General features: G+C 35.7%; 1 protein-coding gene across 3 annotated transcripts; it reads left to right on the top strand.

Moving 5' to 3' along the window:
• The first annotated feature begins 15,961 nt into the window (after positions 1 to 15,961).
• On the top strand, positions 15,962 to 52,059 carry LOC129002301 (uncharacterized). 3 transcript variants are annotated; one of them, XM_054429996.1, is made up of 10 exons: positions 15,962 to 16,322; positions 25,939 to 26,205; positions 27,623 to 28,608; positions 32,393 to 32,479; positions 35,679 to 35,764; positions 41,378 to 41,404; positions 42,516 to 42,692; positions 44,618 to 44,798; positions 47,546 to 47,631; positions 48,429 to 48,543. In XM_054429996.1, the coding sequence occupies exons 1-9, from the start codon at positions 16,259 to 16,261 to the stop codon at positions 47,597 to 47,599; spliced, it is 1,929 nt and encodes a 642-aa protein (XP_054285971.1). In that variant the 5' UTR covers positions 15,962 to 16,258; the 3' UTR covers positions 47,600 to 47,631; positions 48,429 to 48,543. The 3 variants fall into 3 exon arrangements, with proteins under 3 accessions (XP_054285971.1, XP_054285969.1, XP_054285970.1); XM_054429994.1 differs by lacking the exon at positions 47,546 to 47,631 and adding an exon at positions 48,776 to 52,059 and having other exon boundaries at positions 15,975 to 16,322; positions 48,429 to 48,610; XM_054429995.1 differs by lacking the exons at positions 41,378 to 41,404; positions 47,546 to 47,631 and adding an exon at positions 48,776 to 52,059 and having other exon boundaries at positions 15,976 to 16,322; positions 48,429 to 48,610.
• The last annotated feature ends 9,939 nt before the right edge of the window (positions 52,060 to 61,998 follow it).

The raw sequence follows: 61,998 nt of genomic DNA, 5'->3' as shown, positions 1-61,998 counted from the left end.
TGCACCATTTTTATAATGTTTTTAAATAACAGTAGTGTTGTACTGAGATGAGAGAAATATTTTGAGGTCTATTGTTTTATTTGTTTGTAACCTAAATCAGCGCGTTCCACATATTTTAAGATAGTCTTTTAACGTCTAAAAAGTAAAAACAATGTTTAAAGTGGTTATTCTGCATCTGCACACATTTAAAATAATCAGCTTAAAATAAGATTCAATTAGCATTAATGAAACTAAAAGTCAACTGTAAAACACAACTGAAATAAGTCGTTTATGTCCAATTCCACCCAAGATTGATTTTTCATACATGATATTGTTACTGAACTTTAAGAATAAATATATTCATTAACTATTCAAAAATAATTCTAGAGATTTATAATGTATGCTTATTAATTTACATTGTCAATGGGAAACGTTTATCTGCATTGCATAACCTGTTGAAAGTATATTTTATTTTGTTTCAGGGGACGATTATCAGTATTTCCCCTTAGCGTAAAATGAGTTTTAATTTGCGCGTAGGGACACAGGCGTCATCATGTTTGTTTTGAAGGCCATCACAAAGAAAGTTTATATTTATTTTGCGAAAGATAAGATGTTTAAATAAATAAAGTAATAACTTGTTGAAGATGGTTTACATGTAGCCTATAAATTAATTATGTGTGGTTAAAACATGTTTAAAGATGGAAAGATACAACGGAGGAAACATGTAATAAAGTAATGTAATCAATCATAATTCATAATGTTAGATATGACAAACCCTAATTTCCCGTCCCGCCCCAGATAGCACCCTTATCGGACCCTATCTCAACATAATAGACTCGTTATCTCGGCTGGGAGCAGTGCTGCCAATGCTACAGCCAGACGGCAAGAAATTTCCCCTAGATCAGAGGCGATTTTATGTTGAGTTTTAATTTGGAATTTTCTCGAGGGGGCCAGTTATAGTAATAGTTGTAATGTGGATTTGATAGTTATTCTATTTAGGCTCCCTATGACTAATAGACATAAAAGGAGAATTGTTATTAAAGAGTGCGTATCGCCCATAACACTCATTACTCAAACTAATCAGATCTAAATGTTTGCTTTTAGCGAATTTCCCCTATAGGGAATAAGCTATTACCGTAGTACTCATGGTGAGACCTGGACCCGGGACCGATTTATTTTTTCGTTTTGAGGTCCCTAGAGGCCAAAAACACCATCCAATCAAATTCATATATATATATATATATATATATTTATATATATATACTTTTGTGCCCACCCGGTTTGGCAGTCAGTGCGCTGGTAATTTACTCGGTGTGGCAGTCACCCGCCCGAAAGCCAGTCAGCTCTCCCATAAGCCAGTCAGGTATGGCTTCCCGTGCACTTTATACGTATGAAAACAGCAAACCGGTGCTGCTGCCTGTGTCGATAAGCGTAACTGCAATACCAATGCGGAGACTGTCTCATCGTGTGTTCTATCGTGGAGTAGTGTAGCGAAGTACGGCACCCTACCCTACTTTGTAGCGGTAAAACCCAGCGGTCTGTAACCTTCGTTTACTCCTTGTTACTATTTGTGTTGGGATAGTGATTAACTACGTGTTAATGTTTAAACATGTTCATACTCCAAATAAATATGATGCACCTCTAATAAGGATCGTCGAATATTAATTAATTATAATTGGTTGAATCTTGATCCTACCCGTTCATCATCTCATATTTTAAGTTATTTTGATTATTTTTACCTTCAGTCGAAATTTGAGTCAACTTCTCCTTTATACAATATTTTTTATCCTAGTATTTACAGTGTTTCCACGGACCGGGAACTATACGGATTTTCTTTATCTCGAGAAATATACGTGAATCTTGTCCGAGATACTGGAACTGTTTTTTACGCAATTGCGTAACGCGAAGGAGTAACTATTACATATGACAACGATATTATTCTATCTGATAAGAATAACCATGAAACTACACTCGAAAGATAAAATATTTTTATAATAATTTCAATTTTACAAACAAACTCTTACAGGAATTATATTTTGGGACGGATGAATGATAAGGAAGCAACAAAAAGTGGTCACGAGTGCAAATACGGTGGGGGGAGGGGGGTACAATATAACGAACGCCAGAAACGATTATTTGTTTACTTTTCAGATTCCTTATCAAATCTCTCTCTCTCTCTCTCTCTCTCTCTCTCTCTCTCTCTCTCTCTCTCTCTCTCTCTCTCTCTCTCTCTCGCTCTCTAACAATGTACAGATTGTGGACTTTACGATTTAAGTTTTCTTGCAATTATTTCAGTTCAATCCCATACCTATCCTTATGGTTTCCTATCTATTATTTTCAAAATAAATAGTAAAGCAGGTTAAACTATTTTTTATTTTATTTTCTTGAAACCAAACACTCTTTACCATCCGGTATTCTGCAGAGTCAAATGTTTAACACTGTGTTTATAAAAATTGAATGGCCACACAATTTTGTGTTTTATTTTTTTTTTACTAATAGTAACTGGGATATTTATATATACCAATAAGTGCTGCAAGCTGTAATAAATGCTGCTGATTAATATCAAAATAAGTTATAATTTATTTTGTATAATACATCGGTCATTGAATACAAACCATAATGGGTTTTCTATTTGTAACTTTAACTTGCAAATACAGTAGAACCTCGCTTAACTGGAGTCGCATCATCATGATGCCTATATATTATATAACCTCACAAATCCCAAGAAAATGTTTTATTAACTGTGTTTTTCAGTCTAATATTTCGATATGAACGATATATGTAACTATTTACGGTAATTTTTATGTGCAGTAGGTTCCCAATTATTGAAATATTACAGTTCATTTAACAAAAATAAGATGGAAGCAAAACGGAGAAATATCGATCAGTATCGTCAAGGTCAACCTATACGCTCGCACCTACAGACTGACAATCTTGCACTGACACTGACATACTGACAATCGTCTGCTTCTGTCTGCTGTCACAACACTACAATATTTTGTGCTTGGGTCGTTGGGTGATTAGTAACCATGACAACTTGTGGATGTAGAGAAACCAAAGAAAGAATAGAACAAAGAGAAATAATAAGAGGTGTTTTACATCATTTTTATCTTTATCTTATTTTTATCATTGTTATTATTACCAGAAAGACTTAAGTACAGTACTATGATTTTATGGTGTTTTATGAGTTATTTAATATTTTTATCCCCATACTTCTGTTCTGAAACATCATGTAGTAGTAGCCTAGGATGACTATGGTATCAGTAGTCTTCTAGTCTACATTTTCATTTTGTTTTGTTCTTTACGTGATTTATTGCTATACAGTAAGCAAGTTTTGTTTTGTTTGAGTAAGCATACGGTGTAGTTTTTATTAGTAAACCAAGGTTAATGACTTAACATATCACGGTTGTGCAATACCTATTGTATTTTGACTATGTAAAATGCAAATTTATAATCACGTTAACGTCCATTTATATAGTGTCCCGGAACGGCATTGTTCCTGAGTAAGAAACATATAAATATCATATTTAAATTATCCAGAAGTCCTTAGTTACTCACACGGGGAAAAAAATTTTTAGGCCTAAATCATTTGAAACCTGTACATTACATATTTTTGGTCGAGTTTTCGACCACTGGACGACCACTAGTTAAAGTTAATTGTATTACAACAATCTTTATAGTAAGCAATATAAGCTTGAATCGGACTTATCTGCCTTCAGCTAATCAATCATATTATGATAGTACGTTAGAGAGTAGGCCCATGCTGAAGTTTTACTTATACTTGAAGAATGACTTAATTTAGTACCAAGAAATAAATCACACCCCTTACATACACTGTGCTGTTTTAATGCTGTGTAGTTGATTGCTACTGTATTAACCTGTGATCGCATATTAATTCATTCATTAGGAACGTATTTAAAAAAATACTACTTTTATTTTTTTAAATTTCTATGATTTATTTACAATAACAGAAATGTGTAAGATTAAAATAAATTAATGTTTTGCATTGTCCATTTAAAGTTACATCATAGTTAATTAAAATTCCACTGAAACTTGAACAATAAAAGCCGAAATTAGTTATAAAGAAAACACGAGTTTCCTTTATATTGCTTTTACAATCGAAATATACATACTGAGCCACGGCTCGGTCCCCCGGTACTTTTCATTTTAAATATTCAAATAAAGTCGATTATTTTTAATGTTTTATGAAACGTGACATAGCAAATTTCCACGGAACTTTTTTTGTCGGCTACTACTTTATTTTATTTTTTGGTCAGGTTAGTTTAAAAATAGTGGATTCTGTATACAAAAATTGAAATGTTCTAAATCATATTTTTTTTATTTTTGGATTATGTACGTAATTTAAATTGTACGAGAGGGGCTTCCCACCGTGCCGGATTGCGCCGTGCGGGCATATTTTGATCCAGTGGCGGGTGTTTGGTGTTTTGAATAAGAATACTAAATTGCTCGTTTTAAGATCGTATCATTACAAATTCTATCATTTTAAGATTCGCTTACACTTACGAGAAATGCATTTTCCATTTGTACATTTCTCAGGTAAAAATTTTATGAAATTACGTACATTATTGCTTTGTTTGACAAGTAGCTGGGGACCGAGCTTTGTTCGGGAAACTTTACACTTTGAGAGTATTCCTTGGTCAATGTAATGCTATCCCAAAAATAATAATTTGCGGTATTTTTTTTCTTGACATTTAACTTCTATTCAAATAATAATATCATAGTTTACTGAAATGATGAGATAGAAGAGTTTTTAAAAATTTGTTTGTTTCCCCTAAATGGCCGAAACTATAGAAATTACCCAGTATTTTTCACGCTGAATTCAAAGAAGGCTATTAGTAGTATGAAAATCTTCCCACCTTCCTTCCTTTGAAGTATTAGTCACTGCAAGAACTTGGACTTGCTCCAAAACCAGAACCGAAACGTTTAATTTACCCTCAATTTTTAAAATGTAATAAGTTACAATTTTCTGGAAACTCAGGACACTTTCTGACTGAAAATAATTACGGTTGATCCTTGTTGGTGAGTACCAAAAAGGAACCTTAGGTATAAACATGGTTGTATATCCAAGTTTGGTTGTCCTTGATATTGCACTATTTCATTGACACTGACAAATTAGGGCTAGGCTGCACTATAAGTTAATTGGGAGTTTATTTGATATCTAGTCCTAAGCTTAGCCATCTTAAGGCAAACATAACCAAAACCTAACCACAGACATATAAATATAAGTGATATAAATATAAACACTCATCCTCTGTAGGCCTAAAGCTACCTATCTATATTTTTTTTTGGGTTAGGATTAGTACTTTTTTGAGAGAGTGTCATTATGTACTGAGCACACTTAGATGATATAGGGTATCAGTGATTTATGAAATTATTTATTTATAAAAAGCAACCTAACGGAGTTACCTTAATGACCCAGTATTTAATACAAAAAATAAAGCTTATGCCTATGTATATTAGTTTTAAAACAGAGTAGAATAAGGCACCTATAATCTAGATTAGGCATTGATTAGTGTTTATAAACTAAACATGGATGAACCACTAAGTCAAGCTACTAATCCAGTTGTTCAGGCTAGGCTAAACTGAACTGTGAAAGCATCCATCTCAAAACGGCCACAACTTAAGAACAGATCCTAGAATTTGATTTATTTTAAACTTTATTTTTCTGAAATAGATAGCTAAACTGTCCAGTGCAATCATCCCACACTGCAAATAGCAACACTCAAACTTAGTTAGGTAAGCTAGTGGTAGGTTACAACTAATTATTATCCCTGTGACCGATTCAGTGTAACATCTGACATCAGTCAGAATCAGACGACATTATTGACAACGACACTCGTCGTGTCGTTTCTTTAATTTACGGTATAATATAGTATAAAACATCTACCATATCCATAATAATGTTTTACCACTGCACCTAAACAGCAGAAAAAAGCAAATCACCAAATTCAAATCACCAAGATTCGCACAATATGACAAATTATTTATAAATTAAAAACAGTATATCTTCTGTGCCAGTAGTTAATGCGTGATTGAACTTCAAACAAACAAACAAACATACAAACTTTAACATTTATAATATTAGTAAGATAAGATGTATTAATTAAATATTAATTACTATTGTGTGCCCGTTCTACGCACGGGGATCCTCTAGTGGTCAGTTGAAACCTTCCTAAATAAAGAAAAACTATTGGTTTGCATATTTTCAGATATGCTAGCCAAACTATTATATACAAACAAATACAGTATCTGACAGTTTCAAGTAAAAAAAAAATGCGTAATAGATCTATGAGGGGTACACTTCCATATCTGTTGGCACAAACAACTAAATTAGTAATATTGATTATTCGATTGTTTAATTCTATATATCGTTTGGTTAGTTAGGTTAGGTTAACCTTACCTAACTAACCAAACGATATATAGTTAAAATACTATACCTCAACCTCGCCATTAAACATTCAGGTTGGAAATTTCACTATCAAAGGTGCTCTTGGCCTGTCCGTACGAAACACTGAGTTATATGCGCTACCAACTTATGAATAATTGTTTAAGCCTACGAACCCAAGAGATGGATAATTGGTCTGTTGGACGTATGGTCCAGCGAGCAGCACATAGTGTTGAGAAGACACATTAGAAATACAATTTGAGCATAATCCGTAACAATCACCCACTGTAATTGTCTCTAAACACTTTACACAACCACCATTGAAGTGCCGTCAACGAGTTGAAACCTTATATGTAAGCTATTGGTAACGCTTATGTAAAAAATGTAAGTTTCCCAGGCATATAGAACACTGAGTCAAAGTCTTTTCCCCGGTTATAAACCCAAAACTCGATAGAAATTCTATACACAAAGAAGCTCTATTTTCATTTACGGTTACCCTACACATTATTGCACTTGCGATTAATTAAATCCGTCATGTAAGGAAAAACGGTTTTAATCCAACTTGGTTTGGATTTGCTTTTGAAACTTGATCTGAAATGATTGCGGTATTTGTAAACAATATTCAATTTAAACATATCAGTGACAGCTAGAGAAAAATAATCTTGATCCGAACAGCTGTTCGCTATTTCATATGATGATTATGTGATAAACATTGTGAGAAAACTTGACAAAAATCGCACAAAATTGGGTTTTAAACGTCCGTAAGTTTTTTTTACAAAGTAGCGAGGCCATATTTTAATAGCTAAAGACACTTTCGCCAATCCAGTGGATACATTAAAATGATTCTGATTATGACTAAATGATTCGAGGATCTTGATAGGTACTCTCGTTTTCAGGAGAAGGCCTCGTAAAATGGCCTTTGGACCGTGACAGACGGAAGATAGACAACAACGGAATTGAGATAATAATTGATGATTGTGATAATAACGGAATTGAGATGACACTTTTTTCGGATTCTTGAATGTTTAAAACGTAAAAATAATCTAAAAGTTGATGATTCTGAGCAATGTACAGACAAAACTCTAATTTTATTTATATAGATTAGTACCTGTGGTGATTTTTATTAGAAATTTATTGAAGTAAATAAACAGCAAAGTTAAAAACCATCTGACCAGTGTTTTTATTTAAAAAGTACGTAGGCCTATTTGATTGGCTTTGTTTTCTGAACTAAAATATCTATTTCCTGATCTATTTTTAGTTCCTGTTTTCGAAACATAATTTGGCAAAACAATTATTTATTCATTAAACAACTTGATCGAAAAATAATTTCTAAACATTGGAGGACAATTAAAAAACTTTTGAATTCTAATAAACCTAGCTGCCGTACCTGTGTTTTACATCGGAGAGGATTTTGAAGAGAAAAAGTTTGATACACGTCACATATTTCAAATCCCACTCCAAACACGTCATGTTAATACGTTTACTTCCTTAAATTAAGAATGTCAGAATCTTCAATTAACAGGCCCGTAGCAAAAGTTAAAAGTTTCACAAATCGAATCGTTTCTACCTTTTGGACCGCAAAATCAAAGAACTTTATTGACAGCATTTAAAGCTGACTTCGTTAAACACTCTGTTATCTACATTCTTCAAAAATGTAAACATTGTGAAACTTTGGAATCCCATGGGGCGTAACTCAAAGAAAACACGTTTAATGTAATCGGTATATTTGTTAACCAGGTACAGGGCTACCTCTTGAATTGATATAGATAATAAATCGAAAAATAAAGAAATATAAGTTGATTGATTATTGGCTCTTACAAAAGGGTAAACAATCAAGGAACATGATTTAATTAAGTAACCACACATCACTGAGTCTATATCTTCATTCTTTCTTGTAAAAATCGCTTTGATTGTGGCTATATAAAATAGGGAAGTAATATTTCACTGTACAACGAGCTCAAAAAGCTCGAGAACCAGCAATAAGATGGAAATAACCGGCAGAACCTTTAACCATCCACTGGCTCGCTAGTCGCTACCCCAGGTCGGTCGGTAGCCGGGTAGCCCATCAATGGAACCCGTTAGGCTCGCCCCTACCTATCGCCACAAAAGAGACAAGAATTTTGCCTTGTTCCACACGCCTTTGATTGTTTGAGGCGGGAAAAACTATTTGTGTGCTACGGCCCGCGCAACACAGGATATTGTTTTCGCATTAGTTGGCCTTTTTCCAAGATGACCGTGACCGTTAACTTATTTTATGGACTCCCTTGGAGAATAATTCAAAACTACAAAGAACATTTCTAATCCCACAGTATACTAGCTATTTAAATTATAAACACTTTGGTGTTTAAAAAATATTTTTGGACGATAAATTTTGCAGCTTTTTGAAATTATCCAAGATGGCCGCTTGCCTCCAAGGACTCAACAATAGGCCTAATTGTGCGACTATAAAGGAATAACTTCCCACCTTACGCTTGCGAATTAGTACGGTACATATTTGTATCCACAGTTGCCAGGACGACTATTAAGACGACCAAAGATTACATTGACATTTAGGTATTTAATCTGTAGAATAGTAATTGTTAAGTAATCTGGAAGACAACTAATTAAAATGAAGTGCGAAAGATGGGTTATGAGAGTGCTCAATGCCTGAAGCATAATCCATTTGTTTGAGGTGCGGATTTTCAAGCTTGTAGAACAAATAAATATCACAAAGTAGAAGGGCAGGGGTGAAAGTGACTGAAGTGACGGGATACCCGGGTGGATTTTCAGTGACTGGATTCCAGTGGTATGCGGTAAAATATATAGTGACTGGCTTAGCAGCACAAATTTTACGTGACTGGCTTTCCCATGCAAATGCGGTGGTGACTGCATTAGCATAGCATTTTTTACGTAATTATATTTTAGTATTTTTAAGAAAAAAAGAGATATATACGTTCAGATATGTCTAGGCTTAAGATATTTACCAACATATATTATATATATATCATAGTCTTGAAATATATTGGGGGGTGCAACTAACTGACTTCCAGTGTATATTTTATGTGACTGGCTTCCCGGGCGCGGCCGTGTATATATATATATATTTATATATGTGTCCGTTAGCGCGATAACTTGAGCAAAAATGATCCGATTTTGATGAAATTTGGTACAAACGTGTAAACCTATGTTTATTCGAACGAGTTCGCGAACCAGCATGATCGGACTATGGGAACAGGGGTTTATGGGGGGTTTTATGGGGTAAAAATAGGTTTTTCCCATTTTTGACCCTAAAAACTTAAAATTTAGCAATTTCTTTTCAAACTATTTTGTAGAGCTTAAAAAAACAAATAATTTAGTATATTAAAGCGTTACTATGCGCCTAATGGTTACGGAGAAAATTCCAAAAATCTGTAATTTTAAAATACCCATGTTATTCTTATGGAGAATAAGTTAACTGTTGTAGTTTGCTTGTTTATGAACATATTTTGATCAAATTTGGAAAATGCATTCATTTCATACTAAACTATTAACATTTTACAAAAAAACACATTATTACCCTCCCTGTTGCAGCAAACCTAAGTACTCAAACTAATGTTATTTAAATAGGGAATAAATGTGATATTTTTAAGGAGACATTTTAGTGTAAATCCAATCAGGCGAATGGAAATTCGCTTAGTATGCAGGTTTGCTGCGGCGGGGGTATTATTCTATTTTTATTTGTTCGTTATTTGATGCATTTTAAAAGTATATTTAACTTGATGTCATAAAACGATCAAGTATTTTCCGCATTAGACCTGACTCCCTGACTAAGATTTTTAAAAAATTAGTAAAACTTTGAATTTCCGCACGTCAACATCAATTCTAGTCAATTACTAATTAATTATAATTGTTGAATGTGATGTACTCAACCATGCGCAATGTTTTTGGTTCCTTTTGAAAAGCGCAAGTCAGACTAACGGCCCGAAATCTTTTCCCGCAAAATATTTTCCCCGGGAAATTTCCCCGCAGTGGCAACCCTGTCACAATGATGGGTATAGATCTGGTTTTGACAGGGACTGTACTACCCATCATGCAACATTCTCGCTCCCCTCGGATCATTGTGGAACGGGGAGAAGAGGGGGAATGTGGTGGAAGGGGTGTAGGGGAGGCAGAGATAATTGCCCTCCCCTACTTCCCCTCCTTTTGTTGAACGAAGGACAGGAAACTTTGCATTTATAATGAGTACAGTCTTGTTCAAAACCACATTATTTATGATGGGTTGGAATGTTTCAAATTTGTGCCAGCCACGTAGTTAATTTATGCTGCACACAATGTGATTAGTGCGTATGAAGATTGCTTTTTTTATCATAAAATGAATTTATAATTTTACGATGTAAAACAAATGAAGAATGTAAAGTTGATTTTTTTGTTCATAGTATTATTTAAATGATCTTCTGTTTACCCCTTAGATATTTTTGCTATTCCTCCTTGGGTTTAAGTTACTTCCCCAGTAATGCATTTCCTCTAGATGCACTCGCTGTACGCTCCCAAGTACACCCGGGGTCAAAGGTCAGTGAACTACCTGTATCAGTTTGGCGCCGCTACGAGCAAACTACCTGCCTAGGAGCGCGACAAAGGTGCCTCGAGTCAAAAACATTTTACTGAGAAAAACGGATACATCAGAAACCGGGCCCTTTGTCTCATCGTGCAGGTGCTAGTAAAAGGCGGGAAAGAATTTAGGTAATCGTAGCACGAGGGCGATGCTGGTGCTGGACATTCTCCTGATAAAGTTAAATACAATCGAAAATTAGTGCCATTAATAGTTTACTTGTATGTATACTTTTATTACTTTTAGGATAGGTGTAACGACGGGGAGTTTCTCCAATTCCAAAACAAAATCGTGACCTAGTTTTACAAAAATCAATCTGCATTGCTATAATTAGTAGGCCTATTAAATATTATTGGATTTCCCAATTTCCTGCAATATCTTCGAAAAAGATCATTCAGGAAACCTTAAGTTCCGGTCACGTTACGCGAATTTAACAGTACAAAAAGAGAGTAGCGAATTTTAAAATTCAGACAAAACTGGAAAATTGATGGTTCACGCTAATTATATTGTTACATAATCAACAAAAACTAAGAAACAATGCGGTAGTTTTAACGGATACGGTCAGTAGGTTATTCTTTTTTCTTTTTCGCAACCGGAGGAAAAGTCCATTTTACCTAAAATGTAAACAATTTAGGCCTACTTGCCCTACTTGAAATTAAGAATTATGACATTAAAGAACAAAGTCTCAGCAATCCTGCAGCCTCAAACCAGAATAGATTAATTATTGTCCACACACACATGTCGTATAAAAATCATAAGGAAAAATAACAGTAGGTAATTGTAAAAAATTATACATGCTCTGTTTTGTTTCCAAGTTCAAATTAAATAATGTCTAGGATTTAATGCAAATTCCTCAATTGTTTACCTTTTTATGATAAAAGTATAAAAATGATCAACGGACTTTTTACCAGATGAAGATGTTTCGGCCTTGTGGTACATTTCGAATCCAAACTAGAAATAATCTAATATATAAAATTCTCGTGTCACAGTGTTTGTCTGCAAACTCCTCCGGAACGACTTCACCGATCGTTATGAAATTTGGTGTGTAAATTCTGTAGGTATGCGAATCGGACGTAAACTATTTCCCGTTTCGAAATTCTTAAAAGGGCTCCGCCCCAGTGGCTCTGGAGTTTCCCATGTTAACCTTATGAGAAATGGAATTAATGAATCTTAACAGCTGTTTCAATTAAACAAGTTGGTTCTGTTCTATGATGTTCAATAGCATTAAAGTTACAAGGATTACCAACAGGGTGCAGCACTATTATTTCTTTTACATTTATGACAACAGCTAATTTGCAACCAAAAGGTGAGTGAGCGTAGCGAACGAACTTCAACCTGGAGGCGAGTGAGCGTAGCGAACGAGCTAACCTGAAGGCATGTGAGCGCAGCGAACGAGCTCCAACCTAAAGGTGAGTGAGCGTAGCGAACGAGCTCCAACCCAAAGGTGAGTGAGCGTAGCGAACGAACTTCAACCAGGACGTGATTGAGCGATGCGAACGAGATCATCTTGAAAATTAAACGTAACGGTACTTTCTTTCCATCGGTCTGTCTTAGGCAACTCCCCCGCGACCCATAATCCCGCCCCAGCGGCGCACCGATATTCCCCCGCTGTCCTTCCTGGAATCCAAGGGGAGGCAATGACGGGGAGAGAGTTTTCGTTGTCATTGTAGAACGCGGAGATTCTCCTAAAACCCTTCATACATCACTAAGGAGAGAGACCTACTGTCGAGTCAAAAAGTATAGATACTCGAGTTTGAAATTTTATTGCAAATTCAACAGTAGACTTAGAAAATTCAAGTGAAAATACTGTACATCATATTTTTACAAATTTATTTCTCCTTTTATGTGTGTTGATTTAAAATGAACACATGGGAAGAAGTTATTACCATGGTATAAGACATAAGACTAGGGCCACTTTTTATTCAAACGTTTTCATTAGCTCGCTTTCTTGTCCGGTAAAGATTTTGCAATCAATTTTATACTAAGTTCCCGATGAGCTAGAGACTTGAAACTTGAAACATAGCTCACAAATGGATGACAATGCAATATTATATAATTTCATTTTCATATTTCCCTTGAGCTACGCCCCATGGGCTTCCAAATTGTCCATGTTTACATTTTGAAAGAATGTAAATATATCAATTAATTTAAGTAAGCTGTAAATACTTCAATTTGACGGTTCGAAGAGCAGAGCTTAAGAGGTACAGGTTATGCTCCCAAGAGATTCTTTATACAAACAAACAATTCAAAATAAAGATAAACAATCTGATTGCAGATGTAAAGGTGTTTGTTAATAATGTCATTTGTTGTTTATTTAGTATTCTATAAAGTAAACAATAAATGAAATACATTGATATATTTATAGTTAGTAGGTAGGCCATACATTCAATCTAATACATAATTATATGAACAAAACAGTAGAAAGTTTTGTAAGCTACTGCTCGCGATACAGGTACTTAGGTAGGCTACTTACAGTACAGTACGGTATACTGATTTGTCACAACAGAGGAATGTTAATAATAATCATTAACTATAGCATTGGTGTTGCTAGTTGAAACAAATCGTATTTAAAACAATAAATTATTAGATAAGTTATTATAAAAGTGTATAATCATAGCCAACTTAAGGATAATAAAAACATTCGTAAAAGGAATGTTAAAATAACGATGTTGCTATTCTTTCTCTTTGGTTTTGTTTTTATATTCTTTCTTAGGTTTCTCTTTGTACAATTCACCATAGTTATCCCATATCGCCCAATCACAGCTTACTAAACATTACGTCGTCATCAGTCCTCAGTTGCAACATAGCGCGCGCAGCGACAGCAGACAAAGATGTAAAACGGAGCAGACGAATGTTAGCGCAAGTGATGACGTGACCTTTCCATTTAATTTGATAAAGAAACAGATTTTCCCAAAACAATAATTGGGTGAGGGATTTGTTATATCGAGGGAAAGACGTAGACAATTCGTTATGCAGAGGTTAAATTCGCTATGTAGAGGTTCTGACAATGACAAATTCGTTATATTGAGGTGTCTTATTTTAGCCGAAATCACGAAAAATTCGTTAAATCAAGGTCGTTGTTATGGTTTGTTCGTTATGTAGAGGTAAAATATACATTGTGTCTTATGGAGAGTTCTAGGGGATTAAAAAAAATTCGTTATATCAAGGAATTCGTTATATTGAGGTTCGTTATATCAAGGTTAGACTGTAAATAGGCTTGGACATAAAATATTATTTTGTTATAGTCACACTGACACAGTTAGCATATTTAATTTGTGAGTTTTGTAGCAATAGCTTAACAGTGATTTAGTTTACAAACCCTTTTTAAAATGGCAGTTGATTATCCATGTATTGTTTTTAAATCTTCAGGTCCCTTTAACACAATTAATTGTTAACTATGGTGCATTTATCCAACCACTTAAATCGCTTAAAGCAACGATAATAATAATTTAATTTTTATTTTTTTTTCATTGCGTTTACAATTACAGTATTACACATTGTGTAGCATAGTTATTCTAATGTTAACAATATAGTATGTTACATACTGTATGTTTATCAAATAACAATGTATGTAAAAGTTGACTTTTAACAAATAAATCCCGGTTAAATAATAATCCTTAAATATTAATCTTTAAATAATAATCATAATAGTGCGTGGGTAGAGAAAACGGAAATTCCCACGCCATGGCTATACTGCTGTTCTCCAAGGCAGCCACTGCCAGTGCCACTGCCATCTAGACTAGACATGAGACAGCTGAGAGGACGGGGACGGGAGGAGAGAGGACAGCCGATACGCCACTGCCTCCTGCATAATAAAAACAAATAGAGATGATACAGTGCCTGTCATTTCTCATTACTCCCGTCCAATGGTCCAATATTATTTTAATACCTACATACTTCCCTTCCCTCCCTATTTTAACTAACCGATATTAGGCCCCTACAACTGTTATATATTTTTATTATAATGTATTCGATATAGTTGAAAATAAAATAATATATATTTTAATAAAATAATATCTACCTATAGGTACTAGGCTTACAAACTACATTTATTTAATGCGTGCCAAATCCAGTTGATAAGTTCCAAGTAGTTCACTCCATAAAGCCTATACTAAAAATTTTGATTATAATTTCATGTTATTTTATACAAAAAATAAAATAGCCTTTTTAATTTTGAAAGAAATTTAACTAATGTTGCAGTCCAAAAATAACTTATAGGTCAATATAACAACATAAGATCATAATAGCTGTGGTTTGGAATTTAGATAGCGAAACTCAAAATATATTAGCCTAAATTTTAGACTGTCAACTGAATGAGTTTTATTGTTTGGTACGGTAATATTTATTATTGTTTTACAAAGCAATAAAATAATAGGAAAAAACTTAACATGTTTCAAGTAGCTAGCAAGTCTGTAATTATTACAGAACCTTTCGTTTTCTTCATAATGATCAGCAACAAAATTTTAACAACAACAACAACAATAACAAGAAAAGGAACAACAACGGAGGATGGAGAGGGAACATCCTCATAAATTATTCAGACCTTGAAATTATTATCTGTTCCATAAATAACTCGCAGGTCGTTAGGTTTTTTTCCATTAGAACAGTAGTGGGGGAAAACAAGAACAGGTACAGTCCCTCCAAAACAACTTATTGTCTACTAAAATTTCTTTGTTTGCTAACAACAGCAAACTACAAGATTAATTAAAAAAAATCAAATGAGAAGTTATGTATTTATTTGCACAGAACAATGATATTTCAAATTAATAATTGGTTAAAATAAAAACTATCCCCCCTACTTTTATTAGGGGAGCCTAGATAACGGCCACATGCGCACGCATCTTTTAGGTTAAACTTTTGTTTAGACTGTACCAAAAGACCTTGGAAATCCGAGACTAGCCTCAACCAAGGGTAGAAACATCACCTTGACGTCACAAATAACTATATCATCCTTTTTTGTTGACGCCATATGGTACTCTGTGATTGGTCGAATGAAGGATTTTGACCGCCATTTGTGAGAAATGACTCATTGTTGTGGAGGGGGGATGTGAAAATCGGGACCTGTATTCGAGGCTAGACACAACCATTACCCCGCTTTCAAACCGACGATGGGAGAAATTTATGTTTGTGCCGGATATTTTTCATATTTCTCGCCTGTAATAATGTAGTTAGTGGGAAAAGTGTGCGCTGTGTGTAGTTGGTGTAAAGTGAATATTGTTTCTGATTCAGTTTGAAAACTATGAGTGTTCTTAGTTTATAATAAGTGAGGTTTAGTTTACTCTTCAACTCTCATGGCGACGTAAAAAATGGCGTTGCCTTCTGTTGCCGCCTTGTCGAGCAGCGCAAAAGCTGCAACATCTAAAGAAGGAGGTATTCTTTAAAAATAATTTAAGCTAAGCTAGTTTTCTAATATAAAGGATTCAATGCGGCTGGTTTTACAAACATAGGCCTGCCGTATTTACTTATTGTCGCAGGTGTAATATTTTACCGTACCGTGTGTTTGGTCTGGGGACTGTACATGGGGACGATAGCCTCTAGCCCAGACCTCTTATTTTGTCCAGAGACAGACCTAGGACTATATTTTAGTAAACATTCCCTTTAGTAAGCTATAGTTATGTTGCTGGTAAATATTAATTTAAATTATTTTATTAGTTAGGAAAAGTCATTAACAAATTCATTAAGTTAACTTAAGTTTAGGTCTCTGTCTAATTTTTGTCAAGTGACAAATCTGGATAGGGTAGGCCTAGGTCTACCTCATTGAACAGTACATTGGTCGTGTTTAAACTGTTCCTATAGACACCATTACAACAACTTACTGAAATGACTTTTTGTCGCCGGGGCTTCCTGTAGACACCACGCCCCCTAGATTACTAGACACCATGCCTGAAAAACTTGCTTTAAAACATCGTGACAGGGTGGTTTCCTATACTAGACACCTTTCCAAGATTGCTAGACACCACGCCCAGATTACTAGCCCTCCGAGTGTCCATAGTTTAGGCCTTAATGTCCACCTATTTTTGGCCCCTTTGCAAGGTTTTATTAAAACGGATCTGAGAAGCTTAAAACAATGTTAATTCTAATGTTCTATATACCATTTTGTTTGGAAAATCATGGGCTTCAATATTATATATAAAACATAAGGAACATTTTTTCAAAAAAAAAATTTTTAGGTAAAAAAAAATATAATTTCGAAAATTTTCAAAAAAAAAATAAGTTCGCGCTCAATGAAATTGTATAAATTATAGGCCTATAAATATTTGAAAATAGCCACTTTGTTCTAAATTTAATGAGGATTACAAATATATAATCTTATAGCGAGGTAAGTTATCAAATAAATAAGTTATGAGCGAAAAACGGATTTCAGTACATAGCGTTTAGCTAAGAATGCATAGCCTAACCATAGCTAGGAATCTGGCTGATAATTTACATCAATATCACTACCTACTTCTTCAGGATCATCAACCAGCACTTCAAAACCACTTAAATCTTCTTATAATGCACCACGTATATCACTACTTTTGATTTTTAACACTAAAACAATGATAAACGTAATAAAACACATCAGTCATCGGTCCGGGGGAACCTAGCTGTTTACAAATACACGCACGTCAGCTGTCTGCTACAATATTTTCGGAACTAAAATGAATAGCGCTTAGAGACAGACCTCTTTAGAAAGCTTAGAATATTACGGAAAGAACGATACCTAACTCGATCCAGTTCAATCCGATTCAGTCAGTCATAGAGCCTTCGCCGTAAACGATGTTTGTGCGTCTTAAAAGCGACGCGTGACCCTACACAAAGTGTGTTGTGCGTCGTTTTTATGACGCGTGACACTCGGAGGGCTAGACACCATTACCTAGATTAAACCTAACCTAACCATAATCTTGGCATGGTGTCTAGTAATCTAGGTAATGGTGTCTACAGTAGTAGTTTTGCTTGGTGTCTAGTAATCTAGGTAAAGTGTCTAGCAATCTTGGGTACACTTCCATATATGTTGGCACAAACAACCGAATGAGTAATATTGATTATTCGACTGTTTAATTTAATATATCGTTTGGTTGCTTAGGTTAGGTTAACCTTACCTAACTAACCAAACGATATATCGAATAATCGATATATTGATCGATATTACTCATTCGGTTGTTTGTGCCAACAGATATGGAAGTGTACCCGCAATCTTCGTAATGGTGTCTAGTAATCTTGATGGGGTGTCTAGTATAGTAAACTGCCCTGTCATGATGTTTAAGCCAGTTTTTCAGGGGTGGTATCTAGTAATCTACTTAGGCATGGTGTCTACAGGAAGTGTCGGCGACCAAAAAGTCATTTGTGAAAGTTGTAGTAAGTATTGGTGTCTAGGATCAGTTTAAAAACGTCTTAGCCTAAGTATCAAAGGTATAGGCTACCCGGGATTGATATGGGAATTGTTGTTACAAAAGGCAAGTCACACCCTCTCATTGGCAACCCTGCAGTACTGCCATTGCTGCCAACCCTAAGACTTTCATATTTACCGGGTGTACACTGTACAGCCCACCTCCATCGCAGTCGTCTATCTTTCTTTACGCGCAAATAGCCTAGGTATAAACCAATAAACAAGGATCCATCTTGGGTCACTGACGATTGAAAAATGAACAAAGTTGGCAGCAATAACCACCCCCACTGCGGGCATCATAAAAAACTAGCAGATTCCGCTCGGCGGAAAAACTGCATAACTTAAAAGGGACAACAATTCCGTCCGACTGAAAACGTAGTGCATAAAATAGGCCTTAATGTTTAATTCTCCTAGGTAGTGCCACACTGTTTCCACAGAATGCAGCACAGAAAACTATTTTACTTTTGGTTAAGTCCAAATATTAAACCTCAATCGCAGCACACCTGAGCACTCAACAAAGTTTAACTTAAATTATCCACCATTAAAAATGTAAACATAAAAACCTTAATCAAAGTAGGCCGATTATAAACAATAAAAGGGATGGCAATGCCTTAATATTTTTATCTTTTGTTCTATACCCACACAATCTAACATAAATTATTAAGTGCTTAAAATAATCGTGTGTGCTAACTTATCCCAGGTAAGGATATTCAAATGCCCCGCAACCCAATTTGTCACTAACCCACCACATTACTGCCATTAAAAGTTTAAGGAACTCCAATAATAATGCAACACCTAAATCAACCCTTTAAGCTGTGCAACGGGACCAGACTGACGATTTTAAAAAATTACACCAAACTTGATCGAAGCAACAATCGATCAGTGGAAAGTTTAAGTTAAAGGAGGAATAGGCCTAAGTCTTAATCCCAAGAATACCGATGATTTCATCCAAATTACCCTTTGAATTCAAGCGACGACTACAATTTCCTTTGTGTGTTTGTTTTCGCAAACACCATTATAAGACACAAGGGCAATCCCTGACTATCGCCAGTTTAAATTTAGAAAATGTATGATTTTCACATGGACAGCTGCATGTTACGTGCTCATACTTGTGGTCGTTACGCCAACAAACTTATATAAGGCCTATACCTATTTATAAACCTAATTCAGTAAAAAAAAAAACATTGTTTAGGCCTATCCACTGACTATCAAGTAAAATAAATAGGCCTTGGTACTCCATTTTTGTTTTTGGTAAATTTTCAATACCCTACCATATTTATCGTAAAGAACAAATTACCTACCATTTAAAATAGTAGTTGTTCCTTAAGCGCAGCAACGCGCGCCGGGTAACTGCTAGTAGGCCTACATTATATAATGGCACTTTTGGAACAAAATAAATGTTTGCGTTCGCAAATATCGTCATGCAATAACTGAAAAATGCAACTCTCGAACTCTATACTAACGTTTATTTATTCCTTGGTTTCACTTTGGCCAGCAACATCATCTTTATCGTCTGTTTCATTGCTCCCAGTCCTTAAATTCGTGTCGACCCTCTACCGGCCAGTCCGAAGGTGACTTATCCGTGTTCACTAGCAGACAAAGAGCGTTTTGTTTTATTTTATTTGGCTACCGGTAGGCTTATTTTTATGAGATGTGACAAGCGATGCAATATTTTATGTTTTCGCGTACCATTTGAATATTGACAATGTAACTTAGCACGACTAACTTATTGAACAGGAATGGTATGGACTAATAAATATAAACCTATTAAGTCACTGGCCCTATTGTCTATAGGCGAATAGCGGTAACTACTGGTATGGATTTTTTTTACAGTTCCATTTAATTAAGGTCACTAATAAAAACACGTTTACTTTCAGGCCAGTGAAATAATTTTGTTAATGTTTGAGTTTATGACCCATACAGTTTCTGTTACCCTATCTATTTTTGCTATGTACAAACATAAACATAGTAGGTAGTAAACTACCTACTATAAAACATAGCCTACTCCTAGGTATACAATTTTGCTAGCCTGTTAATTTATAGGTATCCACTATTATAGTGGGGGCCGCCAGCTAAAATCATTTGTTGAAAACTTTAAGAAAACGCGTCTTTAATGTGTCAGTAACATTCATTGTTATTAGGCCCAACACAAATCCCGTGTTTCTAACAAAAATTTTATTAACTTGCCCACCATTAAATTAACTTAAGTTTAGTCAGTTTTAGGCTAAACTTACTTTACTTAGACTAAAATTCTTCGATCTTCCCAGAATGTAGGATGGATGACATTTAGGTTACAATTTGGATGAGCTGTGGGTGACGTAAGCCTATACAGCTGATTGTTTTCAATCATAGTCAAGCAACTAGAAGTGACGACTTTAACTTAGGCCTAAACTTATCAGCTAAGTTACTGTAACTCCGATTTGGCAATTTAAAAATTACCTGATTACTGTGGCCTACACTTCTTAAAACAATTATCATCAATTATCTATCATTGAGATGGGGACGCCACCAAGGTGCGTATTTTAACCCAATTATGAGTGAAGGGTGAGTGTTTAATGGTGTGTGATGACCTGTGTAGCTTTGTTACTGACTAAGATCAGCGGTTTCATTAGTCAGGATCATTTATTTAAAGCCCAATGATCAGGAACAGCTGGGTCCATCAATCAATTTAACAAACTGGGAGTCAATCGTATTACAATTTAATAGGCCAACACTAATTCTATGATACCTAATTGTTTTGAAGCTGCTAAGTTACGCATCCGATCACCAAGTTTAAGGTAACTTATCGTTGGATAGCTCATGGCACGTAGATTTGCCATCAAACAAAACATTATTGAAATTCCATCAAGGCTCTGTCTGCCCTAGTGGCCTTCAAAGTTCCAACGTTATTCTTATGGAGAAAATAAATGTTTACATTTGAACTCTTGAATACTTTGAAATTTACACTAAAATTTGAAACAGCTGATATACCGTACTAGGATTGCTTTCATTGCAGTGAAAGCCCGTTGAGCCGAGCAATCATGTCTCATGGTTTTTAATAAAAGTAATAAATAAGAAAATATTTATAGATACAATTACTTACTGCTTACTGCCATGGCCACTTGTACCCTAGCCGGTACTTGGCCTCGCCAACACGCTGTCGCCAATAGTCTCGGTCCCATGCATCTTCCTCTACAAGCCTCATCCTTTCCAAATCTTTTCGTACTTGACCCCACCACCTGGCTTTCGGTCTACCTATTGGTCTTCTTCCCCTCGGATTTCCTCTGAGTGCTATCTTCAGTAGACTCTCCTCCTTTCTCCTTAGGATATGGCCAACCCACCTTAATCTTCTACTCTTAACTTCTCCAATGATATCAGGGTCTTGAAATAGTTCTCTTAGCTCCCGGTTGTGGCGGATTCTCCATACTCCATCTTCACATACTGGCCCATATATAGTTCCCATATATAATTGTTTATAGATAGTACAATTATTAAACAAAATACAAATTTTCCCACACACTGTACTGCTAGCCTTTACTACTTCCTTCACAACTTTCTACGTCGTGGACCTGTTTCCCTCCCTTCCCATAGCATTTTAGGAATGCCGATACATTCATCTAACCACCACAAAGGGTTCCCACACTCAGCACCTTTAAAAAGCCTTTACTACTTCCTTCATCGCTTCCTACGTCGTGGACCTGTTTCCCTTCCTTCCCATAGCATTTGAGTATTTTAGATATGTTTATCTAACTGCCCCAAAGCGTTCCCACACTAGCCTTTAAGCCTACTAATTCCTTCACCACTTCCTACGTCATGGACCTGTTTCCCTTCCTTCCCATAGCATTATAGTATTGCCGATACATTATTGTAACTGCCACAAACGGTTCCCACACTCCGCACTGCCAGCCTTTACTACTTCCTTCACCACTTCCTATGTCGTGGACCTGTTTCCCTTCCTTCCCATAGCATTTTAGTATTTTTGATACGTTAATCTAACTGCCCCAAAGCGTTCCCACACTCTGCACTGCTAGCCTTTACTACTGCCTTCACCACTTCCTACGTCGAGGACCTTTTTCTGTTTCCCTTCCTTCCCATAGCATGAGTAGACATCATTCTTTACTGCCTGCCAACAGAAAAAGTCCAGAGGAATCATATCTGGACTCCTAGGAGGCCATTCGATGAGTCCTTCCCTATCAATCCACCGATCGTTGAAACTAGTGTCAAGCGCTTCTTGCGCACGCAAACCGCAGTGTAGTGGCGCTTCATCCTGTTGGAGGTTCATGTGAAAAAAAAAACTTCGAAGTGTTCGGTTGTTTTTGTGTTTCATAACTTTAGAAAGCCAAAACAAGTCTAATCTCAACTTCTCCCAGTCTGCCTACCTGTCTCTCTCTATTCGAGTGTTTGTGATGCCAAAATGCCAATTTATGCCGTGTATTTAGAAAAAACCAGAGTACTGATCAAAATTCAAATGGTTTTTCCTGTATTTACTGAATTGGTTTAGAATGTCTCTTAAACCATGACCTAACCATTTGCAAAATAAAATCAAATAAATATCGTTCAAAAACCTAGTTTTGTTTGATATTGGACACATATTTCCTAATGTTTACCACAACATACCGGTACGCCATTTTATCAAATAGGCCTACCGGTATCAATCATCTGTAAAATTTCAGCGAATAGGCCTACTAACTTAAAAACTGTCACCTAGGCTATATGTTTACAAATAGTAAGTTAGTGCAATTAATTCCAATCTCATTTAGTTAGTAAATCCAGAACCAAGTGCCCATAAAACCCCCATAAAAGTGGTTAAAATAACCTTGTGACTAAATATCATATTTAATTGATCACTAGTACAATAGTTGTAGGTAGTTGTAAATAAAGTAAAATTAATAGGTACCATCCATGTTGAAAAATCAGACATTCTGCATTTTTCAAAATTGTACCGTTGGGCTTCGACTGACTAATAGGCCCTACAAGAACCCGACATTCTGCATTTTTCAAAATTGTACTGTTGGGTTTCGACTGACTACAAGATCCCTCTCTGTAGAACGGGCACTGCTAGTACTTTAGTAACTATAAGTGTTTATGAAGGGAATATGTTTTTTCCATCCCTTGTCTGATAAATGACAGATTTCGAACATAGCAAAAATCGGACAATTAACTTTTATGCATTTTTATAGACATCTGTTCAATCAATAAATGGTCAGCAATGTGACAAATACTACTTTCTCACATTAGCTTGTCAACAAACTTTATCATGGGTAAGCAGTGGGAGTAATTATATTTTTTGTGGAAATTCCCTGAGGTTGCAATATAACTTTGAAAATGTAACTTTTTACAACAATTGCGGTTGTACCATTTTGTTTGGAATTAGGCCTATAAGTACCATAATAAAATGTTAAACTTTAATGAAAATTGGTCCAGCTGTTTATTTTCAATTCAGACTTTTCTGTTATTTAATGGGGTTTATGGGAAAATTACATTTAGGAAAAGTTACAATAACTTTTAAACCATAATTTTGTACACAGCAATGGGGGCGGTATAGTTTATTTTAGAATTAAAAGGAATACAACATTTTATAAATATAATTTCCCGTTATTTAAGGGTTTCTAGTGGTACCTACTTTACTTTATAGGCTACTTTATACTTTTCGATGAAATGGCGACCATACAAAGTAGGTATTTTAAGCCAAGTATGAATGTAGAGTGGAGATAAGTGTATGATGAGTGGCGCGATCTTTTAGTTTTGTTAGTGACTAAGGCCGACTTATTCCGTAGACACAGCTGTTAATTAGTAGCCCATACAGCTAATGGTAACTAAGGGACCTACAGATTATAGTGGAATCCGAACCACATTTTTGCCTTGGTATATACGAATTGGTCTAATTATCAGGATAGTACTGCAGATAATTGTAGTTTTCTCACTCGTAAGGACGTTAATCCACACCAGAGTATAAGTTAGAACTCAGGTTTTGTAGCTCGAGGTCCTGGGTTCAAATCCCGCCAATCACCAATGGATTTTTTTCTATTGGATGATGCCTGAAGTAATGTTCGTGAAACAGTTCCGGAGTATAACCTAGCGTCCTAGGATGTGAAGGTGGGACATATAAAAAAAAAGTTGCATGACATAATTCTATTGATAGGCCTACAACGGTTAACATTTTATAGTTTCATCAAAATTGAACATTTTCAGCAATATTGCCTTTATGACATGAGACTAAAGTTAATTGTTAAAATGATAGGCCTATATTTTTTATGAATTTAAAAATTTAATTTTGTTAATTTTTTTTTTATTGGATTATTTTTTAATTCTAGAAACGTGTCCAAATGATTTGTTTGTTAATGTTTACTTGAGTCAAATTTTAATCTCTCTTGTTTGATACACATTTTGTTGGCATGTTTGGTGGTGTGCAAGACTATTGATTTCCCCATAGCTGGGGAAACCAACCCCCACCCACCAAGATCTGTCCTTTGCTACCCCTCCATGTCCTCTCAACAACTGTAAACAACCGTCCGTCCTCTGCTCTTTCAGCATGATCTCTTACAGTTTCACTGATTAAATTTGATTACAACACAACCCTGCAGCCCAGTTTATTAAAGCAACAACTTGCATCACTTTTTAACTCATGTCTTAACAGTTTATTTCATAGTAAAATACTAATTGTGATATAGGTATTCTATTTTGTTTTGATGAAAGGATTATGATTCAGCTGCAGTTCTGTTGTCAATTTGCTTAATATTGAACTAGGCCTAGTGCTCGTACATTGAGGTTCACAACAGGAAGAGATTTCAGTGTAAAAACAAGTTAGTTTTCTCAATATTATAAAACTACGTTTAATAATTAAGTTTACCCATAATAATTAGTTTTTTTTGTAACTAATAATTCAATCTAGGGCTAAATAAATTACAGTAGCAATATGTTACCAATATTTACTCAATTACGTTTACGCAGAATGTTAAATCAGCTGTTGAGTAAATCAAATTATATTGCTCTATGACAAAGAAATGTTTTTTGTCAACTAAAACATTGGTTTAGAACAGCTAGTTAGTCTTTTATTATATAGGTTACAGTAATATAAATCATCACTCATCTTCTTACTGTAGGCCCTACCATCATACATAGTGTACCATTGATTAACAATACACATAATATGAGAGCCTATATCGCACACGTATGTCATCTTTAACACAATGCTGTCCATATCTCTGTCACATATTAGCCTATATTATGATGGGTAGAATTGATTTTGACGCACCTGTTTTTGCACAATCTAAACATTCTTAACAACAAACAACGGAATTAATCTCAAACTATTGTAGGCCTATTGATGTTGATAAATGAGTAAATAGTGATGTAAGCCTATTGTTATGGCGTATAGGGTTAAGTAATAACACTCATCTGGCAAACCCTTTCAGCTTAAGCCGCGTTAACACCAGAGTTTGGAACAAAATGTTTGGAACATTTTATTTTGAACACTGTTTCTTAATTTGTTTGTAACAAAAGCTTACAACAGATGGTGCACTTTTCTTTGTTTTTATTTCAAATAATTTATTCCTCTGACTTCCTGAATATATCGTGCAATATTTCCCAACTGTATTCTGCATATTTACTAGTGTGAGGTGATGGTGACTGTTGTAGGTTCTGTAGTGAAAGTGAAGCAGGAGAGAGATGATGAGGCAGAGATACGAGAGTTGGCAGCCAAGATGCTGGAGCAGCAAAAGGCCAAGATGGCCAACGCAGTGCCTCAGCCAATGTCCACTGGGACGCGGCCCGGGGCGACCATGGTGGCGCCAGGACAACCTGGCATCATGGGGTACTTCAACAAAACCAAGGGTGACACGGCTAGTCCTGATGAGAACGCCAAAACCTCGGAGAAACCTGCCATTGATGAGTTCAGTCAGAAAGGTTTGTTTTCCAGTTCATATATCTTGTTGAGTTGGTTAATAGTAGAACCCCTCCCATAACTATATGGGCAAATAAACCAGTTTATTATAAAAATGTTAAGGTAATTAACAAAAATACTTATTTGTAAAGACAATACAAAATTAATTCATAGAAAAGAGTGGGTTATTACAATGAAAATAATTATGAACATAGATGACTTAAACTGTTTTAAAATAGGGAGGCCTAAGAATGGAGGTAAAAATTACCCACAATAAATTATTTGGCCCCTTAAATAGTCGCTAAACTTTCTTACCTAATGTTTGTTTTTTACAAACCAATTACCATACTTAAGCCTACTAACCACACTGAAAATAACCAATCAAATGCTTAAAAGAGGTAAGCAGGGTGTCTAGTCGACCTGGAAAAACCAGAAATTGTACATGGATTTTTATGACTGGTAAAAAGTCTGTGACATGTACGGTAAAATTTTTTAAGAATTGGAAAATTTGTAGGCTAGTTGACATTTACGATCGCAGGGTACAAACATCGGATGTTGCCCGCAATCTCAAGGTATTATCACTGATTTTCTGCAATTTTGTGGTGATTTTAAGATATGAGCATGTCCAACAGATCAAGAAATTGCCAAAGATGAAAAATCTGGAATTGTCCTCAAATTTTATTTTAATAGGACGCTGTACACCCTGTTAGGCCTACTTGCTGAATTAAGTAGTGAACACAGTAACAGTATGAAAAAATTGCAAAAGTGCTTGAGGAGCAGAGACTAGTGAATGCAACTGTCTGTAAGCCAAGGGAAATAAGTTTTGCTATTGACTTGTTATTGGGCTGCATAAACCAAGGACCGTAAAAACTAAAAAAAAAACAGAGGAACTATTTTTCCTAAAATACATGAACTGTAAGTTGCAGGCCTTTGTACAGTCACATACAAAACATAAATAGGAGAAGGTTGTTGTTCACTTTCAGCTCCTTCCTCGTAAGAAAGTCAGTCTTATGTAGTCAAATTTCTTCTACATCTTTAATTTCTATAAAGTTGCTGAGCCTCTCCAAGCTCCGGCCAGGTTAATGTTCAATCACAGTACCTAGCACATTTTTGAAGATAAATATAATTATGTTTTATGCCTTGTTCACCTCTTACATCCTTGGATGTTGCTTTTATGTTACCTATGTCTGACAGGAGGAAATTTGCACAAAAAGTACAAACATCTCCATCTTTTTTGTGTTTATTTATACTTGTCTCGTAGCATTTATTTGTAAAAACAAATATCAACATCTTAACAGTTTGTTAACTATGAGTACTGTCTTATTTGACTTTCCTTACCAACAGAGAAGAGTACTTAGTGAATTAATGCATGCTCTAGTAACATAAATAAATTTAATTTCAACTAAGTTTTTAAAACACATCCCCTTGTTCATATTACAGGTAGGTTTGGCTGGGTGACCCTAGGCGCAACACATATTCCTTGTATCATAAGAACTCCAGAGGAAAAGTATTGTTCAGTGAAAATTACAGAAGCTAAAGTGCTCCAGAAGTACTTCAACTACCTCCACCATGACATCTACGCCTGCACCAACATCCACAGCTTCTATATCACCGAGGCGGAGGCGAGACTTCTGAACGAGATCAACAGCAAACACTGCGAGAACCAGTTCGGCAAGGAAACATTCTCCACCAAGGACCTAGTAGTGAAATTAAAAGACGCCATTGAGTTTTACACTTTTCTGGACGTTTGTTATAGCAAGTTATTACATAACGGCATCGACGGAAAAGAAAAGTGCGGATTCATTAGGATAAATAACGAATCCGTTGTTCCTTACACGGTCAAAGGCGATAATAAGTACGTTCCACTATTTTACTTTGAAGGCGAAACAGACAATTTAAAATTGAAAGCGGAAAAACTGGAGAATTGGGACTTGGCCTACTTGAAATTCTGTTGTAAAGTACAGGGTATCAGAAACGAATTGTTCGCGAGTGAAACGTGTTCAGTGATAAGTCTGAGTGATATTAAGAGCTATTTTCCGAGCGGGACGGTGTTTGAGGACTATTGGCCCAGCAAGGTGGTGGACTCGCAACTGTTGTTCCAAAAAGGGTCGTTGACGTCGATGAGCACGGCCAGTTGGATAAAAGCCCCTCCAGCGTTATCTATGGCTCCTGCACCGACGACGGTGACTGTGAACAAAGTGATTCCCTCCCCCACTCCTCCCAATACTAGGACAGCAGCCATGCCAGCCAGTCCGGCCCAAGCCCAGCCTCCTCTACACAACGGGTGGCCTGGCCTGGTTGGTGGGCAAGCTACTTACCAGCCCACACCACTGCCTCAGCAGCAGCAGCAGCAGCAACAACAACAGCAGCAACAGCAGCAACAACAGCAACAACAACAACAGAGGATGGCCGCCATGCAACATTCAGTGAGTAACCAATGTTAACCCTTTGCATCTGGATGACCAGCAGTGCTGACGACAGCTGTTTCTAAGTCAGCTCTTTTTGTTTACACACTGCCGTACCTCTCAGATTTTTCTGTTAGGTTGGCCACCATTCTGCCACCCCTGTTGCACCAGATTTTGTTTCAATCCGTAAATAATATATAACACGGACTAAGGTTTTACACATTAAAAGCCATTATTTAATTGAAAGTCTAATATTGTTATGTTTTATTGAAAGCTAATGGAGCAATAGCCTATTAAAGTATGCTGTTAATAAAAAAAACCTATTGGTAATTAAATATTGAAATTTAAAAATGGACTGTTATAGATGCGATTTATGGGTCATTGTCACTAAATGTGATAATTTGCCAACTTTTTTTTAATTTTTTTTTATAAAATATTTTGTTAATATTAAGTTATTATAAGAAGTAACCATTCAGAAATACAAATCAATCAGCGGCAGAGCTTAAAATCTTTATTTAGTATTTTTTTCCTATTTTTCAGGTCACCAAGTACAGTCCGGTCACACCTATTGTTATTAAAAAAAAAAACAGTAAATATTGTTCAATAAAAAAACAAACATATTGATAATTAGGAAATAACACTATTTCAACAGGTTTTATAATTTTATAAGACTTAATGTTTGTATTTTTCATGAAAAGTGATTGATAAAGGTGAAATTAAATAGAAACTCCTCTTAAAAGTAAACAAAATCCATCATAGTTAATTAAATATTTACTTGTATTTGAAAAAAGTTCAGTAACATTGAAATACAATTAGTTTACAAACTACCTATTGTAAAAAAAAATAATCCATCCTGTTATGCGAATATTTGAGCTTAGGCCTACATATGGTTAAAAACTGACCATAGAATCGTAAACGACAAATATTAAATATATAACAAAGAACTAAAACGGAAATTCATTCATACCTGGATATTTTGGAAACAAATTTCTTATAACAATTTAGTTTTTTTTAAAACTATTTTTAGTTAAAGTTTAATATTTGTGTTGTAAGTTAAATTTAGAATATCAAATAACATAATAAAATAAACGCAACCTGCATTTATTATACATTTTGGCACTATATTACAGCCCGGTCACGGAAAAACAGCTCCAGTAACGTGACCGGACTGTTCGTGACCGGACTGTAACCTTAGGCCTACTATATTATTTAATATAGCTCCTAGGCTAGTTGACGAGACTAGGCCTCATTTTCAGGTTATGCTCTGTGCACAATTCTACAGCTAGTCCAACGTTTGATTTGCCAGTTTTATTGGAATATATCAGATTAGTGTGAGTGACCGAACTGTAACATAATTAAGGTACGATGTGTTTCTTGCCTGTTGTTTTGATTATAATTTCTAAATCAACACTTCTTCTGGCAAAAACTTCAACTCACAGCAATTTTACAAAGGTACTCACAAGGCTGGGACGATTTGCCGCGCTTTACAACTTTTTTTGCTGCTTTGGCGGGCTACGTCATTTTCACAGTCCATATCTCGGTGGCACTTGGAGACTGACGTATTAGGTCGAAAAATCAATATTCCGACCAATTGTAAGATTGAACAGATGACGCATTCGAATAATAAGTATTACGTATAACCTATATTCAAAGCTCTGTCGTTTTTTTTAGAGTTTTTCCATATTTGACATCTCATTTGATGTTTAGGTTAGTGACCGGAGACAAGTGACCGGACTGTAAATATGCGTCGGTAACCTATAAAACTTTTAAATTATGCATGTAATTGCTAAAATAAAGGAATATATTATTGGGAAATAAGGTAAATAAGTATGTACACACATTGAATTATTTTTTTATTCAGTTTTATTTTAGCGAATTTCCCTATAGGGAAGTAGCTATTACCGTAGGTCTCATGGTAAGACTTAGGCCAGGGACCGATTTACTTTTTCATTTTGATGTCCCCAGAGGCCAAAAACACCATTCGTTCAAATTTATATATATGTATATATATATATATATATATATATAGATATATATAGATTTATATATATATATATGTGTCCGTGAACACGATAACTTGAGTAATTTTTATCCGATTTTGATGAAATTTGGTTTGAAGGTGTAAGGCGGGATAAACTTGAATGAGTTCGCGATCCAGCATGATCGGACCATGGGAACAGGGTTTTATGGGGTAAAAATTGGTTTTTCTCACTTTTGACCCTCAAAACACAACATTTCCCAATTGTTCTCTAAACCTTCTTAAAGAACTTAAAAAAACAAACAATTCAATATATCAAAGTGTTTTTGTACGGTTATTGGTTACGGAGAAAACTAAAAAAATGGTAAATTAAAAATTCCCATGCTATTCTTATAGAGAATATTGTAAAATGTTGTAGTTTGCTTGTTTATGGATATATTTTGATCAAACTTGGCAAATATATTCATTTTATACTAAGCAATAATTATTTTACTTAAAACACACACTTTATTAGTTTCCTTGTAGCAGCAAACCTAGGTACTTGTTAAACCTAATGTTATTTAAAAAGATTAATTGAAAATCAATTCAGCCAAATGGAAATTCGCTTAGATGGCAGGTTTGCTGCGGTGGGGGTATTTTTTATTTGAGACATAACTTATCCCATTCTGTGACATTGACCCTTATGGAATGTCTTTTCACTATCAAAATGGGCATTGAACCAGTCCTTTTCTAATACCATCGGATCTGATTGACCAAAAAACCTGACTCATTTACCTATTACCTATTCATTTTACCCAGTAAAAAAATCTTTTACTCTGGTAAATGTAACTTCACATCACTTTTTCACACAGCAACATCACACTGACGTTATTTTACTTCAAAAATTATGTTACACAGAGCTGGAAACATGACAAATTAAAATTTCAACATATTGTGAATCAGAGTATTATATTTGTTTAATAGTGCAATTTACCAAAGCTTGCAATTTAGTACAAAAAAGTGTATAGAATGACCATCTATGCTTCCCGGATGAGTAGGCGAGAAAATCAGTATGGCAAGCGGTACTGGTCGTACAATCTATAAGGATTATACTAGTAGGCCTAAGCATAATATAAAAACTTAGCCGTATCCATCAGGGCTGGCCATTTGAATTTAGAGGGCTTTGATGCATTAAAGGGTTTAAAGCCTTGTGCCTCCACAACAACTAATATTAGGTGTACGAATAGTTTTACATTCAATCCAACAAATTTTGATCAGGCCTATCCTATTTCATTGATTGTTCTTAAAATAATGAGCATATAATAATCTTTGCTGTTTATAGCTTGCAAAGAATTTTCCTACACCCGGAGTATTTCCTATCCTCACCTCCTTTAGTTTGTCTTGTGAAAATGAAAAAGCATATCGGTCCCGGGCCCTAGTCTTACCGTGCCACCTACGGTAATAGCTACTTCCCTATAGGGAAATTCGCTAATATCATTAAGACATTTTTTAAGTTATAAATATGACTGCATGCTAAGAGTTAATATGAAATGAGACCATACACAGTTGTACACAGGCAGCAATGTTTGTTTTAAATGTACACAGGCAGCAATGTTTGTTTCTATGTGCAAAATGCTCATGATGTATAATGTCTAGATTGTTTGATCATGCAAAATTACAGGTTTACGCTTGCTACTGTCAAACGATCCCGTGTAGTTAGTTCAACTAGAGACAGCTGTTTCGTACTCATTAAAAGTATATCATCAGGTCCAAAAACATCAAGCTTCCTTACCATTCAAAGTTGAGGTTGGACACAACACAAATTAATAGGCCATTTGTTTTCCTCAGATCAACCAACAGACGGCAGCTGCTGTTGCATCCACCAGGTCCTACCAGCCAAGAGGAATGGCCCCCAGCCCACAGTATTACTCCTCGGTAAGTAATAGCTTTAATTAGGCTAATTCATTATTTAAGAAATTTGAATTAACAGAGCGAACGATAAATAACTGGATGTGGTCGTCCACATTAATTATGAAACGGTTAGTAATTCATATATTAACTATGGGTGAGACCTTAAAGAAGTACGTGTGATTTTTGTGCGGTAAAAAATAAGTTGATGTTAAAATCATTTAGTGTAATTAATTATTCAAAGTCCTAGTCTTTTTTCAGTGTTCATCCAAGTGTGGTTGTTAAAAAAATAGCAATAACTGAAATGCTTTTAAAACAATAGGCTTAAGTTGTTTAACACATTCACTACCAGGTCACACATGAGTCCTCACACGGAGGAGTGTGACGACTGGTAGGCAACGTGTTGTTAAGCCATCCGTTTGTGCTGTAATTAAAAGCAAGAACCTATCTTAGCTGTAGGGTAACCAGCATAAAGCCAGCACAAAGTTAAAAGCATAAATCAACAAAACTTGCACTCATAAATCCTGCTTGCTGCTCTCCTATTATTTCTTCTCCATAGACCGCCAATCTATTAAATATAACCTCCAGACAAAATTTACACATACCGGTACAGTTAAAAATATATATTCCTCTTTAGTCTATAGTCTCTCTTATCTATTCTCTTTTTTGTTGATGGGAATTATCACTGCTTCCTTTCATTCTTCGGGCATAATTTTTAGGTTCCAGACCTTAACTATTATTTTATGATGACACTTTATCATTTTAAGCATACCTACCACCATATTTAAATGGTTCCTTCACGATTCAATCTTCACCTGCAGCCTTCCCATGTTTTCTTATGAATGTATTTATGTGGGAATCTTACTAGTACAGTAGACCCTCCATAATCCAGTACTGCGCCACTCCAGTAATTCTGCGTCTTTTGACGGGTATGGTCTGCCGCGATTGCGGCGAAATTCTGATCATCTCCTGAGGCCGTTTACGCATTATCATGGTCTCCTGCGCATCGTCGTATTATGCAATCACGGCAATAGCGGCTTCTGATTGAGCGATCTTCGCAGATATGTTTGATGGTGCATTGTTTTTATTAATGGCATTCTAGTAGGCAGTTTCACAGGACCCCTATATCTGCCAGATTACTAAGAGTCTAATGTTCTAGCAATAGGTACAAGCTAAATTATGTCATCAGTTCCGGTACAAATTCCTTTCAGTTTACTATTGCAGTCAACCGAGCACATAAAAGTCTTATCAGATATTTGTTTATGATCTTCATAATTTATTACTAGGGTGATGATGCAATAAAAAACCCATTAGCAGTCCCAAATCCATTAACATTTTATCATGACAATAACATTTTATCAGGACAATAATAGTTGTATTCTAGTACTTCCATATGAACTGTTAAGTTTTATCACTTTTATTTCTTTACGACTTTCCCCAATTCTATTTTATCATAAAAATAATAGTTTTATGATAACTGTTAAATGTTCACTAACTCAGTCAGTATTTTGTGAATATTCAATTTGCCGCTGGCCATTGCCTACTGCCATAAAACTGTTTATGGCTACATACTAAACTTGTAACTAATCTACAATCTTATTTTATAAGTTAAAATATTTGCTATAAATATTTTATCTTTCTATTGATGAAACCACAAGCATAATTTTTTGAAGTTGTTTGAATTTTTTTTCTTGACACAATCCTCGTGGTAGTAGTAAAAGGTTTTGTTTTAATAATGTGTGGTACAGTAACTGTTATTAGAAAACCATGAATGTAGGATACTATCCATTGTCATAGTAATGTCAATGTATTAAAGTTAAAAATAATGGTTTAAATACAGTTCTGCGCAGAAAACCGCAAAAATATGGGTAGCCCCGTACCGATTTTGTACCGAGAACCGAGGTACAAAATATTGTACCATACCGAACCGTGCCGACCTTCAATTTTCTGTACCGCAGACCTCTAATAATAAAGGTTCATTACTGTAGCAAAGCTTAGTAACCTCCTCATCCCATTATCAATGGAAGTACCTATTGTGCAAACTGTGTTGTCCTGCAGCACTTTTCCATATCGTTTGTTTCCCTATCCGTGCGTTAGTGTCTCTAATAACCTGTCTGGTATCGTAGTTTGGTGATTAGTAAAAAGTTAAGTTATCCAGTTGTGCATAGAATGAGTCTTTTTTTATCATCTTCACTTTAACTTTTCTCTTATGTAGCATATTCTCTCACAAATTGCTTCATAAGCTATCACTGAATTTTTACCACAAAACCTAATCCATCGTAGTATCTACTGTCATCACTGCCACTATGTATGGTAATAGAATTACTTCTATTTACTAGGCCTATAACAAGAATTATTGAAAATAAAGTTGACTTATATAGGTTTAAAATGGGAGTGAAACTTTGCAATCAACAACCTGAGTTCTTTAGGGATTAAAATAGTTTTTAAATAAAAAACAGTTAAAGTGTTATACCTGTAGGCCTATATGTTACAGCACAGAAAACGTACTACTATAACCCAGAATGCCAACCGCATGGTAAAAAGCATTAAGCGGTTTGAGAGAGCTTTGCCTGTCAATCCGTAGGCAGCGCCACCAGCGTTGCCATGCAATAGCATAGCAACGCTGGTGGCGCTGCCTACGGATTGACAGTCAAAGCTCTCTCAAAACACTTAATGCTTTTTACCATGCGGTTGGCATTCTGGGTTATAGTAGTACGTTTTCTGTGGTTACAGTAGAGTCCCGCAAACTCGGCACTCGATAACTCGGCAGTCTGGATAACTCGGCCATCACCTGGCTCAGAAAATTAGTGATTTTTTTAGTCCGAGTTAAACATGGGCTCAAGTCAAATCATTCGCAACTCGTACCAAGGATTTGTTATACTATATCTAATGACTTAATACTGACTTGTAATATAAAAATAAATAAACAAGGCAGCTAAAAGGAATAAAAATTGTTTTGTTCTTATTTTTAACCCTACTCCCCGATAACTCGGCATTTCACAAACTCGGCACCCTTCCAGTCCACATTACGCCGAATTTGCGGGACTCTACTGTACTTATATACTACTTTAAAATAATAATGTCTCATTTTAATTTTTATAGACATATTTTTAGGTTGATTGAAGTTTTTAGATGTAATTTTTGACACTATTCTATGTACCTGATGTAAAGACAGTGTAAATTTCATCCTGCTCAGTGGTCATTACACAAGGTAATTCTTTTTCAGCCACACTCGATGGGTATGGGTGCCCAGTCTCAAGTTCCTCAACCACCTCCACTAGTCAGGGTGTCCGGCCCACCACACACGATGGGGTACGTGTGCAAAGTCTTTCCCCTGCACCCATCCTACTCCCGTTCCAAACCTTTCATTGTGCCTGCTACCGAAAAATCCTGGTAATATACTCTATCGGGCTTATTTTAGTTTAGGTAAATGCATTGTCATTGAAAACATTCTCAGATGATTTCCCTCACACATGTTTATGTTGTTTGAATTAAAAAATAGCGCATATTATGCAACACTTTTTCTGTGTTGGTGGACTTTTAGAACAACACTCTCTGTTTTAGGATTACTTAGGAAGGAACAGGAAAGAGAAGTCAGCCAATCCGCGTAAGAGAGGAATTTGAGGAAAAATTAATTTTTAATAATAGAATTAAACTAATTATGCATTACTATGAGGTACAAGTTAAATTTTACGAATAAAAAGAGTAAATTTCAATATTTTTATTTTTACTGCTTTTTTTGATGATTTGAAGTTGCTATACTTAAGACCCAGATTACTCTTTGTAAAAATGCTGAAGTTTTGAGTTCTCTGGTGGAGGCACCATAGTTCACTTCCACATTAGACTGTGACCAGTTTGCAGTGTTGAGGTTATGCTCAAGTGACAACACCAAAATGAATGATCAGGTAAGATTCTTTATGAGTTTTTTAAACAGTTCTAGAATAGATGGTTGCATGTAACATCCGTTACACAAAAACATGAAAAAGTTTTTTTTTTATATGAATGGTCTAAAGAAAAACAATGAAAGTTTCTAAAAGTAAGGTTAAGGTCTGCACATGTTGGTATATACCCTAATATTTACATATTTATGTAAAAATACAATTTTATAAGAGTTTTAAATCTTGTAACATCCGTTACGTAACGGATGTTACAAGCCTTAAATAGGTGTTTCTGACTGCACTTACAAAGATTTTGTTTTAAATTCTTTGGCTATTGTTTAACATAACCTCAAATTGCCTATAAACACTTTATTAAGGCAATTTACATTTCACAGTAAGTAATTTACTACACTATTCATGCTAATCATAAATACTCATTTAAAACGCTATTTAATAACTTAATAACTTAACTTAATAACTTGTATTAGCCTCAAAGGCCAAAAACTGGGTTTTGTAACTAGGCCTAAAACTTTGTAATGTTACCTAGACCTACCTAGAGTCTAAATAGTGCTTAGAATTAAACTGCTGACCTTTTATGGTTTGCAGATTAATAACTTTTGAAATATAGATTTACCTGTGAAACTATTGAAATTCCTTTTTTTTTTTACAAAGCCATTTATTATATGAGAATACCTAGGTAATAACATTTCAAATAAAAATCTTTGTTAGGCCTAACTGAAATATTATTAGAAACTATTTTAAATGTTTGCTCGTTTCAGAATGACACAGAAAATCTGCCGAAGTTTAAAAATCGGATGGAAAAATGCCGATACTTTAAGAAGAAAGAAGAAGAAAAGTGGAAATTGCATCTCGAAAAAGACAGAGTGAGAAACCAAGAAAATAGACGAAAGAAGAAAGAAATTATGACAGAGTTGGAGAAGATACAAAAGAAAGAACAAACTCGCTCAAGAGTTAAAGCTTGGCGGGCGAAACAAAAATTAGCCAAACTCACCACAGAAGCACCCGTAGGAACACCTACAAAGTTAGGTTCCTACAAGAAAAAAAATACCCTCCAAAAGGCTGTAAGCAAAGTAAAAAAAGCTTTGCCATTCAGCCCAAAAAAGAAAAGGGCAGTCATCCGTCAACTATTGACTGATGATTTCGGTACCCATGATGATTTGTTTGTATCTAGGCCTAAAACAACTATAATCAGGAAGAAGTTCTGTGAAGAAACCAAAGATAAGGTCATTCAATGGTACGAGAGTGATGAAGTGAGTTGGCAGGCACCTGGTAAGCGGGACTACATAAAAGTATTTGACGATGAATTGAAGAAAAAAATCCAAAAACAGAAGAGATTTTTAATGATGACAATAGACGAAGCCAGGGCTTTATTTTTAGAAAAAAACCCTAACATTTCAGTTTCAAGGTCAAAGTTTTTTGAGATTAGGCCAAAACATGTAATACCAGTGGCAAACACACCTCACAACGTTTGTGTTTGTGTGAAACACGCAAACTTCTCTTTCTTGGTAGAAGGGTTAAGAGCAGCAGGATTGGAATCTACTTTCAACCACCGCATCTTATTAAACTTAATGTGCTGCAACACAGACAGTGAAGGTTGCATGACAAATGTTTGCGAGAATTGTAAGACTGATGTGAAGACTATTCTAAATGAAAATACTGACTACTCCGTAACTGTAAAGTGGAAATCATGGCGGAAAGAGGATGGAAAGTATCAAGTCGTGGAAAATTCAACGCCTCTTCAAGATGTACTCGACAAAATAAATGAGACATTACCTGCTTTTAAGTTTCACTGTTTTGTAAAAAATGTCCAATCTGAACATTTTGATCATATGAAAAACAACATTGATAAAGGAGCAGTAATACAGATTGATTACGCAGAAAACTTTGCCCTAACATCTCAAGATGAGATACAAAGTGCCCACTGGTGCCATGCTCAGGTAACACTGTTTACCGCATGTATTTGGTATGAACATGGAGTAAAATCGTACGTTGTCGTTAGTGATGACATGTCACATTCAAAGGAATGTAGCTGGGTTTTCTTAAAGGCGGTTGTTGATGATTTTAAGCAGTTTGAGTACGAAGAACTTAAAACCCTCTCAATTTTCTCTGACAATTGCTCAGCCCAATTCAAGAGCAAACAGTGTCCAATGTCTGTTACCTGGCTTCTGATTTGAACTTAACAGATGTTCAGTGGAGCTCGTTTGCAGCTGGACATGGCAAGGGTGCAGTAGATGCTATTGGTGGCCAGCTGAAGCGAAACATTTGGATACGAGTTAAGTCAAAATCAGTGATCTTAAATACACCACAAGACTTTTTCAATGCGTGTCAGACATATTGCAACTTGGTTACAACCCTGTTTGTCTCAAAAGAAGATGTTGATGCAACCGGTGACAAGTTACTCAAAAAAAGATGGGAACAATCTGTTGAGATAATTGGAATACGAAAATACCATCATTTCCAGAAGCTAGATGATGATCATGTACTAGCTGCAGTAACATGCAGATCACCCATGCAAAAACATCAAGTCATCAAGGCTGAAAAATCAAAACAGAAGAAGACTCGTGTGAGATATTGTGATGTATATTCAACCGATTCAGAGGACGATTGCAGTAGTATTGGGGGATTGGAAGAGCGACAAGAAGATGAGAGTGAAGTTGTAGAAACTTTGATTGACCAAGATGAGTTGGTAGAAGAAAGTCAAATTATCCCTGACAAATATGTTCTGGTAAAATACCACACTCACAGGAACAATTTGTTATATGCAGCCGTTTGCCAATCAGCTGTTACCGATGATGGGGAAGTTTGTGTTTTATTTCTGACCAACCATGGAAAAAACGGACGAGTCTTTAAAGTTGGTGAAGAAGGAGAGAAATACATTGGTGTGGAGCAAGTAGTAAAAATTTTGCCAACTCCCAAAATAATAGCAGCAGGAAATAGGCTTTACTATGAGTTTACTCGACCTCTTCCAGTGTCGTAATTAAATAGGTACAGCTAGTAAACTAGACCACTGCGAACAGTTAAGTTCAATTTATTCAAATAATTATATTCATAACTGGTAAATAGTTTTAAGTAATTGTGAGTGTCAGTTCTATGTAAAACAAATCCAATGGTAAAACAAGATTTTTAAATAAACAATTTAGTAACCTACTTTGTGTTAATTATTACCAGCTGCTGCATTTGAACGTATTCTATTTATATAAGAACAATTAATGGTTTAAGGTTGTAATATGTGATAAATGTTAACAATAAATAAGTAATAATTTGCATATCTGACAAAAGAATGATGAATTTCATGTAAAAAGTTTAGTTTTGAAAGAACTAGCCAAATGTGAATAAAGTGTAACATCCGTTACAAAATAAGAGTAACATCCGTTACACTAGTAAATAATTATTTTAAAATTGCCTGATAATGTTTATTAAAACAAATAAGTGCAAATAAATACTATACTTACTTCAGTAAGCCTACATAATAGCATTTTTCATTTAAAATTTGTAGATGAACTGAATTTTCAATGGAATGACATGATTGCGTTAGGCAGGTTCACAATTGTGTAACATCCGTTACGCGACAAAATAATTTTTTATTCGTTTATTCATCAATGAAACATACCCAAACTTACACTCCATATTAAGACCAACCTTATTTACCAACCAAAAGTCTTAAAATGGATAATTAATAATATTTAAAGTCAATATTAACATTTAATTAGTGAAAATGTAACATCCGTTACATACGGATTGGCTGAAGTGCTATTTAAATTTGAAATTAAAAACTGACACACAATAAATCAATCAGAAAGCTATGATAAAAATAAATAGTTTGTTTTAATATTGACCCAATTGCTATACGGCTTCAGTCAGAACAGATGTTAAATACAGTACATCATTCCATCATCATTAGCTGATCCATTTTAATTGAAATAAATGCTTTAATCACGTCCCCTTTTTAGAAAAGTTATTAAATTGTATTTTTAAAACATGTACATTTTAAAATGAAGTAGATGTCTGAGTCATTGAATGAGTCTTTTTTCCCCAATCTAACAAAAAATTATAAAAGGTGCAATTAATAAAATCCTACAAATGCTCTGAAAGGAATCTCATTTGTTTGAATTTCCTTTGAGTACCATTCCTAAATTTAAGCATATCAATTCATTGTTTAACCCTTTGAGCACAGGTTGATTAGTTTGGTCATTCAGACTAACAAAACTTAGGCCAGGCGACTTTGAGTCTAGCAACAGTTGGCCGACTGAAATGTTCAGCATTGTTTTAAATCGGAGTGCGCACACAAAAAAAGGTTGAGGGACAGTCGCGCAACTGTCGCAACCGTTGTTCCTGGACCCATTTGCCAGAGACAGCTCCGCAACTCCATTGTCGCAGGGCTGTTGCTCCAGACTTGATGTCTATTGAAACAAATCTAGACGCGCACATATACGACTAGTGTTGCTCAGTCTCAGTCGGCTACTCCCGGGAACTGTCACTTGTGTTTGCTCTCTTAAAAATTGTTGTGTAAAGTTTGTTTGAAAAAATTGCATTTTTAAATATGAGTTTGCGTGTTGAGGACGTTGAACAGTTAATTTATTAAGTTGAAAAGCCTCTAGTTAACGACTCATTCACTGGAGAATGATTCATTATTGTCAATGTCCACCAGAGCTGTTTAATACATTAAACATACTAGATTTTCCGTCTCACCTCTGACTAGTCCTTTGTAGTGGATGACCCTGGTTATCTTATCCTTCAGAACTTCAGATTTATCCACCCCTATGTCGTCAAAGGATTGCCACAATACAAAGACACTAAACACTACATAGCAACAACTAGAAGTAGTTTGATTGTTTTTCAATATTAAATCCCAGCCAAGTCAGAGCTTAGACAAAAAAATCTGAGCAACGTACTGGTGAGCAGCTAGTTAGTTCACCTGTCTGGCAAAGCTAGCTGTCATAAGTTAATCAATGGGCTCAAAGGATTAAATTATATCTTGCTAGATTTTAAGTGTTTAAAAGTGGCTGATGAAGTTGTTGGTTTGTAGTTACCACACGTTTGGAAAGGACGATTGGTGAGTCAGCTCACTTTGCTGCCTGATGCATGTCCAAATCTGTTTCTTGTTTCAGTTCTTCGCCTTCGCAATCAGACTTTGCTGTCCATCTTTGTAACAATTATTATTTCGCTTTTGATAACAAATGGATCAGCATGAAATCAGAATATGGATTTTTTCTTTGTTTCTACTCTTGACCTTTATAGTAATTTGAAATATTCTTTTTTCTTCTGTGAAAACTATTAGGCCTATTACTAAATAATACATTATATATTGTTCTATTGGGGTTGAATCATAAAAGTATTAAGACAAAACTGGCCAAAAATAAATTGAGACATATTTGTATTCAACACATGTATTTTTTAAAGTTGCATGTTCATCTTTAAATTTTGAGATACGTACAATCAAAGGAGATCGAATAAAAAAACTTTTATGCAAGCCTGTTTTTAAATGATCACTTTCATATTGAAATCTATTATTTTATTTACAATATGCAATATTCTGTCTTACATTTAACTGAAAATGTGTATATTTTCATTTTGTTATAGCCTAGACTATATTAATATTATAATTCAAAGACATGAAGTTAAAATATAGATTGGTAGAGTTTACTCAAGGAAACAAAAACTTTGAAGATTGGGAGGAGAGATAAGTTTTTGTTAATTCGTCATTCACTAGTTTTTTGTTTTATTACTTTTTTGTACTTGCTAATGACATGCCGTTAACTTTGCCTGTGCAAAAAATTAAGTGTCTATGAGTAAAACTAAAATAGGCAATTATTCACAATTACTAGTTAGGGCCTACTTAATTGCTGATAATGTTCAGGTACTCAGTTGGTAGTCTTCCGGTGTGTCAACAATCAACATAATAGAATTGTTAAAATAAAAATATGTTCTGAATTGCAACCCGTTTCCAAATATGCCACATAATTTGAATGTTGGTTCACAACTATTAATTAAGTTTCTTATTCCAAAACCAAAGTTATATCAAAAAGCCTCGTTTCCATAAGCTCTCCATAAATGAAAAATTTTCCTTGTTTTAAGAATGCCTAAACCATAACCTAAATTACAGGCATGTGATATAGAGTAGTTGGTTGAGGTATTCTAGTCTAATGGCTGTTGCAATATTGCAGGAATCCCACGTACTCAACGTCCAACATGAACGTTTTGCCGACCGGAAGTTCCATGCATCAAATGGGCTCCATGCTACCTCCACCCCCTCACCTGCAGTATCCTACAACACACAACACTTCAGCACAACAAGCAAAGTTCCCCCCTCCGCTGATACCTGTCAATGGCTCCAACCAGAGGTAAGCACCCTCGAGCCTGTAATGTGGGGTCTGGCCCTGGGATTGTTCATCTACATTTTTTTTAAGTTACTTCAACATGTGTCATAAACCTAATCCCGGTCAAGGTCAAGCATCTTGCCACAGAGAAGTCCCTAAACCAACTGTGTCACAGGTCTGATTATCCTCACCTTCCGTCATCACCGGGATGACATTGTCCATCAACAGCAGTCCCAGATGTTTTTGAGCCTCCAGGCAAGGCCTATTCCTATGCGTGTAGCGGAAGAAAGTGTGTTTCACATCGTCAGGAGTTGCCCAGGTATTAAATGCAATCAGGTGACGTGGCCTTCTTGCCTCTCTTGAACACATACTCAAGGCTAGACCTGCTGAATCGGTCTCCTGTTCCCAGCTCCTGCCAGAGCCGTTGAGGGTCCGCTCCTCTTTTCTTCCCTATTTCTTCCTCTGGTACTCCTCATGCTGCAGATAAATTACCATCCTCTGCGACGGCAAAAGTTTGATGGGGATAACTAGCTATCACCAGGAAAGTGTAGTATGTAGATGCTACCCTAAGCGCTGCCTGACACTGCACACAGGCAAACCGCATCCTATATACCTGCTTGTTGACCGTGTTTGTCCACACATCCGCACCTTATAGGAGTACGGACATCAAAAGCCTTTTGCCACGGGACCGAGGACATCTGACATAGGCCATAAACCGGATAAGGGAAGAAACCAAAATAGTTACGTGACCTTGTGTACCGTATGTAAGATCTGGTCCTGCCATCTAAGCCCATCCAAGGTCCATCCTTAATGGCACGATAAAGTCATCCGATTTTTTAATCAGAATTACGATATTGATTTTGATCAGATCAAGCGAGACACCGTAGACTTCCATTCATGTGTGTATGGTATGCATGACTGTTCAGTTTCAGCTGGGCCAGCTCAATGCTAAATGCAGCAGCTATAAAAGCCGAAACATCATCTGCATACCCGACTAAAACAGTTTCCTCAGGCAGCTGTCGTATGCGATGTTAGAGAACCAAGCCTAGCATGGATTGGCACCAAAAGTAACTGTTATAAATAAGAAGGCAGAACCGGAGATAATGTGCATGAGGTATGCTGGGACGTGTAAGGTGTTCTACAGTGCGTCAAACATATTGCACCACCTCACGGAATCAATTACTTTTGATCGTCTAGTGTTACAAACAAGATGTTATCCCACATGACTGGTGGTCCAAATCCTCAGCGTTTAGCAAATAACGTTCGACCATTGACCGGCCCTTCCTGTTGCTGTACTGACGAGGAAACAGGTTTCTTGAAGCAACAGCTGTCTTCTGTCAGAAACGGATGAACTTCTCCAGGACTTTCCCAGCCATATACAGAGAAGTCTGTAATTGATGGATAGGTCTGGGTCTCCCTTCCCCTTCTCCACAAGCACAAGTCTAGCTGTTTTCCAACAGGAGAGAAACAACAACTTTGCCATTGTCCGTGTTTATTAACAGAAACATCTAAGGATTGATAGGCCTTTTCAAGGGACTGGTATCGTTTGCTGACAAAGAGTTTTTTGACATTTCAAACTTGTTAGATTAGTTCAGTATTTAAATAACATTAATTAGGTTTGCTGCTACAGGGAAGAGAAACCGTGTTTTATATTTTATATTTTGAGAGTCAAAGATGGGGAAAAAAACTTTGTACCCCTTAAAACCATGGACAATAAAAATTTATAATCCAACTTTTTAGAGGTTAAGAATTCTAGTTTAACTGAGTAGTGACCACAGTAAATAGTAAATAAACAAAAAAACTGTGGGAGTGCTTGAGTCAGAGACTAGTGCAGGCTTCAAGTCTGTAAGCTGTGAGACGTACATTTTGATATAGGCTTCTGAAAAGTGGCCAGATAAACTGATGACATTTCCTCAAAGTTGCTGTAATCGCATTACTATTTGTCATAGGTTTCACCACTACGCTCCCGGACAGGAAGTGATAGACTTGTCGTCCCCGCCACAGTCACCCCAGAGGCTCATGGGCAACGGTAAGGGCGTCCAAGGTCACCCCGACCCCAACGGGCTGTGGAAGAAACTCATTCCTATCATGGAGGCACCTCCTTCTTCTGGAGCTCATTGTCCATACAAGGTTGGTAGACATAAACAAATGCAGTGCATGTTTAGTTTGAAGTGTGTCCATTGTCACCATTATCTCAATTTTACGTTTTTCTTTTCTCACTTTTTGCAAACCGATATACCGGTTAATACAATCCAATAATTACTTCATCAATTTATTGTCATCTGTTGTAGTAAGGTGGAGAAAAAAACTATAATTTCTTATTTTGAATTGTTTCTTTAGTTAATAATCGATTCTGGATCCAGATGCCATCATCATTATCTAATAAAAGGTTGGCGTTTTATAGTAAGACTGATCCCTTATAAAAATCTTAAAATACCAATTATTGGTGTCAAAAAATAATAATTACCAGGTTTTTTTTATTTGTAAAAACAAATTTTGCTAAGGCCTATTACTAAAAAGTTATTTTCTCTTAATTGAGAGATGATGATTTTGATTGTAACGTGCACAAGTTTACTACGTGCTATCCTTATTTGTTTTTAACTTATCATGCTCTTAGTATTTATATCAATAAATTTTACCATCATCATCATCATTGATCTTCAATTAGTTATAAATTGTATCCAATTCAAGGTAATGTTCCTGAGCCTACAGCACCATGCACTCCATCGTTTGGATTGTTACTCGGCCAACATTATTTTAAGAGTTTATTTGTTTTTCTTTACAATTTATTAAAAACTTGTTTTAACAAAAAAATAAAAGTTTTACTTTGCCCATCAATCACATCCAACATAAAAATTAGCCACTGATGTATATTTTTGTACATCATCTGAAATTGATATAAATTAAAAGCATATAGGCCTACACTAGTGATGGGTTGGTTGCTGATTTTATCAGTTCAGTTTCGGTTCGGTTTTTTTTATTGGTTCTAGGTTTTCGGTTTTTCTCCTTAAATCACTTATTTAAATACTCTCTCTACTCATGCAAAGATAGTGCACATATTAAAAATTAAAACAAAAAAAAAATGTAACTTCATGTGGGGGCTATTATATTTTTAAGCAAGATTAGATTAGACAACATACCCTAACCTCAATATGTTATGGTATCTATAAGTACAATTCACAATTGTCTTATTTTTAAATTTAAGGTTACAATTTAAGGATTTATTAACCTAATCGTTTTAGGTTGTAATATTGTTGAAAACTGTAATATGATACGTATTGGAAATAACAGTATTGTCAACAAATTCATATTTAAAAATACCAAAATCTTCACTAATTCAGCATCTAACAGGAAATTTTATAACCATCATAAAACTATTAATCCATGATAAAATGAGTTTTGGATTTCATAATTACCCTAGTAATAAATAATGGAAGTTATAAAGGAATAGAAATTGAGTAACAATCAAAGTAATAAAACTTTTATGAGCTTAACTATTGACTCAGTTCTTGGAAGTACTTGACTCTTAGTGATAAAATATTAATGGATTTGGGACTGCTAATGGGTTTTTTATTGCATCATTAGTCATTACCATAGAAATAAAATAAATTATGAAAGCCGTAAACAAACATCTGATAAACCATTTATGACCTCACAACCAACTAGATCACGGCAAATTGATAGCACAACACCAATGTTGTTTTTTGTCAATTATAAAAACCACAACTTAACAACCAACCTATCCCTAATATCAACCATAGTTTTTGCTTACTTTGTTTCCACAAGTTCAATTATTGCAGTTCTGTAGCAAATGATAATATTGATGATTATGTAACTCCATTTACAAGTGAACACCTTTGCCAGACCAATACTCTGCAAAACTGATCAATTAATGAGTTTACAGCAAATTAAGTTTTAAAACCCGTTGTAATGGCATTGAACAATTACATTGATTTCCCTTTTATGTTCCTCAGTCCTAAATGTGAAATTACTATATCCATTCCCTGTTAAGTTTCTGCGGATAAATTACAATCATTGAAAAATTAAAAGTGTTTAAATTTTAAATTAGTTTAAATTGGTGTAAATACCTTCATTCATGCATTCTGGAACTTTGCAGTAGGGCAACTAGTTTCAACTCGCATTCAAGTCATCATCAGACCAGTTCTATGTATTCTTGTCGCTTCTTTCGAAGGTCATCAACATTAGAGGTGATATTGAGAGGTTCAGATATTTTGGGATTTGGATAGTTCAAAGTTCAAGTAGGCCTGTATGGCTCTGAACATTTTGTTTTAAGTCCAAAACAGCAAAATACATAGTCTATCAGAAAAAGTCAAATATTTCATGGATTGTATCGGATATCAAATTTGGACTTGGGTCGGATTCTGATATCCGACTTAATTTTTTGGATTTCCGCACACCTTTAATTAATAATAAATATACAGACACACACGCACACACAAACCGACATAGAGCACAAACATATTGGTAACAATAACAAATAACAAGAAAATACATCCTCATTATACATACCCACACATTATACATATTCTCATTATTGTCAATAAATGTTCAAGGTTTTTGGATGCGTTTTCTAATTATCGTCAATCTTAATGACCTACAAACAAAGGGATAAGACATGTAGTATTGGCCTGATGATGACTCCGATGTGATTGAAACTAGTTAATCCATTGCTTTGTTTCCAAGACTGCATGAATTCAGATATTTAGTTACACATATATTTAAATGTGGTCACAAGACTAAAAAAATACTACTAACCTCCCACTAACAATTTTTTTTTTTTTTTACTTTAAAACCCCCGTTTTGGTTGTTGAAGTACTAGAGGTTAGGCGGAGCAGTGACAGTTTTGTTTCTTGCAGCGATCACCTTGGGTTGCAACCAACGACCTGGGAAATAAGCGGCTTCGCAAGTGACTCGTACTGTTTAAACTTTGGCTTGGAACGAGGTGAGAACTGAGAACATGGTGTTGTAAGGCTCAAGGAACACAATGAAGGAGTTATCAATAATGTTACTTGCGTTTCCATCGGCATTTGGACTGTAATTAACATACAGACTTGCATTTTGATCATTAACTTTTCCTGTGTTTGATTCATTTGTTGTTTATGTCCAACCATTGACTTTGGATACTGATGAAGACATCCCAACTAAATGGATCTTCTGTTGCCAATTTGTTACTATAAAAGAACATTGTTGAGTGAACCATTCACAGACTGTGATACTGTCTAAAAGGCTATTTTATACTTTATTTGTTGCACTGAGATAGTTGACGTGATATAAAAGGTGCTGATAGCTTATGACTATCTGTTTGCCTTGGCAAAAAATTTGGTATTGAAAATAAATCTAAATCACAATCTAATGGAAGTTCAATTAAACTTCGTCCATTTTGATAAATGGTGACAACTTTAATATGGGGATGGAATGTCTAATTTTATCTATAGTCAAAGGTTAAACTTTATTGCCTGCTAGGCTAACTCTTTGTTTACACATTTTCTTAATTGTTAACAAAGTAGCTCTAGCGCATTTAATCAATACTGTTATAGAATATTTAGCTTTTTATTATTTTTTTTTTCAGTTACAAAATTCCCCTTTTTAATCAGTGTAAGATTTTTTTGTTTCACGTTTTTTAAATTGCCATGTCCCTCATTACCTTTAATTTTTTGTTATTCATAGTTTTACTCTGATTTACATATTTTTGTATGGGGTTTTAAGTTCAGGTAAATGTTAAACCTTTGTCTGTTTCAGATGCAAAAAGCCTTCCTCATGGAGAAAATGGTCCCTTCCATTAATTCAAAACCTTTCATCTACTCTGAACTGCTCATGACTGTTCCTGATCTGGTCACCTACTTCTTTCCTTCAGTATCTTTAAACGAATGCAGAAAAGTACTTCAGGACGTGTTGAACATCAATCTTTATAAAGGAAACTCGTAAGTAGCATTATGTTGAAAACCGTTTACATTGTTGGCAGATAAATAGATAATTTACAACAAACATCTCTTTGGGAGATGGTACAGGTGAATTAAAATTTGAATTTCTGTGATGGAATTTTGTTCTAAATCTCCTGAAGTAACAATTTGAACCATTTTTTACAGGCAGCAGATGCAGGTGTTAAAGGAGAACGGCAAGTGTGACTCGGTGTCGGACACTCTACCTCTGATCCCTTGTAGAGACGTGGTCAGTTACATGCCTCAGATGAAGTACATCATGGAGCGGTCACCGAGCAGTGGAGAGTCTGCAGCCAAGAGACAAAGGACTAGCTAGGAGTGGGATGCGGCCAATCACTGGCCGCACGGGGAAAACCATCCGACACATTACTGGTGAACTGCTAAACTGCTTCCTTGTACACTGCTGTGGTTTGCTTTGACGTAACAATCGGGTAATGTTTTATAAACCATCCACGTGAATTATCTCATTTTTTATGATTTTGAGTTGTTATTAGTGTGCCAACAACGTTTGTATCAGGGGGCATGCTCAAGTAACACAACATTTCAAGTGTGAGGCCAAGGGGATTATCATGTAATCCTTTCCCCTCCTTTTAAAACTAATTAAGAACATTGGAGAGATTAATTTTTGTTTATATTAGCTACAAAAAGTAACTAAATTACTTTTAACGAGTAGTGAAAACCACATTTTAACTACAATCAAGAAAAGACAAAAATCTGAGATAAAAAGTTGACTGAAAATAATGTAGACATCATTATACACCTGCAGTTGTTAACATTGACTGAGCGAAATTCAAATCAAACACATGTAGAAAAAAAGTATGTCAGTGTCCAAAATGCCTCAGTATAAGAGATGTGATTTGAATAATCTAATAGACCCAACCACATCAGGGCAATGTACAAGGTAGTGCTATGTATAGGACATTTGTTCAAAACGTAAGGAATGTGTTGGTTAAAGTGTTTTGACTGTTCCAAGTTGGGGAAGATGTGCCTCGTTTGATCATGTTTTGTTCCAACTAAAGAAATATTGTGTTGAATTTAAGTATAACTTACTTGTAAAACTCTTCTGCGCCATAAACAAATTATGATTCATTCTTTGTTTTTTTGTTTTACAGTAAATGCTTTATTAGGTCGCCTCTGAAAAGATCTACAAATTTTTTAGTATCCTATGTCATTTTATTGTGCTTCGCAAAAATTACAGAGCTTATGTTGCCAGGAATAAATGACTTCTTTTAAAATAAATTACGTGGCAAAACAGTACCATATAACATTATGAACATCGAACATCGTGTGTTCGGAAATTTAATTTTGATATAGTTATCATATAAAATTGTTCAAACTACCATAAGTTTTTTGGTCTTATATGCTTTAAAACTAAAAAAATGCAGTTACTTGTTTTTTAGCTTTCATTATTGAAACTTAAATTAAGACCATTTAATTATGATAGTATAATTATATTATAATTATTTTCATACAGTATAATGTGTAAAGCTTTTTTTATACAGTACAACCCTGCTAATACGTCACATACGGAACCAGGACCATTGTAGTGAAAAGGTCGGATTATCTGAGGAGCATGTTACTGGCCAAATTAACTGCTTAACTGACATTCATTAATTGCGACAGACGATAATAATGTCTCCAGGTCCGCGGGAGACGTTAAATATTGTGCCACGACCCCATAAGACGATGACGATGTTTCCATGATCAGGTTGGGAGAAGATCTTCAGGATTTTGATGGATAGGATGATTATTTTTTCTGTGGCCATGAGATTCGTCTAGGATTTTTTTACAATAGCTGAAGATGTGAGACGTTCATTATTTTGCCATGATTGTGGAGGTTGAAAATACATTTGATCCGTGATCGGGGATGGATGAACAAGATTTTTTGCAGCAATTGCAGGATGATCTCTTTATGACCTTTGAAAATAGTCATAATATTTCAGCAATTAATTATCATTGTTGTCATTGTTGATAGGGGATGGCACGGTCAGATTAAGCAAAAAGTTGGACTAGCCAAGGTCGAATATTAGCAGGGTTCTACTGTACAGTTATTTTTCTATTTTGGCTGTGATTTGGAAACCTTCATCGTAGATTGTTTATCCTTTTGGTGATTTTCTGGAGCTTGTGTTAATTTTTGTATAACTCGGCTTGAAAACTATTTTCTCATTTGCCATAAAGAACTTGAACAAAATCATCCTAACAAATGTTCTAAGTACGTACATTGGAATCAAAATTGTCGAAACTACTAATAATTATCACTACATATTGAAATGTATACCTAAAATACATTTTTTATGTTTTAAAGCTTTGTTTATGAGAACTTTATTGACATGGTCGTAAATCGTAAGAAGTATTTCTACCTAGAATCCTAAAAATAATCATACAAACATTTGAGCTGGAGGTATATCTTTTTTATGGTAATGTAAACCAACCTACAAACGTAGCAATGAAAATGCTCTTATGTAACGAAGTAGATTTGCATTTTCATGTCAAAGATTGAGATAGAATTTCATTTATTTAATATGCAAGAAATTTAAATTATTTTATCTAACAAATCCTGAAAAAGGCAATTCAATTGATTGGTTAAAACTAAAATCTTTTTTAAAATTGTAGGCCATAGTCACAATACCATAATTTTTAGTTATGTAACTTTGAGACCTAAATTTACATTAGACTTTATCGTAAAAAGTTATCAAATTTTTAATATTGCTCATATGTTAAGTCATAGTCCCCTTTCTTTTTCGGTATCATGACGTAAAATTTCTTAGTTTATTTAACATTTTTAGCTCAACTAATAATTGATGTTACATATTAAGTATAAGTCATGATACAGTAGTTAAAAGACATCTGATATTTCCATTATATAATTCAATTCATTTCATCCTAAGCTACTTAACTAGGTTACTATTATTTTTAGGCTTTTATTTAATGTGAACTTACCGCTGTTAATATATAAGTAGGTGAAATAATTTGTGTTATAGTTATGATTATTTTAAATCTATTGATTCTTAAGTATACTTGTTTTGTATCTATGGACTTGAAGGGTATTTTGTTTGTTGTACCATTGTAAAGATTTGCTTAGTGTTATAAGATGTATAGTGGATACTACCTGTCCAAACGACGCCAAAGTAACTCGCTATTTTAATTTTCGACCAACGGTGCTCGTATATTGTTATATGAATGGCATCCATTCTTTAAACAGTGTTGTATATATATTTTGATTTATTATTTTTGTAAATTATTAGCTGTTGTTGTATAAACTTTGTACATAGTAATGTTTTGTGATGTATTAAAGTCTTGTCGACTTGTATATTACTTGAATAAGATTTCATTATATTGTTAAAAGTAATTCAATTTTCACATTTTTAAGTTAATTATTTTCATTCCTTTCATCAGCCATTTTCATATTGTTTGGTATCGCCTAATATTATACTGTAACTAAATAAAAATGATTGTTATACTGAAAGTTTCATCACTTCCCTTGCCGCTAACCATTAATTCTCGGCTCAGCTTTAAATGATCAAATTTGGCATGGGGAGTCCCTTCATGGTTTAAATGTGCAATAAGATGAGGTTAATAAAATTTTAATTGGGTGTTTAGGGGGGGGGGGGGGTGATTCAGGTGAAATCTTCTATGTAAGCCTTTATAATTTGGTCTATATGGAAAAGTGCAGAATCATTACCTACAACTTTCGTTTATAAAGTTTTTACCATCATAACGGTTTTCGAGTCTGTTTAACCCTAGGATTGGAAATATGTATGACGATTTTAGTCTTATGTCTGTGCTTCCAAAATGCCCATATGACGAACAGTGGCGGTTCTAGGACCTTTTCAAGGAGGAAAGTAGGGGGGTCCTCTACAGGGAAAATTTGGAATTTTCAAAGCTGTTTCGTGACTTTCTAAAGCAATTTTTACACCTAAAACTGTAATTGTCCGCAAACTCCCATTTCACCTGTCATTTGTCGTGAGCAAGTAGACATTTTTTAAATTAAAATATGACGATTGCATTCATGAATTTCGTAAAACTGTAGACTAAGACCATATCCTCCTAAAAGCTGTTTGGTGACTTTCTAAAGCCATTTTAACATCTAGAACTGTGTGTACAAAACATCCCATTCCCCATTTATTTGTCATGAACAAGTAGACATTTTTAAAATTAACTATAACGATTGCATTCATAAATCTCAAAACATATTGTAGGCTATGATCCTCCTAAAATATGTTAACTGACTTTCTAAAGTCATTATTAATGTCTATATCTGTGTACAACTGTCCAAAAACCTCCCATTTTACCTGTTATTTGTCATGAGCAAGTAGACATTTAAAAAATTAAACCATGACAACTTGCATTCATGAATTTCAAAATAGGCCTACTGTAGACTACGAAGCCATATCTCCTATAAGCCGTTTGGTGACTTATAAAGCCATTTTTGACGTCTAGAACTGTGAATGCCCAAAAACCTCCCATTTCTAATGTTATATGTCATGCAAGCAAGTAGACACGTTTTTCTCGATTTCATAGATCTGTCACAATATGTATCATAGTTTCAAATTCAGTAATAGCACTGACTACTTAAACACAAGTGTTTATATATTATGCTGGGACGGGTGGCGTCGTCCTGTAATCCAGCTAGGAGGTTACAAATTGTGGATATTTATAGGCATGCACTGTGGATGTGATACTCCCTGGTGTGGATTAACGTCTGTACTAGTGTGTACTACGACTCCGCAGTACTATCCTAAAAATTTGACCAATTCAAATATATACTTGTATATACCAAGGCAAAAGTGTGGTTCGGATTCCACTATAAACTGTAGGTCCCTTAGTTGTCATTAGCTGTATGGACTATTAATTAACGGCTGTGTATAGCTCGGTATAGTTGATTTTAATAGGGGAACTATTTTTCTAGGGCATACCCAGGATAAAAATGCTCATCCAAGTTGACTGCGATTACCTTGATCTCTCCAATGCCTTTGACAAGGTCAATCACAACATCCTTGTAGCAAAACTTGCCGGATATGGTGTGGGAGGCCCCTGCTTAAGTGGTTAAACAGCTATACTTGACCGACAGAACCCTTGTAGTCAAGTACGACGGGTGCCATTCAGTGTCCTCTGGGGTTACACCTTGGTCCCTTGCTGTTTAATCTGTTCATTAATGACATTGGCAAGGCCATCCTTACCAAATTTATCATGTTTGCCTATGATAGTATTTGGCTCGGTGTCATTGGCTTCTTTGAGCGGCTCCAACTTTCTCTGACTAACATCGACGCCTGGTGCAAGGAGAACTTCATGGAGCTCAACGTCTTGAAATGTGTCGTCATCTCCTACAAACGTGGTGCAGCCCCAGTCCAATACGATTATATATCCTTAATGGATCTACACTGAAGAGAGTGGACAAGGTAGGAGATCTCGGAGTGACAATGACCCCTTTGCTCAACCCTCGTGAGCACATTACCCACATTACAACCAAAAGCTAGCTCTCTGCTTGGTTTCATAGTCAGATCAACTAGGAATTTCAACTCACCTTTCACCTTGATCACGCTCTACAAGTCCCTTGGTACACCCGCTGCTGAAGTATGGGTCTATCATCTGGTCTCCAACTGGAGAACATACAAACCCGCTTCATACGGATGTTTGGACCGAGACTTGGTTTTACCTACCGCACTATCCCGGTTGACGATGTGGAGAAGTCCTTTTATCTTCTACCTTCGTCACTCCGACGTCATCATGCCGACATAATACTGCTCTACAAGCTGGTAAACGGGTTTATCGATTGCCCCAACATCCTGAGCGGTATTGACATTACCACGCCCAGAGGCACACGCTCCAAGACTATATATGCGGCAGACGCTTTCTCCCAGCCTACTATTCCTACAACAGCGGAATTTGCCGTCTACTCAAGGCTGGTAGCACGGCGGCTGCTCAACTGGACTTCTGTGAGAAGCCCCTCCCGTTCAAGAAGAAGGTCTCCCTGCTCACTTGAGTAACCACACCCCATCATATCTGCATATTTATCTTGTTGTCGTTGTAACCTTCTGTGTAAATTCATTGTTATTACTCTTCAGAGTTCATTCTTCTGTTATTACTATTTTTTGTTATTACTATTTTTTGTTATTACTATTTGTTTATTACTCTCTACTATTTATTTTACTTTGTTACTACTATTTGTTATTACTTTTCTAGTTAGTACTATTGTAAATTCCATCTGTATCATATTGTAAAGACATATTTTGTAAAATGGTGCAATCTGTTGGGAAATAAATAAATAAAACCTGGGGGGGGGCAAGAGCGTACTTGAAACAGGGGTCGCTGGGGGTGGCCCGCCTGGGGGTATGGAATACCCCCAGTCTGGAGGGAGGTCCGGGAAAATTTTGAAAACTATATGCTGAAATTAGCGTATTTTACGCTATTTTGAGACTATCAAATCTAGCTCAATAATCCAGCGTTTATCTAAAGAGTCTTAGATTATAAAGTGGTCAGGTCAGTTTGCTTAGCTTTACAATACACATTTAACAGTATTATTGGGGTGTCCATGCCAACCTTTCACATCCATTTATTTGATTTAGCCACTTTAAAAGTAATATATTTTAGCTTGGTTCACTCACATTTGGCATATAATATTTGTGTATACGGAGCGACAACTCACAAAAACTTAAAAAAGATATTGAAACTCCAAAAGAAATGTATAAGAATCATGCTAGGTTTGAAGTACAAGGCTCATGTAAAGGATAGGTTTAGGGAACTGGGAATTTTGTCGGTGTTTGATTTATATATATATATATGAATGTGTTATGTATGTGAAACAAAACATGACTAGAATAATTTGAATAATACTAGTTTTCTTGGCCATAATCATACTTATAACACTAGACACAAAAATGATTTGAAATTAGAAACACATACCGGTAATTAGAATTAAAAAAAAGGCCACATAAGGGTGTCAAATTCTTTAATAGATTGCCCGAAAGTTTGAAAAGTGGGACTAACATTAAGAAATTCAATAAAAATTTAAAGGCATTCATGATTGAGAACACTTTTTATTCAATTAATGAGTTTTTAAATAAAATAAGTTAAATGGCGTTGTTGGTAAAAAGGTGTACTGTATTACTTGTAAATAGATTAATTTTAATGTACTTATTTTTATTTCTTAGAAATAAGATCTGACACCATTCATTGTACATAAATTGTACATATTATGAATAAAGACATATTTCATTTGATTTGATTTATAACACCCGAAATATATGGTAAGCTATTTTGAAGAATGTCTAATGATGACTTATGCCGCAAGAGTAATGTTGTTCGTTATTGTTGAAGGCAAATGAAAACAAAATAATGTCACAAAAAATTGGTTTATATTCATTATTAACTAGGTGAACCCGTGCGAATTCGCACGAATAATAAATTAGGATACGTCATTAGAAGTTGCGTCGTTGTATCGACGTTGGTCTTGAGCTCAATCGTTGGCTATACGCATTCTAAGTTCTTTTTGCTGTTCAGTAGGAGTGTTTTGCAGGACGGAGCTCATCATGCTGAAAACTTGCGCGTATGGATTAATATCAACCAAATGTTGAATCAAAATGTGCATGAGGTCAGTGCTGCAAGAGCCATTAGCTTTGTTTAGCATAGCATTCTTTCTTGAACAGCGGTTTCGACGTCGTAGATTTAAATTTGGGCATATGCGGGATGCTCCCCTTCTGACAGTTGTAAGGTGCCAATTGAGTGATAAATTGTGTCGTGCACCTCATACATGAAAAGCCCTCCATCGTTATGTTCTTCAATTTTAGCTCGAGTGCTGACCATTGCGAGCGCAGAGTTGTACGATCTAATGTTCTCTTTGTAGTTTCTGCTCAAATGATTTGCTCCATTAAGTAGGCTCTGGATATAATAGCTTTCTCGGTATGGTGATAGATTCACTTTTCCTTTATGGCTGCAGGATGAAAATCCTTCGCCTCGTCCTCTTTGTTCTTCTTTAAAATGTAGCGCACCACATTTCTGACATTTAAATGCCGTATCGTCAAGTGAATACTGCTGAATTCTTGTATTTGTCAGTGTATTTTTTTAAGTACACCCGTGTCCGACCGGCAATATTTCTTTGTCGTCGGGTCCTTGGCATGTTTAAACGAATATATAATGTAACACTTTGCTCCCGTCGTGCCCTATAGGTAACATTTCTTTGCCGGGCTTCTAATTATTTTTAAAAACATGCAAACTGTTTACATTTCAAATCCAAACAAAACAGCTGGCATTTGATAACTAATGTATTGACATCTGTTTCAGAATACTAGGTGGCGTTCGCAGATGCATCCACAAAATTGAGCGGAGTCATCAAGGGTTCATATTATATTGTTTTTGTCATACTGCAGTAAAAACAGTCGTCATTGATGCATGCGTTCCGGGTCTAAAGTAGCATTTTTACTCTTTAGGAAATAAAATTCGTTTTTCAGCCTCTATGGAGTAAAACTCAGCTGTTGTCAACTCAGTTGTAAATTTCTATTGTAAACGATTGAATACGTATCGAAATATGTAACGATTCGTGCTTCATAATCATTTTAACCAGTCTCTTTCCATAGCATTTTAGCATTGCAGATAGCCTACATTAATCCATCCCCACACTCAACACTGCCCACCTTTACTACTTCCTTTACAGGTAAACAGGTCCGTGACGTAGGAAGAGATGAAGGAAAGTAAAGGCGAGTTTTTCGGAGTGTGGGAACTGTTTATGACGATTAGATTAAGGTATCTTGGTATCTACAATCTTAAAATTCTATGGGAAGAGAGGGAAACAGTTCTGCAACGTAAGAAGAGGTGAAGGAAGTAGTAAGGTGAGCAGTGTGGAGTTTGGGAACTGGAAACCGTTTGTAGCAGTTAGATTAATGTATCTGCAATGCTGAATTGCTATGAAAAGGGATGGAAGCATGCCCATAAAATAGAAAATGGTGAAAGAAGCGCGGTAAAGGTTAGCAGTGCGGACCTGTTTCCCTCCCTTTCCATAGCATTTTAGGATTGCAGATACCTTAATCTAATCGTCATAAACAGTTCCCACACTCCGAAGAACTCGCCTTTACTGCTTCCTTCACCACTGCCTACGTCACGGACCTGTTTCCCTCCCTTTCCATAGCATTTTAGGATTGCAGATACCTTAATCTAATCGTCATAAACAGTTCCCACACTCCGAAACTGCTTCCTTCATCACTTCCTACGACACGGACCTGTTTACCTCCTTTCCCATAGCATTTTAGGATTGCAAATACCTAAATCTAATGGTCATAAACAGATCCCATACCCCGAACATATTGCGTTTACTACGTCCTTCGCCACTTCGTACATCGCGGACCTATTTTCCTCCCTTTCCATAGCATTTTAGGATTGTAGACACCTTAATCTTATAGTCATAAACAGTTTCCACACTCCGGACAGCTCGCCTTGACTATTTCCTTCACCACTTCCTACGTCGCGGACCTGTTTTCCTCCCTTCCCATAGCATTTTAGGATTGCAAATACCTTAATCTAATGGTCATAAACAGATCCCATACCCCAAACATCTCGCCTTTACTACTTCCTTCATCACTTCCTACGTCGCGGACCCGTTTCCTTCCCTTCCAATAGCATTTTAGGATTGCAGATACCTTAATCTAATTGTCATAAACAGTTCTCACAATCCGGACAACTCGCCTTGACTACTTCCTTCACCACTTCCTACGTCGCGGACCTTTTTTCCTCCCTTCCCATAGCATTTTAGGATTGCAAATACCTTAATCTAATGGTCATAAACAGATCCCATACCCCGAACATCTCGCCTTTACTACTTCCTTCATCACTTCCTACGTCGCGGACCCGTTTCCTTCCCTTCCAATAGCATTTTAGGATTGAAGGTACCTTAACCTAATTGTCATAAACAGTTCCCACACTACGGACAGCTTGCCTTGACTCTTGACTACTACCTTCACCACTTCCTACGTCTCGGACCCGTTTTCCTCCCTTCCAATAGAATTTTAGGAATGCAGATACCTAAATCTTATCGTCATAAACAGTTTCCACACTCCGGACAGCTCACCTTGACTACTTCCTTCACCACTTCCTACGTCGCGGACCCGTTTTCCTCCCTTCCCATTGAATTTTAGGAATGCAGATACCTAAATCTAATCGTCATAAACAGTTTCCACACTCCGGACAGCTCACCTTGACTACTTCCTTCACTACTTCCTACGTCGCGGACCCGTTTTCCTCCCTTCCCATAGAATTTAAGGAATGCAGATACCTTAATCTAATCGTCATAAACAGTACGTCGCAGACCTGTTTCCTTCCCTTCCAATAGCATTTTATGATTGCAGATACCTTAATCCTATTGTCATAAACAGTTCCCACACTCCGGACAGCTCGCCTTGACTACTTCGTTCACCACTTCCTACGTCACGGACCCGTTTTCCTCTCTTTTCATAGAATTTTAGGAATGCAGATACCTACCTAAATCTATATAAATAAAATTAGAGTTTTGTCTGTACATTGCTTAGAATAATGAACTTTTTGGTTATTTTTACATTTCATAGGTCAGAGAAACCGAATCAAACCTTATCTCAATTTCTGTCTGTCTGTCTGTCTGTCTGTCTGTCTGTCTATCTGTCATTCTCTTGGTAACGCTAAAATACGCACTTTATTACAACTACTCCTCAATAACTATAGCACTGTCCCGCCTGAAACTTATTTTCCAAATACTATACATATATGAGATGGTTTTAGACGTATTTCATCGAATATGAGACAGTTAGATATTTAACAGTAAACCCTTGAAAATCAAGTTTTTGTCGATTTTTGACGTGGAATTTCTGGAAGCCCATGTTAACCTTATGAGAAATGAAATTATTGAATCTTAACAGCTGTTTCAATTAAACAAGTTGGTTCTGTTCTGTGATGTTCAATAGCATTAAAGTTACAAGGATTACCAACAGGGTGCAGCACTAGCACTATTATTTCTTTTACATTTATGACAACAGCTAATTTGCAACCTGGAGGCGAGTGAGCGTAGCGAACGAGCTAACCTGAAGGCAAGTGAGCGTAGCGAACGAGCTAACCTGAAGGAAACTGAGCGCAGCGAACGAGCTCCAACATACAGGTGAGTGAGCGTAGCGAACGAACTTCAACCAGGACGTGATTGAGCCATGCAAACGAGATCAGATAGTAAAAATAAAAGTAAGCCTACCGTTATAGGATCGACCGGCAGACACAGAGGTAATTTAACCTTTTATTGATTGTCATACCGATCCGGAACAACAAAAAACAACATAAAATGAAGCTATGTATAATAGTTTGGCCAGCATATCTTAAAATATGCAAACCAACTGCTGTTCTTTATATAAGAAGGTTTCAACTGAATATTATAAGATCCCCGTGCGTAGAACGGGTACACAGCTAGTACCTACCTAAATCTAATCGTCTTAAATAGTTTCCACACTCCAGACTGCTCACCTTTACTACTTCCTTTACCACTTCCTACGTCACGGACCTCAAGCTAGTGTCGTCATTTGATTATATTTATGATCCATACCACCGTTTATGTTCTAACCTGAAGGAAAGTGAGCGCAGCGAACGAGCTCCAACCTAAAGGTGAGTGAGCGTAGCGAACGAACTTCAAAAAGAACCGAAATTTCTTAAACCATGTCCTCACTCATAACTGCTATAAGCATTTGATACTTATATGCCAACCCCGTACGAAGGACGGGTACTCTGCTAGTTTGATTATATTTATGATCCATACCACCGTTTATGTTCTAATATCTTTGGAATAATGCCATCAGCTATTTATTTATCTACTGCATTCAAAAGTCATCAGCTGGTCATAGGTCTTTGTTTATGTGTCAAATACTGCTTCCATAAGGATTACATTGAAACTTTGAGACCCAGTGGGGCGGATTCCCGAGAGACTTTTTTAACGCCATATAGATGTTGGCACTCACCGGTATGGTCTTTATCACCATGTAAAATTTGAAAACGATTGATTCACCCGTCTAGGAGGAGTTTGCGTATTACGAAATGCATAAAAGTCGACGTATAAGAGCTTCGCTCGCTTCGCTCGCTCCGCTCAATAATAACATTCAAATCAATCACAATGTTATCCTTATGGAAGGAACTTTGAGGGCAGCCCATGCCCTTAAAAAGATATATTTCGAAAATCTAAAGCCAGTTTGCACATCTACACACCTAGATGAACATTTTGGCATATAATATGTGTGGTTAAATCTCAAAACAAAAAAGCCTTATTGTTCACAAAGTTTCATGTAGCGTATTAAATATATAGATACTACACAAAGTTGTTAGTTTATACATATTGCAAGAAATTGGTCTGTTTTTTACTACTGTTGGAATTTTTATTTTATGAAAGAATAACTTAGAAACTGATGAAAAATTGATAACATGTGTCAAAAAATTTCATAAAAATCTGTAAACTATCTTTCTAATCTTTTATCATTAATAACATTTTTCTTGGATCTAAATTGTGTATACCTTATCCTGGCTTCTAGGGGGGCCCAGCTATGCTAATCGAGATTAGCCACAACAGTAGGTAAACATATTTTAACACTTTATTGTATACTGTGTAAGAAAGGGGATTAACCCCGTACCCACGGTGCTCATCTATGCAGACACTCTATTCACATTACACTTAGTCGACCAGTTGGCGTGAACAGAGTTGAACAGTAGCATGAGCATCGATTTACAAATTCCTTTCCCAGCTGATGTGAGCTAGGCGATGACCGGTAGGGCTGACTTCCAAGAAACATCGTTAACCTATAAGCCACACACCCTATCGGTAATCAGCCAATGAGAAGGGCTAATGAAGAAGAAGGAGGGGTCAAGGAGTCTCGGAGCTGGAGGACCTGGAGAGGACAATCGAGGAGATCACCACGGGCCACGGGACCAAGAAGATCAGGAGTTTGGGAGTGCGTGTATTAGTCCAGTCAAGGAATGAGGTGTAGAGTGCGTGAGCAGGTAACTAAGCGATTCCTACAGAAACTTGTTCAGGGGGCTTAGGGTGTTAACATAACAAAAGTCCTGACTCCTAGGTGGTGAGCCAGGGGGTGGAGGGGGGGAAAAGGGGGGGGAAAGGTACGCATTTTGGGTTTTTTGATTATATCTCGAAAACTATCAACTTTTTGTATACTATAGTAAAATATAAAATTGAAGAAGATTAAATTTTCTACAAGAAAAGTATATAATGTGTTTATTTTGGTTCAACAGATTACGAGTTATAACTTATTTAATTGATATCTTATTAAAATACTCCTTCCATAAGAAATACATGTAAATTAGTATGCGAAATGGGGCGAATCCTATCCGCCCAAAGGAAATATAAACGATATTCTGGAAATCTTGAC

Source organism: Macrosteles quadrilineatus, unplaced genomic scaffold, assembly GCF_028750875.1.
Source record: "Macrosteles quadrilineatus isolate MER2022 unplaced genomic scaffold, UCM_ALF_1.0 Scaffold_9__3_contigs__length_116548681, whole genome shotgun sequence".
Lineage (NCBI taxonomy): Eukaryota > Metazoa > Arthropoda > Insecta > Hemiptera > Cicadellidae > Macrosteles > Macrosteles quadrilineatus.
Note: the sequence above shows the minus strand (reverse complement) of the source record. Positions and strands in the feature narration are given on the sequence as shown.

Excerpts from the sequence above, each read along its gene's own strand:
- LOC129002301 (XM_054429994.1), top strand. The coding sequence starts at position 16,259 with ATGGCGTTGCCTTCTGTTGCCGCCTTGTCGAGCAGCGCAAAAGCTGCA. Across the intron at positions 26,206-27,622 it reads TGATGAGTTCAGTCAGAAAG|GTAGGTTTGGCTGGGTGACC; the intron begins GTTTGTTTTCCA and ends TTCATATTACAG. Across the intron at positions 48,611-48,775 it reads AATCTTTATAAAGGAAACTC|GCAGCAGATGCAGGTGTTAA; the intron begins GTAAGTAGCATT and ends CATTTTTTACAG.